This window comes from Nerophis ophidion, linkage group LG29, assembly GCF_033978795.1.
Source record: "Nerophis ophidion isolate RoL-2023_Sa linkage group LG29, RoL_Noph_v1.0, whole genome shotgun sequence".
In the NCBI taxonomy this organism is placed as follows: domain Eukaryota; kingdom Metazoa; phylum Chordata; class Actinopteri; order Syngnathiformes; family Syngnathidae; genus Nerophis; species Nerophis ophidion.
In genome coordinates this window covers 2588576-2660664 of record NC_084639.1, presented here as the reverse complement: position 1 = coordinate 2660664, position 72089 = coordinate 2588576, and the positions used below count along the sequence as shown (strand labels likewise).

General features: G+C 40.8%; 2 protein-coding genes across 5 annotated transcripts in view; both read right to left on the bottom strand.

The window, feature by feature from the left end:
- Positions 1 to 25261, bottom strand: part of LOC133546161 (lysosome-associated membrane glycoprotein 2-like) — a 45650-nt gene extending 20389 nt beyond the window's left edge. Inside the window, exons 1-8 of one of the 4 annotated variants that reach the window (XM_061892011.1) lie at positions 25057 to 25261; positions 18682 to 18797; positions 14478 to 14688; positions 11292 to 11453; positions 7850 to 8076; positions 7654 to 7773; positions 6154 to 6208; positions 5897 to 6067 (exon numbers count right to left, since the gene is read on the bottom strand). In XM_061892011.1, coding sequence (XP_061747995.1) covers positions 5897 to 6067; positions 6154 to 6208; positions 7654 to 7773; positions 7850 to 8076; positions 11292 to 11453; positions 14478 to 14688; positions 18682 to 18797; positions 25057 to 25096 — 1102 coding nt within the window. In that variant the 5' untranslated portion in view covers positions 25097 to 25261. The remainder of the gene's footprint in view (positions 1 to 5896; positions 6068 to 6153; positions 6209 to 7653; positions 7774 to 7849; positions 8077 to 11291; positions 11454 to 14477; positions 14689 to 18681; positions 18798 to 25056) is intronic. The other 3 variants (XM_061892012.1, XM_061892015.1, XM_061892013.1) reach the window with 3 other exon arrangements.
- Positions 25262 to 30885: 5624 nt separating this feature from the next.
- Positions 30886 to 70888, bottom strand: cul4b (cullin 4B). Its single transcript, XM_061892128.1, has 20 exons — positions 70034 to 70888; positions 58864 to 58979; positions 58676 to 58779; positions 58531 to 58600; positions 56252 to 56325; positions 56011 to 56173; positions 55763 to 55852; positions 50505 to 50587; positions 50365 to 50432; positions 50158 to 50276; positions 45820 to 46012; positions 45627 to 45731; positions 45435 to 45545; positions 45269 to 45354; positions 39975 to 40082; positions 39757 to 39870; positions 39574 to 39679; positions 37093 to 37265; positions 36862 to 37014; positions 30886 to 31864 (listed from the first exon to the last, which is right to left on the bottom strand). Exons 1-20 carry the CDS (start codon positions 70473 to 70475, stop codon positions 31769 to 31771), a joined length of 2574 nt encoding a protein of 857 aa, XP_061748112.1. The 5' UTR covers positions 70476 to 70888; the 3' UTR covers positions 30886 to 31768.
- Between the last annotated feature and the right edge of the window lie 1201 nt (positions 70889 to 72089).

Sequence of the window (72089 nt, the reverse complement as noted above, 5' to 3'; positions counted from 1 at the left end):
TCATCTGGCTCCTCTCGATGTGGAGGAGCAGCGGCTTTACTTTGAGTTCCTCCCGGATGACAGAGCTTCTCACCCTATCTCTAAGGGAGAGCCCCGCCACACGGCGGAGGAAACTCATTTGGGCCGCTTGTACCCGTGATCTTATCCTTTCGGTCATGACCCAAAGCTCATGACCATAGGTGAGGATGGGAACGTAGATCGACCGGTAAATTGAGAGCTTTGCCTTCCGGCTCAGCTCCTTCTTTGCCACCCGAACGCCTCCCTAGGGAGGTGTTTAGGGCACGTCCAACCGGTAGGAGGCCACGGGGAAGACCCAGGACACGTTGGGAAGCCTATGTCTCCCGGCTGGCCTGGGAACGCCTCGGGATCCCCCGGGAAGAGCTGGACGAAGTGGCTGGGGAGAGGGAAGTCTGGGTTTCCCTGCTTAGGCTGTTGCCCCCGCGACCCGACCTCGGATTAGCGGAAGATGATGGATGGATGGATGGATGGATGTTCTATATGTTAAAGTTTGAATGACTCTTACCATAATATGTTACGTTAACATACCAGGCACCTTCTCAGTTGATTATTTATGCGTCATATAACGTAAACTTATTCAGTCTGTTGTTCACTATTATTTATTTATTTTAAATTGCCTTTCAAATGTCTATTCTTGGTGTTGGGTTTCATCAAATAAATTTCCCCCCAAAAATGCAACTTATACATGTTTTTTCCTTCTTATGCATTTTCGGCAGGTGCGACTTATACTCCGGAGCGACCTATACTCCGAAAAATACGGTACTGTACTAACCAAATACACCGCATAAGAAGGGATTCATGAATAACAGACTAAAATAAGTTTACATACAATAATGTTGCGCTAAAATAAACAAAATTAATAATGAATATGTTTCTTAACTAAACTGTAAATCAAAATAAAGTGCAAATAAACATACAGCTTCACCACTTTATAATTTTTGCGCTTAAGATAGTTCTATGACTTTAGCACCAGACTTATTTTGCTTGCTTGAGGCAGAGTCGTGTAAAAAGACATTTTGGCCAACTAAAAAACTGCTACCAAGGATGCATGCAATTGCTGTCGTTTTGACGTTAGTTTTTCTGAGTAAATAAACCTAAGTGATGTTTATATATTGTTCTAAACATACTCCAGCTCATAAATATACAATAAAACATGCTTTTATTTTGTGAAAATAGAATTTTGGCACTCTTTTGCTACATTCCTGCAGTGTTTTGTGAGCAGCAGACACTAACGGGCACCCGAAGGCGCAGTACGTGAAAAAAAAGAATACACAAAACGACGAAAAAAATAACTTATTACCTCAATTTTGCCAAAATCTTCAATAGCTTTTGACCAACAATCACAGAGAAATTGTGACTTTTGAGTGAAGCATATCTCTTGTGGTGTATTTGTAATTACTGTATGTATCAATTATTAAAGAATTATTCTAACTGATCTTTTTTGTCTCATGCTCAGTGAATAAGCGTACTTTAGAATTTATTTCCCTATATTTTTGCACAATAACTCAGATATGGTCACACTCGCGAGCAGTAGAGAATATGGAGTGACTATTGGTCCAGAATCTATTTTGCTTAAATTTTTATTCACATGCTGTACGTTTTAAATATGACATTTCCAGTTCATTTTATCATTTATTATTAAGCCCATAATTAGGTTTGTTTTACTATTACTATTTGTAATTGTGATTGCCTTGCTCTTCAATGGTCCCTACCGTATTTTTCGGAGTATAAGTCGCTCCGGAGTATAAATCGCACCGGCCGAAAATGCATAATAAAGAAGGGAAAAAACATATATATGTCGCACTGGAGTATAAGTCCCATTTTGGGGGGAAATTCATTTGATAAAACCCAACACCAAGAATAGACATTTGAAAGGCAATTTAAAATAAATAAAGAATAGTGAACAACAGGCTGAATAAGTGTAGGTTATATGACGCTTAAATAACCAACTGAGAAGGTGCCTGGTATGTTAAAGTGACATATGGTAAGAGTCATTCAAACAACTATAAGATATAGAACATTCTATACGTTTACCAAACAATCTGTCACTCCTAATCGATAAATGCGATGAAATCTTCTTCCTCGAGGTTGCTTCTAAACAACTCTGCCAACTCCAAAGGTATGCGCCGCTTCCTCTTGTAGTTTTCTGCTGCATATTTCACTACGTCCAGCTTGTAATATGCAGTACATGATTTCCTTTTCGGTGCCATTTTTGTTCAGCCCTTCTCAGTTTTTATAAGTTACCGTCAACAATGAAATGATCCATTTTAATAGCTACAGCAGTAGCATATAGCAGTTAGCATTCCATGACCCACAATGCACTTCTGCCATGATCCTCCCCCGCCAATTTCCTATTGGTTGACGTGTGTGTGACGATTGCTGACACTTTCTTCATCTCTTCGGCGAATGAGATAAATATTATTATTTGATATTTTACGGTAATGTGTTAATAATTTTACACATAAGTCGCTCCGGAGTATATGTCGCACCCCCGACCAAACTATGAAAAAAATTGCGACTTATAGTCCGAAAAATACAGTAAATTTCATTAATTTAGTTTTAATAAGATTTAAAGATTATCTGTTTCCGGCAAACCATCTCTTAAATGTATTAAATGCATTCTTCTTCTATTATTATTTGTATTAGCTTCTGTGTGTTCTCTCCTGAACACAACGCAGACGTTGTGTCGTGTGTTTACCTGGCACAAGATGCTGTAATCGGTGGCTCTCTAATGTTTTTACATGAACCATCTCTTCCCATATTTGGTTTCTTTCCGGGTTAAAGGTAAAGCGATGTAAAAGCTTCTCACACTTTCTGCAGTTATAACAGCCCCCTACTGCACAACAAGGCAATTTTACACATTTAAAAACTAAAGAGTAAATGCCGCAAACACATAGCATCAGCTCATAGTTAGTAGCAGTTATGGCGCCCTGCTTTTGTGACCAATCATTGAGGTTATTTAGCAGATCGCCGGAGACCGAGTGGGCCCCCCTCTCTTTAGACACCACTCTGATTGGAGATGGTCATTACTGCCACAAGTGGCGGAATAGTGTATTACAACTAAGTACCGCTTTGACCACAGCTGAGAATCAGATACTTATGGCGGTCCTCTGGTAGGCGCTATGGTTAAAAAAACACTCATATTATGCAATCTAAAATGTAATTGCGGTCATCTAAGAACAGATTTTTTGATGCTATGGTTATTATTGTGGTTATAGTTAGTGGTGGTTGTATTTAGGGTATGTCTAGGGCTGTCAAATGATCAGATTAATCACATTTTGGAATCCGGATTAATCCTGATGATCACTTGCTTGCTTAGTTAAAGGAGAACTGCACTTGTTTGGGGGAATTTTGCCTATCACTCACATTCCTTATGTAAGACAATAACACATATGTTTTTCTTTTTTTATGCATTCCAATAAGTAAATAAATGTGATCCAAACCCATCTAAGAATGGAGCTTATTCTGCCTATAAAGCCCTCAAACTAATGAGTAAAATGGTTGTGATTTTTGTTATTGATGTCTTTTTGTTATTTTTGTTCGTGATGCGTAATGTCTATTGTTCAAATGTACGGCATTCCAATAAGTAAATAAATGTGATCCAAACTCATCTAAGAATGGAGCCTATTCTGCCTATAAAGCACTCAAACTAATGAGTAAAATAGTTGTGATTTTTGTTATTGTTGTCTTTTTGATATTTTTGTTCGTGATGCGTAATGTCTATTGTTCAAATGTACGGCAGTGAAAATAAATTTCCCCAACGGGGACCAATAAATCTAAATCTAATCAAAAAAAAAAAAAAACATACGTACATGTAGGGGTGTAACAGTACACAAATATTTCGGTTCGGTACATACCTCGGTGTAGAGGTCACGGTTTGGTTCATTTTCAGTACAGTAAGAAAACAACAAAATATAAATTTTTGGGATATTTATTTACCAAATTTGCAAAATCTTCCACCAAAAATATTTTCCTTAGTGGAATATTTGACGTGAAGTAATGGGAACCTTGGATAGGTCAATAATTCATAATAACATTGATTTTGATTCAAAAGTATGTTTTGAGCAATGACAGTTTGAAAAAAAAAAAACACCTTTGTTTTAACTTTTAAACTTTTTTTATTTCACTTTTGTTACATTTTTGTTTTTTTTAATAGTATTTTTAGAATGAGCCGTGGGCCTTTAAAACATTAGCTGTGGGCCACAAATGGCCTCCGGGGTACACTTTTGACACCCCTGCTATAGATAATAAAAAATGAAATCTGATAAATCTATGGGTAAAAAGTAAAACCTGGCTACGCATGCGCGTTTATCAGAACTCTCTCGCTCTCTCTCTGTCTGCCCCTCCCTCATGAATGTTGCTTCGTGCACAATTTTTTTCTGTTTTGAACCCTTTCTTAACCCTGAACGTACATTGAAAATACACGCAACCCTAACTTAAAATGCTGGACATTTGAGACATTTAAGAAACTCCACCCGGACAGCCCCGCCAAAGAGGACATATCCAGTGAAAAGAGGAGGTATGGTCAGTCTATCGTAGCCTTGTCGCTGCTAGCATGCCTTGTGTTGTGCCTTGGTGTGCATTGTTTACACAACGTGGGGTACGCTACTTAATATGTCTGTGTGGAAACTCGTTCGGTGCACCTCCGAACCGAACGTACCGTTACACCCCTATGTACATGTGATATTTACATTTTTTGCTCACAGCACATTTACTTTAAAAAACACGTGTTTTGTTTTTTTTCTTTAACAATATCACTGATTATTACTCACTGCAGACTTCAAAAGAGGAAACAAACATAACAAAACATCACTTACTGTACAATGTCTGATCCCACTGGGATGCCGACTGATAAGATGTTGTTCTCATAGTCCTATTTAGATGAAGGATGACTCATAATGCTAGCGAGGAAAAGGCGGTTAGAACCAAGCCTCTTTTCGTGTCTTTCGCGCCATTTCCCTTTGTAAATTGACTGTCAAAGTGTACCGACTTGTCGGATTATGTCCTCATCCTTCTATTATCAAGGTGAGAGGCATAATTTATGATCTATAATGAACTTCCACCAGCACCGAGGGAAGGACGCAGCTAATTAGCCAATGATGTTAACATAGCCACGAAATCTAGTGGATATGGCGCTGATACAAATAGTTTGTCTGTGTTAGCGCTTATAATAACAATATCACTAATACTTGGTTAATATTCAAGTTGCGAAATTTAAATGGGAGTATTGTTGGCGCTTTGTGGATGGCTATTTATTGGGATTTATGGGCGGAATAGAGGAATAGAGGACTTCTATTTACGAGTTGGAATGCATTAAAAAAAAAAAAAGACATTCATCGTCATATCTTTCCTAATAATTGTGAATGATGGACAAAATTCCAAAAAAGAGCAGTCCCCCTTTAAAAAAAAATTCAAAAAAAAAAAACCCCAATAATTGAACAGATCACTTGAATGCATGTCATTTATTTGCACAAAACGTGGAAAGAATTTTATCTAAAGTTCTTTCAGACTTTATTTTGAGGTGAAATTTGCCAGTGAGCTCTCTTCACTCATTTTCGTACGGACGTATGCATTGATCTGATCACTGACAGAATAGCGGTTAAGAGCAAAATAAATTGCCTGATTATTCCAAATGTGTACATAATTAATGCGATAAGTATTTGTGATTGATCACATGAGTTAACTTGTTAATTTTTACAGCCCTAGGTATGTCAATAAAAATCAAGCATTAATATTGTAAGCACAGCTGTGGTGCTGAATATGTCAGCAACTTTGCATTGTATACTACTTGCACTATGTTGTATTTTTTACTAGAAAGGGGTGTCTTTGAAGTTAAGCAAAAATCCTCAAATGCGGTAAAACGACAGAAGAAAAGTACCTGTACTGAAAACGTCCTTCTTCACTCCAAAGGGCTGCACTTGGAGGTCGAATGTGAAGGCGCTGAGCTGGCGGGTGATGGTGTAGTTTTGCTCCTTGTTGCACATGTACGAGCTGCCCACGGACGCCTCCCACAGGCTCAGGCTGACGTTCCCGTCAGAGAAGACTTCGCCTTGACAAAAAATGCATACCACGCATTATTGCCCTTTCTTCTCCTCCTCATTTTTGAGGAAATGTGGTACAAATAATTTGAATTACCAGAACTCAGTTTTGCGGTGACATTCATTGCCTGGAGGCGGAATTTTTTGGTATCCTGCAAGACATAACAAACCACACATGTCAGGACAATGAATCCTAACTTTGACAGTGGAACCTGCTTTAGTCGGTCCCGCCTCTGTCAACCAACTCATTCTTACAAAACCCAAAACCAGTGCAGTTGGCACGTTGTGTAAACTGGAAATAAAAACAGAATACAATGATTTCCAATCCTTTTCAACTCATATGCAATGGAATAGACTGCAAAGACAAGATATTTAGTGTTCGAACTGAGAAAAAAAAAAATTTCTGTGCAAATAATCAATAAATTAGAATTTAATGGCAGCAACACTTTGCAAAAAAGTTGGTACAGGCGCATTTTTACCAATGTGTTGTATGGCCTTTCCTTTTAACAATGCTCGGTAAGCATTTGGGAACTGAGGAGACCAATTTTGAAGCTTTTCAGATGGAATTATTTCCTCTTCTTGTTGGATGTACAGCTTAACTTGTTCCAACAGTCCGGGGTCTCCGTTGTGGTATTTAACGCTTCAGAAAGTGCCACACATTTTCACTGGGAGACAGGTCTGTACTACAGGCAGGCCAGTCCAGTACCCGCACTCTTTTACTATGAAGCCACGCTGTAGTAACAAGGGGGGGGTTTATAGTTACGGTAGCCCAATTAGCCCCTAATAGGTTGACATCACGACTACAGTGTCACACGTCCAATTCGCCCAGCGACTCCGTCGGAGTATCACCGCTGCGGTCCAGTGCATCACAGTTTTGTATTGTCACTCGGTCCTTTAGCGGAGTGCTTCAGAAGCTACCGAGCCGCTTGTCTCCCTGGCCCAGACTTTTTACAGCGGCACCGGGGGAGGGAGCGAGAGAGAGACTAATAACATCTGAATCGCTCCCACTGCCCTGTCTTTTATCCATTTATTTTTTTTGTAGTCCTTCACTCTCACTTTCCTCATCCACAAATCTTTCATCCTTGCTCAAATTAATGGGGAAATCGTCGCTTTCTCGGTCCGAATCGCTCTCGCTGCTGGTGGCCATGATTGTAAACAATGTGAAGATGTGAGGAGCTCCATAACCCGTGACGTCACGCGCACATCGTCTGCTACTTCCGGTATTAGCGACCAAAAGTTGCGAACTTTATCGTCGATGTTCTCTACTAAATCCTTTCAGCAAAAATATGGCAATATCGCAAAATGATCAAGTATGACACATAGAAAATGGACCTGCTATCCCCGTTTAAATAAGAAAATCTCATTTGAGTAGGCCTTTAAGTCAGGTGGCGACATGAAAAAGGTTCTGCCTTACAACAGTCCACCCAGAGGGCTGCCTAATTCAAATTAAAACATTCAACAGAAACTCCATGAGGTAAACATGAATTATCCAACAAGATTCAAACTATAGCACCATTTCCATTATTGGCCAACTCGTTTTGTTTTGTTAAGTAGCAAATTCATAAAAAAACCCATTGTTGAGTTGTTGAGTACTCACATTGGCAAACACAAATGTCACGGTCATTGTGTTGGACACTAACACCAGCTCGCTGCTGTTGGCGCCACACGATCCAGACACCGTAGTCACATTCGGGTCCAGGTTGATCTCCTCATACTTCTAAAAGCGGAAAGAAACATATTTAATCATAAAAATGTTCAAATCCCAAAAGTGTTGCTAGGAGGATCACACAAACCTCTCCTTGCTTGATGCCGACTCGCAGGCCAAAGTTTGCCAACAAGCAGGCTGTGCTGTTCGCGTCCGGTTTTAAGGTGTACTTCCCGGTGGCGGGTGTGGGGAGTGTCGGGGTGGGTGTGGTTGGAGGAAGTGGGGCTGGGGTGGTGGAGTTTGTGACCGGAGCCTCTGTGGTGGTGTTGGGGGCCGTGGGAGCAGGGGTGGGCAGATCGGCAGCACAGGTGGTCACTGCGAGGCAGTAAAGAAAAAGATGGAGGTGAATGTTTTTAACAGGAAGGAATATTTATATTTATGTGTTAATACAATTTACCTCAATATGTGGACTATTTTCACCTTTATTTGGAGTCATCGTTGACTATGTTGTACAAAGTTGCTGCCTGGGTTTGTGTTGTGTCGGTTTAGAATGAAATAATTTGGTCACATTCTTTTTATTGTATGACCCTGCTAGGCTCCACGTGTGCATGGAATTGTGCCTGACCCTAGACCAAAAAAGGGCCATGCTGCCGCCAGGGGTCAAGAGACCCATTTGGCCACCATTTACAAAAAAGAAACTCAGTCTCCAGCCATAGAACAAAACACAGCTTAAAAACTTTTAAGAAGTCTTAATCTTTTCTTAGTTTATTACAGAATTTAATTATTTCCTTGTGAGATTCATGATTAGCACAAGCTCAAGAAGATGACATGAAGCCTGGCTCCCTGTCCTTATTCTTTACCTTTCTCGTGCTAATCTAATCCCCGATCAGGAAACATTCCCAGTCTGACAGTTGCAAACTACAGAACTTTTTTCACAAAGGTGGATTTCCCCTACTCCAGTGTAACCAAAAATATCCTCTATATGCGTTAGAATAATTATATATAAGTTATCACACAACTCTTATACTTAAAGGCCGTTGCTCTAGTTATTAATCTAAATGTGCTCAAGCTGCACTTTTTCTATTCGTGCAAAGGCATGTAACTTGTTATCTTCCACTGCAAGTTAGGAGTTTCCTCGCCGCAGCAGTTTCCGTTTTTCAGCACGCTAACAGCCAAGGACGGACCTCAAGTACCTCAACGAAGATAAGGCAACACCGGGCAGACAAAGCAGAGACAGGGCGAAATCACAAGGCTCAGCACATTTCCATTCTGAATAATTGTGTATTGTGTCTACTGAGCTGCTTGCATATTATGTAAACCCCTCCCTTTAGAAGCAGCCTCAGCGATGTAACTAGGGAACTCCTGAATAAAATGGGGGGCGCGTGGGCTGTTCCTTCGAGCGTGGGGCGAGACTGTAACTGAGTGTGCAGCTCCATGCGTTCTCCTCATGGGCAAAATTGATATCTGTCCCTGCCTGATTCCTTGCTTCTTGTTCTGTTTAATAGATAGTTTGGCGCTTAAACCTGACAATAGAGAGCAGGGGTAGCTGCTGGTATTTTAAGTAAGCTTATTTTCAGCTAATTTCTCAACACGACTACAGGGTCCAATAACCGTTAGAAGATACAAAGATGCTAGATTTAACAAAGAAAATATCACTTAAAGGTGCTGTTTGCAACTTCCTCAGTTACATTTTTCAAAGCTAAAAATACAACTACTCCACCAACAAGCTTATATAGCCATTAATAGCCATTTAACTGAACACATTTGTCTGACAATAGTCTGTATTTTTTCACATTTAGAAAAAGTTTACGTAATAACAGTTTTACTGGCTCGAATAAAATGATTGGTGTCTACGACGGTCACTCACCCGGCCTCGTCAACACACATACGCAGGCAGTGCATGTACACATGAAAGCAGTCCTGTTGTTATTGTAGAACAGGGATGCCCATTACGTCGATCGCGAGCTACCGGTCGATCGTGGAGGGTGTGTCAGTCGATCGCAAACCAATCATTAAAAAAAGAAACCTAAAAATTTGTGATCATTAATCTTTACCACGAAATCACTTTCGTCACTTGATTGACATTCACAGCACAGCTTCTGAGATGACGCTGGCTGCTGCCAGATCATTATTAAGAAAACATGACCGAGAGAAGGACGAGAAACACTTTTTATTTCAACACTCACGCGCCGTTCCTGCTGTCAAAACCCTAAAGACAGACTGCACAGTTGCTGTTTTCACAATAAAAGCCCTGCTTCATCCTTCCTGCGCTAACAAAATAAGAGTCTCAGAAAGCTAGTGTGCACAAGTTAGCAAGCTACTCAGTTGGCCCGCAATGTATTTCTTGCAAAATGTATGAAAACGAGTATGGCAGCTGGACAAATAAAAAGCCAAAAACTAACCACTTTCATGTGGTATTGGCCAGAGAGGAAGACTTTTTTTCTCCTCCATTCGAAAATGTGGACGTTATCAGCACTACTGTCTAATTCCAAACAATGCAAGTCATCAGAATCAGGTAATACACCAACTTATATTCTTGTCTTCATGAAACAAAATAAATCTATATGTGTTAAACATGCTTGTGTTATCATTAAACACCTTTAATGTGTTAACAAAAAACATCTCTTTCATAAATAATTAGATATAAATTATATATATGAATGAGGTGGATTCCTTCGACTCGGTCAATTGAAAAGTAGCTCGCCTGCAAAAAAAGTGTGGGCACGCCTGTTGTAAAATATACATTAAATGACAGCTAACATTAACTATCCACATTGCTATTATTACAAACACCTTAAGTTAATGTGAGTGCATGTATAACATATGCACGTAATTACGTATGAGAAGCTGTCCAAGGGCGGGATATAGTGTGTAAAATATATTGGATAGTTGGCATCCTTGAGGCATCTGTGTAAATGTTGTAAAGATCCCCTTTAAACGATTGTAAAATTATCCATATAAACACAAAACAACGAAATGAAATTTGAAAAATGCTCTGGCAGTGGTTTGTTTACATATCAAGATGACTGATTTTTTCATTTTCCTATCAATCAACAAAGGATTAAGCCTCAGACAGATCATGTAATCATCATGCAGAAGCCCGGCATTCAGGCCAGCCAAGCCCACTTTTTATTCACTTCCAGAGACGCTCGGCGTCCGATGGGCGCAACAAAGCCGAGCATATATCCAATGGCTGTCTAGATTGGCCACAGTGGAAGAACCCACTCAATGGCAGCTCAGCTTCAACGCTGTAAACTCACTGTGACGCCTCTACAATAAATGAGCTGTCGCAAAAGTAGCTGATTCTGATTCGAAAAATTAAATGCATTCTAGCGCATTTTTAGTCAATGAAATGTAAGCACAAAAGTAAATCTTTGACCACTTATTTTTGTTTTACATTTCAGGGGAGCAATTGGACAGGTAGGGAGTCACAACAGGGAGGCTAAAGAACCGTATGTGGTTCCGAAGCAAACGGTTCCTAACCCCTGTGCTGGTCAATTGTTCCATGCTTTAGGTGTGAAGTCGGTTGAAAAAAATCAAAAACGATTGAGTACGCCTTAAGACCAAGTGATGCAAAGTCATTCTCTTACTGTTCTCGCTCTGTGTGCCGTTGCTGACGAAAGCCTGGATGAGAACGTTCCACAGGGTCTGATTGACCGACTCGTCCTCAATGGTCTCTTTGCTATTGCATGAGTAGCAGGTGTCCATGCTGACGTCGGTGATGTGAGGCCTCACGGTCACAGAAACAGTTTCTGAATGAAAAAAAATGGTTATGGGTTAACAAAGTCTTCGAAATGTGGAGCAAAAGTGAAACGACAGGAAAGCAACTTGGTTCATGTTATTTGTTTCATTTTCACATGGCTAGTTGGTTGAAAGAGGAGCTGCAGGAGCTCATTCTGGTCCATTTCCGCTCTGATGGGACCTCAGCCAACCCGGTAGAAGGGCGGCATCATAAATCAATCAAACAGAACACAACAAAGGCGAACTGAGAGCACCTCTGGATCGTTGGTCTATTTCAGAGGGGTTGGAAAATCTGTGGAGTGACCTGAAAGGGTCTGACATGTTACCAGTCTTTTGTAAGGGACAGTGAGTGGAAAAATACTGCCAGGCAAAATGCGTCTAGAAGTGACTAATAGAAGAAAATATATTTTGTATTTTAGATATTTCCATTATTTTATCGAAAACCTATACCGACCCTTGAAAATGTCACTGGTTCAAGTGTGTTGTAGCTTTTCAATTTGACTTGCCAAAGAGCTTCTTAATTTCTTTAAAAGCCAACAAGCAGTCCTAAACTGAGCATGGCATGTTGCTAATGAGCGGAATATGTATGAATACTTTGGGTCTTAAAACTTCATCTGAAAATAACTATATACATTTTTAACAGGCTCACATTAAAAAGTTCCTTTGTACTCTCCAATCCCATAGGTGGCACTACAAAGTAATGAACAACTGTTAAATAACTGAAGAAAAATGAACTTTTCTTCGGTCTGGGGTCCTAAATTGGATTGCTTTTAGCCCCTCGGTCTGGATACTTAGGCTATGTGAGGAAGACAGTTTTGGTCAAGAAGATTTCAATGCTTGAAACATACTAACTAGTCGGAAAAAATGCCAGCAAAATCAACCATCTAATACTAAATACTGCTCTTTATAGGATAAGGGTATCTCTTTCTAAATGTTGTGAACCCTTGTTTCACTACCAGTGTTGTATTGTTTAGAACAGTGGTACCCCCCTTTTTTTTTTTTTTTTTTTAATTAAGTACCACCTCAGAAAGAACTTGGCTCTTCAAGTACCACCACAATGGCCAACATTTAAAATACAATAGTGTTGTTATAGTTTCTTTCTCTTTCCATCCCCTCCTGCTGCGCCAAACATTAACGTAAATATGATTTGTGTAAGTGCCTGGACAGGTAAAAATAAAATAAAATACAGTAGTGTTGTAGGCCTAAATCAGGGGTGTCCAAAGTGCGGCCCGGGGGGCCATTTGCGGCCCACAGGTCATTTTTTAACGGCCACACGGCACATTTTAAAAATACTATGGAAAAAAATAAATAATAAAAAGTGGTATAAAAGAGCAAATAGGTGAAATGTAACAAGAATATGTTGCAATGTTTACTCTAATAACACAAAGCTGCCATGCAGGCTGTTCCTTTCTTTAAAAAAAAAAAAAACTGATTCAAGATCATTTATGAATTATTGACTAATTCAAGGCTCCAATTACGTCACATCAAATATTCCATTTTGAGATATTTTTGGGGCAAATGTTGGATATTTTGTGTTTGCCGTATAAAAAACTGAGCTGTTTTTTTTTTTTTTTTAAAGAATGGCCTAAAACGAACAAACAAAAAACATAAACAAAAAAAAAAAACTTTTAATTGACAGATAGATCTGAAGTTGATCTCTAGACCATTGTGTTAAAAGTAAACGGTAAAAAAAATTATAAATTTATTTTTTAACACTTTAATGAGAAGGACCCTTTTGGATCAGTGTTTTCTGCTTTTAAGTGTCACAGCACAAAAAATAATAGTGAATTAGAATCAATGGTGTTATGAGTTGTTGACCTTATTCCGGCTCCAATTATTATATAATCTCAAACATTCTACTTAAACATTTTACTTGGTGAAAACATTGCATATTTTGTGTTTTTTTCAATAAAAAAACTTGGTTTTCTTTGACAAAAAGAGCATACCACTTAAACCTTTAAAAACGTCATATTGACAGATAGACCTAATGTTGATCTAGAGATTTAAAACTTGAATAATAATAAAAATAATAATACTGAATAGTGACACATTTTTAACATTTTATTTTAACCAAAACCCTTTGGGGTCCCCGGGATCAAGCCTGAGTGGAGGCCATCCATCCATCCATTTTCTACCGCTTATTCCCTTTCGGGGGCGCTGGCGCCTATCTCAGCTACAATCGGGCGGAAGGCGGGGTACACCCTGGACAAGTCGCCACCTCATCGCAGGGCCAACACAGATAGACAGACAACATTCACACTCACATACACACACTAGGGCCAATTTAGTGTTGCCAATCAACTTATCCCCAGGTGCATGTCTTTGGAGGTGGGAGGAAGCCGGAGTACCCGGAGGGAACCCACGCATTCATGGGGAGAACATGCAAACTCCACACAGAAAGATCCCGAGCCTGGATTTGAACCCAGGACTGCAGGACCTTCGTATTGTGAGGCAGACGCACTAACCCCTCTGCCACCGTGAAGCCTGAGTGGAGGCATAAATATATATTTCTTATACATATATTGTATTGGTTTTTAAAATAAATGGCCCCCGCTTGCTTTGATTATTCGGTGTGCGGCCATCAGTGGAAAAAGTCTGGACACCCCTGGCCTAAATAGACATTAAAAACAAAGCAGAGTTTTTTTTTTTCCAGTATATTCATTATTTTGGCCACAGTGACATTACACTCAGTTTGAAGAGTAACACTGTGTTTGAATATAGGAAAATACAACACTGTACTTTATTCAAGTGATTATTTAGCGTAACACAGAGCACAGTTTGAGAGTTACTGGTTTAGTACAATGCAGCTTCTGCAGCTGATGTTATTCAGACTAAGTTGAGACTAAAATCAACAGTGCCTTTGCTGGTTAGAACCAAGTAGCGCACACTATTTTGCTTCAATGAATGAACAAGCTAATCAATTAATACGAAAATCCCTAATGCTATGCCTGGCTGAAGGCATAACGTCATGCTTAATGCTTTGCACTTAGCAGCAAACGTCTACATTCATTGCAAAGTGAGACTGCTGGCAGTACCGTTTGATGCCGACATAGGGAAGACGGTGGAGTCGTTGAGGTTGTAGGAGAACGTGATGGAGTCCGCCTGGTACATATTCCCTTTGACGGTGAAGTTCATACTCCAGGAGTGCCCCGCTCCAAAGTTCAGCTTCAGCGTGGAGCTGTTGGCCTCGCACTTACTGCCGTCTAACGTGACATTAGTTGGGAGCTCAAATTGGACTGAATTGCTCTGAAAAAAGAATAATCAAAGTATTATAAATAAATAATATAAGTAATAGCTCAGTGACCTTAAGTGGGTCTCGCCTAAGTCAAAAACCCATCTACAGTCGTGCTCAAAAAGTTTACATACCCTGGGAGAATTTATGATTTCTTGCCCATTCTTCAGAGAATATGAATGATAAGGCAAAAAACTTTCTTCCACTCATGTTTAATGGTTGTGTAAAGCTTTGTATTGGCAAACAACTGTGTTTACTCTTTTTAAATCCAAATGACAAAAGAAAGTACTTCAACGACCCTGATCAAAAGTTTACATACCCCAGTGACTTTGATCTGATAACATGTACAAAAGTTGACACAAACAGGTTTGAACGGCTAATCATGGTTCCAAACCTGCTTGTTTGTAATTAATGTGTGTGTAAAAGGTCAGTGAGTTTCTGGGCTTCTGACAGACCATTGCATCTTTCATCCAGTGCTGCTCAGATGTTTCTGGATTCTGAGTCATGGGGAAAGCAAATCAATTGTCAAAGGATCTGCGAGAAAAGGTAATTGAACGGCATAAAATAGGAAAGGGGTATTAAAAGATATCCAAGGAATTGAGAATGCCAATCAGCAGTGTTCAAACGCTGATTAAGAAGTGGAAAATGAGGCAAAGATTTCAGCCACAACTGCTACAAAAATTGTTCGAGATGCAAAGAAAAATCCACAAATAACTTCAGCTGAAATACAGGACTCTCTAAAAATTGTGGTGTGGCTGTTTCACGATGCACGATAAGGAGGCACTTGAAGAAAAATGGACTGCATGGTCGAGTCACCAGAAGAAAGCCATTACTCCAAATTACTTTGTTCCAGAAGTTTTGAGGCTTGTCTGTGTGCTGTTTGGCATAATGTAAGTGGGATACTTTGTGACATCTGCGCAGAAATGGCTTTGTAGGGTATGTAAACTTATGAACACGACTGTATGTTGACCTATTCATCATGTCCTGCTCTATTATTTCTATTATGGCAACATCCTTAAAAAGGGGTAGAAAAGCGCTATACAAGTACCAGTACAACAACAACGTTGACGTACATGGTCGAGCCCTTTTGACAAAAATTTTAGACCTAAAGTGATCAATTTTATAAAAACATAGACCTTTTAATGTCAAAGCGTATTGTCAACTTCCTCATTATTGCTAAGCAGCTTAAAATGACAAAAAAGAGAACTATTGTACTATTGTATAGTCTCACAGCATTAAAATCTGAACACAGTGGTTTCCTGTTCAATGCAAAGTACACTTCAAAATAAAAGCATGGTTTCTGGCACTGTAACAAACAAAATTAACTAGTGCTGGTACTAACAATTATTTTGATAGCCGTTTTATCTGTCGATTACTTTTTCGTTAATTGGACACTAAAAAAAATTTAATAAATATTTAATATACACACTTAAATATTTACAAAGAAATAAGCCCATGTGCTGTGAATTGCAGGCCGTTATGTTAAATATTATAAGCTAATTAATTGTATTAAAATAACTAAAATGCACCATTTTTGGTCTTAGTTTGGTAAAGGGGAACGGCACATTTTTTGGAATTCTTCCAATCATTCACAATTCCTATTTAAGTCAAGAACATATGTGCTCTTTTTTATGCATTTTAATTCGTAACATACGGCAAATACGAGGTGGCTAGCAATGCAGCTAAATGTAATCTACTGCGCCCGTAAAGCCCTCTAAAAACACATCCAAAAACCGCCAACAAAACTATATTTACATCATGTGACCTGATTATTAACCAAGTATTAGCAATATTGTTATTATAAGATCTAATGCTGAGAACTACATTTAGCGGCACTGTAATTTCAGAGGTGACTAGCTTATACAGCTATGACATACTGAGCCAGTGAGCAGCTACATCGCCTCAGAGTTGATAAAAGTTAATTTCAGATGTCTCTCTATATAGTAGGAATTAGTGGCCATAAAATGAGAAGTTGGTCAACTTTGACATTCAAGTTAGACCCAGAGTAATGTGAAAAACACAAAAAAACCGCCTGTTTCATTTTTTTACATGCATGACAATAATGATTAATTCTTCATCCAAACAGGAAGATATAAACGTCCCATCAGTCGATATCCCAGTGAGAGCAGACATTGTACAGCAAGATATTTTTAAATTGTTTTCATAGTTTGTATTTCTTGTTTTGCACTTAGCAATAGTGATACTTGCTGAATCTGCTTATCACTCAGCTTTTAAAACTTGAAGCTCATATTCCGTACATTCAGGCTCAAAAATATAATTTTCTCAGATTATTTTTTGTCCCAGAGTAGTCGACCTTGTCTCTAATTAAGTCTGCCATGATTAGTAGTGTTGTTGTTGGAGGAAATAGCGAACATTGTGATGCGTCTGTGATATTAATGCGCTGCCATACGCTTAAAATTACTAAAATAGGTAATTTTTACATTTTATGAATGTGCCTGTTACTAAAATATATATATATATATATATATATATGTATATATGTACATACACACACACACACACACACACACACACACACACACACACACACACACACACACACACACACACACACACACACACACACACACACACACACACACACACACACACACACACACACACACACACACACACACACACACACACACACACACACACACACACACACACACACACACACACACACACACTTAAATGGTGTTGTTTGTCATATGGCCCCATCTTTTGGTCGCCTTTCGGTCAGTGCAGGTGCCGCATTACCTTTCTGTTTACAGCTTTCAACCGGAAGTATCAGTGAACTTCTGTCTTCTCGTCAGCCATAGCTTTTCTACTTGTATGGATTCTTCTTTCATCGCTCAAAGAAACGATTGTAAGTTTTACAATATAACTAATACAATTCATAATTACTAAACTGTCCCCCGCGACCCCGAAAGGGAATAAGCGGTAGAAATGGATGGATGGATGGATAAACTGTCCAATATGTGATATCTATAAGAGTGTTTTCATGCAAATTTGTACATGCTGTCGTAATATAATCAAACTAGCGTTGTTAATACTAGTTAATATGCTCAAACGTTTACGGGTGTGTGTGTTAGTATGACTAACTTACAAAGGCATTCTTTTTTAATTGTTTCAGTTTCACGAATTTCTCAGTAGATTCACAAAAACGTCAACGTGGAGTAATTGAGTGTTTTGCTGATAGGAGAGCTAGCTTACGCAGCTAAGATAACTTCTGTTGTGCTTGATCAGCTGTTTAACTGCCGTGTTACAGACACCGCTTGGTAACAATTAGGGTAAGTAAATAAACATTTACACATTTTTTGTGTGTAAATAACTAATTTCGCAACGTATATATCTGCCACTTACAGTCAGGTGCGGCTAAAATATGGAAAAGGATTTTTTTCTTTCTAAAACTAGTGGGTGCGGCTTTTTACAACGGTGCCCTCTATAACCCGTAAAATACGGTATGCAACACGGAGGTTTTATACAGCGCTTTATGGCCGCAATGACTCCCATTACCTCCATTGTTTGCTTACCTTTGCTAGCATTTATTGACGATACAGAATGTATAAAAAAATTGAAAACTTGTTCTTTTCTCACATAAGGACTGTGACGTCTTTGAAGTTGTATAAAGGCATGAAATATCATATGAATATAAACACCAAAGAATACAATTATTCAACAAACTACTTTATGTTAAAAAATCCTTGATCAGTCATTCTTAGAATGTGCAAGAAATAGCTTGTTTCAATTTCGATTATAGTTATGACGATATCAGTCAAGTCATTTTCGAGCAGTGTCAACTTTACAGAGTCCATTAAAGACTTCTACTTTCAGTCCAATTGTTAACAGACAGGACATAAGCACACTGACAGGATATCCACTAGGAAAGCTCAACAAGCTAAAATGCTGAGTTTACAAAAACCTTGTCAGAAACTTGCTTCATCACTTTTAGGAGTCGTGTACGTACTCGGCTGTGCTATCTGATGAGCGTCAACACCCACCTTGTTGTCAGCCGCTTCATACGAGACGGAGAAGTTGACCATGAGTTTGGCGTACAGACACAACTTGTCATCTTCGCCTTTCACCATCACTTCTGTGCCGTGAGACGGATGGATTACTAAGAAGACAGACCGAGGAACAAAAAACTGATTAGTGGCGAAGTATAAAAACATACATTTTAGTTGAACATCAACAACTGACACCAATGTTTTATTACTTACAAGTTAAGGTTGAGCTGATCATATCCATATGGCTATAACTTATATCATTCAAGTTAACCGGAGTCAACATTTGTTATTCAAGCGCTTCCAATGTCTCGGAAACATTTCTTCCACAAGTTTGTTCATTTGTCAGATGTGGACTTACTTATCACTGTAAAATGGCCACAAGCCAACGTTATTTTGCGGCAATGTCTTTTGCATTATGGGGATATTGAATTTTAAGTGTTTCAGTGATAAAGTAGCGACGTTCCGATCAGAAACTTTATTCTGCCGATTCCAATCATCCATGAGTGGAATCAGCCAATACTGATACCGCTTACGTGTATTAATAGGGCTGCAGCTAACGATTATTTTGATAGTCGATTAGTCAACAATTATCTTAAAGGCCTACTGAAAGCCACTACTAGCGACCACGCAGTCTGATAGTTTATATAGCAATGATGAAATATTAACATTGCAACACATGCCAATACGGCCGCTTTAGTTTACTAAATTGCAATTTTAAATTTCCCGCGGAGTTTCCTGTTGAAAACGTTGCGAAATGATGACGCGTGTTTGTGACGTTATTGTTTGGAGGGGACACATTAGCACAGCACCACTTACGGCTAAAAGTCGTCTGTTTTCATCGCGCAATTACACAGTATTCTGGACATCTGTGTTGCTGAATCTTTTGCAATTTGTTCAATTAATAATGGAGAAGTCAAAGTAGAAAGATGGAGTTGGGGAGCTTTTAGCCTTTAGCCACACAAACACACGGTGTTTCCTTGTTTAAAATTCCCGGAGGTGAAGCTTTACTATGAATCAGAGCGGTCAAGCAAACATGGATCCCGACCAAATGTCAAACAGCAGTTTTCGGTGACAAAATTGTGGTAAAAAGTCGCCTCTTACCGGAAATCAGCTGAGCTTGCGCCGTCCATACGGCTGCCGACTTCCCTCAGACACTGGCGTCAAGACACCCGTGGACACACTAATCTGACTATCAGGTACTATTAAACTCACTAAAACACTAACACAATAGAAAGATAAGGGATTTTCCAGAATTACCCTAGTAAAAGTATCTAAAAACATCTGAATCCGTCCCAATGCAACCGCGTTTTTTTTTAAACTTGATATATTTTTTCTTTCTTTTTTTTTTACTTGATTTTTACTGCAGCTGTCAAAAAGGCAGATGTGATCTTGGCTCCTCCATTGGCTTCTCTCAGAGACAGTGGCGGTCCCCGTAGCCCTCCGACTTTCAGGTATGACTTTATAATCTCACTAAAACACTAGCAACACAATAAGCAGATAAGGGATTTTCCAGAATTATCCTAGTAAATGTGTCTAATAACATCTGAATTGCTCCCACTGCCATCACCTGGAGCCATCGCCTGTTTTTTTGTGCTTCGCTCTAACTTTTGTCATCCACAAATCTTTCATCCTTGCTCAAATTAATGGGGAAATTCTCCGTCTGAATCACTCTAGCTGCTGGTGGCCATGATTGTAAACAATGTGAGGAGCTCCACAACCCGTGTCGTCACGCGCACATCGTCTGCTACTTCATGTAAAGGCAAAGCTTTTTTATTAGCGACCAAAAGTTGCTAACTTTATCGTCGATGTTCTCTACTAAATCCTTTCAGCAAAAATATGGCAATGTCCCGAAATGATCAAGTATGACACATAGAATGGACCTGCTATCCCCGTTTAACCTACTCAGTGGCCTAGTGGTTAGAGTGTCCGCCCTGAGATCGATAGGTCATGAGTTCACTTTTTTTAACTTTAAACAGGGCGATAGGTCGTGAGTTCACTTTTTTTTAAACTTTAAATAAGAAAATATCATTTCAGTAGGCCTTTAAGTCTTATCTTAAAACTCATCTGTATACTATAGTCTTTAAATAGACCCCCATTTTAGGGCAGTTGATCTGCCGTTTATATATATTTATATAGCACTTTACTCTAGTGACTCAAAGCGCCTTACATAGTATAACCCAATATCTAATTTCTACATTAAGCCAGTGTGGGTGGCACTGGGAGCAGGTGGGTAAAGTGTTTTGCCCAAGGACACAAAAGTAGTGACTAGGACGGCAGAAGCGGGGATCGAACCTGGAACCCTCAGTTGCTCTACTAACCAAGCTATAACGTCCCTCTGTAAACAACAGAGGTGTGGACTCGAGTCACATGACTTGGACTCGAGTCAGACTCGAGTCATGAATTTGATGACTTTAGACTCGACTTGACAAAATGTAAAAAGACTTGCGACTCGACTTTGACTTTAACATCAATGATTTGTGACTTGACTTGGACTTGAGCCTTTTGACTTGACATGACTTGCTACTTTCCCCAAAACCCAACGATTAAAAAGTTATTCAGGAGCGCTCCGTGTCTGTCAGCGTGTGTGCGATGACAGTGTGTGCGCTACCTGTCAGTACAACAGCCAATCTAATTACAACCACGTTATTTTCGTCACACAGCATTCAGCCAATCAAATTGCAGGAAAACCAACGAAAAAGCCCTCAAACAACACGCCAGTGAGGAAAAGCTATGCCAAAAATTGTTTTGTTCGGGTATAAAAACAATGACTTGGTCAACAAAAAACGAATTGCCGTATGCAAAGCCTGCGGTTCGTTTGAAGATTCCAGAGACGCAACAACTTCCAACTTCGTTCGACATTTGAAGTTGCACAAAGAAGGGTAAGTTTTGAATGTAAGCTAACGTTTATTGGCCGAGTAACGTAACTTTTATTTGCTGTGTAGTTAAATCAGTGAGGCTGTAAACTCACTGCTAACATTATAACCATAGACATCTTATAAGTAGACGCAGCATTGAGCGCTACTGCCTATTGCCGCTGACATGACGCGGGGCCGCCATCTTGGAGTGGTGATCAACTCCACTCAGGGCAATTCATTTGGCAGGAGCAGTGAACTGTCAGCACATTTAATTAATTTGACCTCAATGAATACCACTGATATTCACACGCTTTTTTGTCTTACGTGTAACTATGATAAAGGACACATTTTTTGGCGTGTTCATAGTTTGCTTAAAAATAATAAAATATTCTTATATGCTATAAATAACCAGATGTCCAAGATCAAAACTGGGAATAATAATCCCAGAGAAGGGGAAAAAACGGTCAGCTATTTCTAAGTTGAAGAAACAATATGATTAGGTTATATGTACACGCATATATCCTACATAAACAATGTATGAATACATTAGATATCTATATAGCTTTTAGACTGTATTTCTGTTGCTGCAACAGCAGAGAGTTTATTCTGTCTTGACACTTTGTATTAATATTTTCTATTACATTCTTCCCTTAAATGATCATGTTTACAGTGATTGTTTTAAATGTATTTTTCATGTATGTTGCTTTGGATAAAAGTGTCTGCCAACTTAAACATAAACGTATATAAAACCACCAATCTGTTTCACTGGATTCAGAATAACAGCAAATTCTGTCTTACCCAACAAAGTTAGTATTTGAATATTGTTACTAGAAGACTTATTCCTGATTACAGTTATACTGTTAAGAAAGTATTGTCTTATACTTTGCCTGAAATGAGAATGCATCATAATCAGTGGCGGCTGGTTAATTTTCCATAGGGCCGTGAATTCTAAAAAGTACAACTCTGTTCCTTGTTATTTTCATGTATTTGTTATGTTTTCCATGTGTACACACACATAAACACATACAGTATGAGATGAGATCAATGAGATAAGGTAAGAACAGGATAGAAACTGCTGTGGAACTAGTTCCAATGCTATATTCCATGGAAATACAATGTTAACACCTTTGTGCAAATAATTGTACTAAAACGGCCTTCTTTCATCTCCGTAATATCGCTAAAATTCGCTCCATTCTGTCCACTAAAGACGCTGAGATCCTTATACATGCGTTTGTTACGTCTCGCCTCGACTACTGTAACGTATTATTTTCGGGTCTCCCCATGTCTAGCATTAAAAGATTACAGTTGGTACAAAATGCGGCTGCTAGACTTTTGACAAGAACAAGAAAGTTTGATCACATTACGCCTGTACTGTATATACCTTTATATACATATATACATACATATATACCTGTACTGTATATACCTTTATATACATATATACATACATATATACCTATACTGGCTCACCTGCACTGGCTTCCTGTGCACTTAAGATGTGACTTTAAGGTTTTACTACTTACGTACAAAATACTACACGGTCTAGCTCCATCCTATCTTGCCGATTGTATTGTACCATATGTCCCGGCAAGAAATCTGCGTTCAAAGGACTCCGGCTTGTTAGTGATTCCCAAACCCCAAAAAAAGTCTGCGGGCTATAGAGCGTTTTCCGTTCGGGCTCCAGTACTCTGGAATGCCCTCCCGGTAACAGTTCGAGATGCCACCTCAGTAGAAGCATTTAAGTCTCACCTTAAAACTCATTTGTATACTCTAGCCTTTAAATAGACTCCCTTTTTAGACCAGTTGATCTGCTGTTTCTTTTCTTTTTCTTCTATGTCCCACTCTCCCCTGTGGAGGGGGTCCGGTCCGATCCGGTGGCCATGTACTGCTTGCCTGTGTATCGGCTGGGGACATCTCTGCGCTGCTGATCCGCCTCCGCTTGGGATGGTTTCCTGCTGGCTCCGCTGTTTCTTTTCTTTTTCTTCTATGTCCCACTCTCCGCTGTGGAGGGGGTCCGGTCCGATCCGGTGGCCATGTACTGCTTGCCTGTGTATCGGCTGGGGACATCTCTGCGCTGCTGATCCGCCTCCGCTTGGGTTGGTTTCCTGCTGGCTCCGCTGTGAACGGGACTCTCGCTGCTGTGTTGGATCCGCTTTGGACTGGACTCTCGCGACTGTGTTGGATCCATTGTGGATTGAACTTTCACAGTATCATGTTAGACCCGCTCGACATCCATTGCTTTCCTCCTCTCTAAGGTTCTCATAGTCATCATTGTCACCGACGTCCCACTGGGTCATCATTGTCACCGACGTCCCACTGGGTGTGAGTTTTCCTTGCCCTTATGTGGGCCTACCGAGGATGTCGTGGTGGTTTGTGCAGCCCTTTGAGACACTAGTGATTTAGGGCTATATAAGTAAACATTGATTGATTGATTGAAATGTGTTCATTCTGTAAAGGAATGAGTTAAATGTTTAAAATAACTGGTTAATAGTACTATTATGAAGTGCAATGTCAGCACAATTTTTTTATTATACTGTAAATACATACAGCGTTTTAAAAGCATACACAATCTGTGTAAATGTATTAGTCTGTGGTTAAAAGGACTTGAAATGACTCGAAACTCAAAATGCAGGACTTGAGACTTGCCTCTCTTGACTTGGGACTTGACTCGGGACTTGCCTGTCTTGACTTGGGACTTGACTCGGGACTTGCCTGTCTTGACTTGGGACTTGACTCGGGACTTGCCTGTCTTGACTTGGGACTTGACTTGAGACTTGCCTGTCTTGACTTGGGACTTGACTCGGGACTTGCCTGTCTTGACTTGGGACTTGACTCGGGACTTGCCTGTCTTGACTTGGGACTTGACTCGGGACTTGAGGGCAAAGACTTGAGACTTACTTGTGACTTGCAAAACAATGACTTTGTCCCACCTCTGGACAAGCAGACAAAGCTAACTGCTAACCTAGCGCGACGATGACACCTTTAAATCACCCTTTTTTTTTAAATTATGAATGTAACTAAGATTTGACACACATCCCTTAAACGAGCTTTAAACATTAATTTAAAAACTTTAGCTTTCCGAAACTAGCGTTAGCCAGGCTAGGCTAACGTGACGTCGTAAAAGCGCTAACAACAACGCCGCTTTTCACTATATAACATGATACAATTCGTCTTTAAAACCTGTTATGATGAAAACTAACGACGTACACCGAAGCGTAAATTAAACATTGTTTTAATTCTTAAGTTGCGATGTTGTTGACGTCGACGGTAAATAGCATCCAAGCTAACCCCTTTAGCAAAACGCCGATGAGCTGCCGTGATGGCGTCGTTATGTTTTAGAAAGATAAGCCAATCTTTTAAAAATGTTATTTAGAACATGTCATATTGTTTTAGTGCGTCAAAGCACGCCGGAGCACCGGGCCGACGTGTGTGTCCCAGTTACCTCGAAATGACATGTTTGTTTTTTCCCCCCACTGCAGTTTCATTATTATTCGAATCAAAAACAAGTACTTACCAGATCCGACTGCAAGAAGTAAAACAAAGTATCGCAACATGATGGTCCTGAGGATAAGAGGGAAAGCGTTAAAGTCGTGATCTTAGCGGACGAGGCTGGCTGGCTGACGAGATGCAGCGTATGAGGAAATGCAAGTCACATAAAAAGTCATATGACCAGGGGCCAATGTGTCACGGCGTGGGCTCAAATAACCCACTTTACTACTGCACTAAAAGGCACTTGCAAAGTTCACTGGCAGCAAAATGTATTCCAAAAACAGAAATAAAAGTGATTGAAAGTTATTTTCACTGTTATTTTCTATACCAGGTAGCCCGTAAGGACCAGATGAGTCGCCCGCTGGCCTGTTCTAAAAATAGCTCAAATAGCAGCACTTACCAGTGAGCTGCCTCTATTTTTTTAAATTGTATTTATTTACTAGCAAGCTGGTCTCGCTTTGCTCGACATTTTTAATTCATATAGAGACAAAACTCAAATAGAATTTGAAAATCCAAGAAAATATTTTAAAGACTTGGTCTTCACTTGTTTAAATAAATTCATTTTTTTTTTTTTTTTACTTTGCTTCTTATAACTTTCAGAAAGACAATTTAAGAAAAAAAATACAACCGTAAAAAGGATTTTAGGAATTTTAAACACATATACCTTTTAAATTCCTTCCTCTTCTTTCCTGACAATTTAAATCAATGTTCAAGTATTTTCTTTATTTTTTATTGTATAGAATAATAAATACATTTTAATTTATTTCTTCATTTTAGCTTCTGTTTTTTCGACGAAGAATATTTGTGAAATATTTCTTCAAACTTATGATTAAAATAAAAAAAAAAGATTCTGGCAAATCTAGAAAATCTGTAGAGTCAAATTTAAATCTTATTTCAAAGTCTTTTGAATTTCTTTTAAAATTTTTGGTCTGGAAAATATAGAAGAAATAATGATTTGTCTTTGTTAGAAATATAGCTTGGTCCAATTTGTTATATATTCAAACAAAGTGCAGATTGGATTTTAAGCTATTTAAAACATGTCATCAAAATTCTAAAATTAATCTTAATCAGGAAAAATGACTAATGATGTTCCATAAATTTTTTTAATTTTTTCAAAAAAGATTCGAGGTAGCTAGTTTTTCTCTTCATATTTTTCGTTTGAATTTTAAAGAGTCGAAATTGATTAACGTGGACCCCGACTTAAACAAGTTGAAAAACTTATTGGGGTGTTACCATTTAGTGGTCAATTGTACAGAATATGTACTGTACTGTGCAATCTACTAATACAAGTATCAATCAATAAACTATGTTTCAAAATTAAATTTTAATTTTTTTTGTGTTTTCTCCTCTTTTAAACCCTTCAATTAAGTGTTTTATTCGTCATTTATTCTCTACAAAAAACCTTCCGTAAAAGGAAAAAAAATGTACGACGGAATAACAGACAGAAATACCCATTTTATATATATACATATGTATATACATATATATGTATATATATATATATATATATATATATATATATATATATATATATATATTAAAGGTAAATTGAGCAAATTGGCTATTTCTGGCAATTTATTTAAGTAGTAGCCCTGGTAGCCCTTCGCATTAATCAGTACCCAAGAAGTAGCTCTTGGTTTCAAAAAGGTTGCTGACCCCTGCTCTATAATTTTTAACTATTTACACCACTAACGACACTGAGATCATTATCCATGCGTCTGTTACGTCTCCTCTCAATTACTGTAACCTATTATTTTCGGGTCTCCCCATGTCTAGCATTAAACTATGGGTGTGAAACGTACGGCCCGCGGGCCAAATAAGGCCCCCGAACAGGTTTTATTCGGCCCGCCGAATGAGTTTGCAAAGTATAAAAATGAGCCAGAATTTTTAAATGAAATAAACAGTTCTAAATGTGTTCACTACATCAGTGGTCCCCAACCACCGGGCCGCAGAAGAATTTTTAATATCCATCCATCCATCATCTTCCGCTTATCCGAGGTCGGGTCGCGGGGGCAACAGCCTAAGCAGGGAAGCCCAGACTTCCCTCTCCCCAGCCACTTCGTCTAGCTCTTCCCGGGGGATCCCGAGGCGTTCCCAGGCCAGCCGGGAGACATAGTCTTCCCAACGTGTCCTGGGTCTTCCCCGTGGCCTCCTACCGGTCGGACGTGCCCTAAACACATCCCTAGGGAGGCGTTCGGGTGGCATCCTGACCAGATGCCCGAACCACCTCATCTGGCTCCTCTCCATGTGGAGGAGCAGCGGCTTTACTTTGAGTTCCTCCTGGATGGCAGAGCTTCTCACCCTATCTCTAAGGGAGAGCCCCGCCACACGGCGGAGGAAACTCATTTCGACCGCTTTTACCCGTGATCTTATCCTTTCGGTCATGACCCAAAGCTCATGACCATAGGTGAGGATGGGAATGTAGATCGACCGGTAAATTGAGAGCTTTGCCTTCCGGCTCAGCTATTTTTAATAATTTTTATTAAATCAACATAAAAAAAACACAAGCTACACTCACAATTAGAACACCAATCCAAAAACCCTCCCTTTTCATGACAAAAAAGAAACAAACAAAAAAACTAATAATTTGACCGCGGGTCAAATTATCAAGCATTGACCGGTCCACAGCTACAAAAAGGTTGGGGACCACAGCACTAGATGTCAGAAAAGCAATTATTTGTATCCTTGTAGATTATGCTACAAAATAAACCACAATATGTTAGTGCACCAGTCGAGGAAAATGAGCAAAGTACATAAATAACATCCTGTAATTTGATTTTGATAGTATTTTTATATCTTGATGGATTGAAAATTAACACCAATGAGTTGACTGACAAATAAAGACAGAATACTATTAACTGCAACAGGGACGGCGTGGCGCAGTGGAAGAGTGGCCGTGCGCAACCCGAGGGTCCCTGGTTCAATCCCCACCTAGTACCAACCTCGTCACGTCCGTTGTGTCCTGAGCAAGACACTTCACCCTTGCTCCTGATGGGTGCTGGTTGGCGCCTTGCATGGCAGCTCCCTCCATCAGTGTGTGAATGTGTGTGTGAATGGGTAAATGTGGAAGTAGTGTCAAAGCGCTTTGAGTACCTTGAAGGTAGAAAAGCGCTATACAAGTACAACCCATCCATCCATCCATCCATCATCTTCCGCTTATCCGAGGTCGGGTCGCGGGGGCAGCAGCCTAAGCAGGGAAGCCCAGACTTCCCTATCTCCAGCCACTTCGTCTAGCTCTTCCCGGGGGATCCCGAGGCGTTCCCAGGCCAGCCGGGAGACATAGTCTTCCCAACGTGTCCTGGGTCTTCCCCGTGGCCTCCTACCAGCTGGACGTGCCCTAAACACATCCCTAGGGAGGCGTTCGGGTGGCAAGTGGGGGAAGAGTGGATCGTGAGATCGACAGGCGGATCGGTGCGGCATCTTCAGTAATGCGGACGTTGTATCGATCCGTTGTGGTGAAGAAGGAGCTGAGCCGGAAGGCAAAGCTCTCAATTTACCGGTCGATCTACGTTCCCATCCTCACCTATGGTCATGAGCTTTGGGTCATGACCGAAAGGATAAGATCACGGGTACAAGCGGCCCAAATGAGTTTCCAGGTCTCTCCCTTAGAGATAGGGTGAGAAGCTCTGCCATCCGGGAGGAACTCAAAGTAAAGCCGCTGCTCCTCCACATGGAGAGGAGCCAGATGAGGTGGTTCGGGCATCTGGTCAGGATGCCACAAGTACAACCCATTTATCATTTTATGTACGTGTAAAAAAACATAATTTGTACATTTTCCGAATGTGCTTGTTCTATTTTTAACAAAGAAAATAATCTGTAGTCATCTTTATTTTTAGGTTATCGTGCCGTGATTTTACCTCTCCGGCCCACTTACAAGTATATTTTTCTCCATGTGGCCCCCGATCTAAAATGAGTTTGACACCCCTGCAATAAAAGATTACAGTTGGTACAAAATGCGGCTGCTAAACTTTTGACAAGAACAAGAAAGTTTGATCATATTACGCCTGTACTGTATATACCTTTATATACATATATACATACATATATACTGTATATACCTTTATATACATATATACATACATATATACTGTATATACCTTTATATACATATATACATACATATATACTGTATATACCTTTATATACATATATACATACATATATACCTATACTGTATATACCTTTATATACATATATACATACATATATACTGTATATACCTTTATATACATACATATATACCTATACTGGCTCACCTGCACTGGCTTCCTGTGCACTTAAGATGTGACTTTAAGGTTTTACTACTTACGTATAAAATACTACACGGTCTAGCTCCATCCTATCTTGCCGATTGTATTGTACCATATGTCCCGGCAAGAAATCTGCGTTCAAAGGACTCCGGCTTATTAGTGATTCCCAGAGCCCAAAAAAAGTCTGCGGGCTATAGAGCGTTTTCTGTTCGGGCTCCAGTACTCTGGAATGCCCTCCCGGTAACAGTTCGAGATGCTACCTCAGTAGAAGCATTTAAAACTCACCTTCAAACTCATTTGTATACTCAAGCCTTTAAATAGACTCAATTTTTAGACCAGTTGATCTGCCGTTTCTTTTCTGTTTCTCCTCTGTCCCCCCCTCCCTTGTGGAGGGGGTCTGGTCCGGTGGCCAAGGATGAAGTACTGGCTGTCCAGAGTTGGGACCCAGGATGGACCGCTCGCCTGTGTACTCTCGCTACTATATTGGATCCACTTTGGATTGGTCTCTCACGGTTATGTTAGATCAGGGGTCGGGAACCTTTTTGGCTGAGAGAGCCAAGAAGCCAAATATTTTAAAATGTATTTCCCTGAGAGCCATATAATATTTTTTTTAACACTGAACACAACTAAACGTGTGCATTTTTAAGTACGACCAACATTTCCAGAGTATAATAGGTCTCTTATTCTTTGTAATAACATTGTTATTCTGAAGCTAACTGTGGAGGGGGCGTGGCCTGCGGGCCTGCAGCAACGCAGGATGTTGCCAGGACCGGCCTCGAAATCAGCGACAGGTACGTAGATGGCCCACCTGGGCCTTGTTATCTAATCACCTGTCGCTCTGTTATAAGCAGCAGCCAGGAGAAGAGACAGGGTTGGGGCTGGAGCCAGAGCGCGAGTGAGGATGAAAGAGAAAAAGACAATTGCTGGAAAGCAACTGAGAGAAAAATAAAATAAAACAATATTGTAACCCTAAAACAGGCTCTTGGTGGTCTCAAGAACCCCCAGGAGGGCAAGCCCCACACTAACCAATAATAAATAAATTACTTCTTACCATTAATGCAACTTCTTGAACATAAAAAAGCATGAGAATGTTTTATATTTCGAACGCTATTTTTAACACTGTGATTACAAGTGGAATTATTCATTATTTATCGTGTTAAGCAATGTCAGCTCAGATTTATCCGAGAGCCAGATGCAGTCATCAAAAGAGCCACATCTGGCTCCAGAGCCATAGGTTCCCTACCCCTGCCTTAGAGCGTATGGTGAGACTGTGACTCAGTGTGCAGCTCCATGCCTTCTCCTCATGAGCAAAATAGAGCCATAGGTTCCCTACCCCTGTGTTAGATCCACCATGGATTAGACTTTCATAGTATCATGTTAGACCCGCTCGACATACATTGTTTTCAGTCCCCTAGAGGAGGAGGGGGGTTACTCACATACGCGGTCCTCTCCAAGGTTTCTCATAGTCATCATTCTCACTGTCACCGACGTCCCACTGGGGTGAGTTTTTCCTTGCCCTTATGTGGGCTCTACCGAGGATGTTGATGTGGTTTGTGCAGCCCTTTGAGACACTTGTGATTTAGGGCTATATAAATAAACATTGATTGATTGATTGATTATTTTAATCTTAAGCAATAACCCTAACATGTTTTTTTTACAAACAAAATGTGTGTTTATTCAATGTTTTACCCTCGGCTCACTTCCTGCAAACTCCAAAGAACTCTTTAGTGTGTCAGATGAAACAAATAAAAAAGGGAAGATGGTGATGAAATGGTGACGTTGTGCTTTTGGCATCTAAAGGGGTGAACGGAAACAAAGAATATTGTAAGCAGGTTAAAATGTCACATCGGTTAGGTAGGAATTGTACAAAAAACAAAAATACTGAAGATTGATGGTGTAGCAGCTTGGATACCAAAAGAAGTGCTCCTTTTTTCTTTTTTTTTTGGTGCGGTTATCTGCTTTTGTGTTTCAGCGTTTCCAAAACCACACACACACACCAGCCATGCAGTCCAATAGTCTTCTTGTTTGAGGGTGGATGAGCACATTTGTGTTCCAACTTGTGGACGTGTGCCAGCGTTTTTAGGGTTGCCAGGGAAAAGAAAAGGTGACTCGGTAACAAAGAGCGTATTGTTTCAAACTGTGGACAAAAGTAATGTTTGAAAATAAATATTTTCCCCACCTTTTTATAAAACAAAAAAAAAAAAACAGAACAATATATGTGTTGTGTGTCTTTTGTCCAGCGGCACCCAATGTACTCAGAGGCACTGGGGAATATGGACATATGCTGTCGAAGGACGCACAGTCCACAGAATCTTAAGACCGACCCCCTGACCAACAACTTCCTGTGGAGCGGCATCCATTCAGCTTGTCGTGGCCGGGTTGAAGATGACAATGTTAACATCCACTGGGGCGAAAAAAAGGTTTCTCGGCCTGCCGTGACCATCTGCATCTCTCACTCTCTTGTCACTTGTTTTTTTTTTTGTTCTTTTAAGCCACATAATTATACTGGTTGGGGTTCTCCTTGTCACGCTCCATATAGTCCCTGTCAATGAGAGACTCTATCCTCTTCTTCAGGTCAGCAGGCTGGACGGGGGAGAAGGGAGGAGAGAGAGAGACCAGTGTCAATGGTTTGCACACACAAATGATACGTCAAAGATGCTGGATCTTGCAATGGTAGGGGTGTAACGGTACGTGTATTGTGACCGGGCTAGGACAACATGCAAAAGCCCGAGCTGGAAAACCCTCCTGCCTCGTTAACATCTCCCGTTTGGGAACACTTTGGCTGCGCGGTGCGATACAACTATGAAGGACGGAGGTTTGCCGACATTGTTGAGCAGCAATAGGGTACGCTTCTGCCAACACGTTAATCATGCTAACTCCTTTGAATCGTCACCACCGCATTCAAGCAACCTCTCCTCGGCGAGTCAGGCAGGGCTGAAGCAATAACAAAGGATTTTATAGCAGCAGATTTAAGACCATTCATCCATCCATTTCCTACCGCTTGTCCTGTTCGGGGTCGCAGGGGGTTGCTGTATTGCATTAAAAACTAGATTTTGACCCACTTTTATGGTGGAAAAACAATAAGCCCATGTATACTCTTACTGTTAAGTTAGCCAGGCTTAATGGCGGGGTGGTGGTGGGGGGGTGGGGCGTTGATGAACGTGGACCCCGACTTAAACAAGTTGAAAAACTTATTGGGGTGTATGCATTCAGTGGTCAATTGTACGAATGACCATAGCAACTAAGTAGAAGACCATAGTAACTGGTATATCATCCATTTGCGCAGATTCCAACCATTGAAATACTTTGTACAGTTCAAGACTTACGGTCATTAGAAAACTTCACTGCACATCATAATGGCAGCTACACTTTCCATCTTAAACATCTAAAAACATTTTTGGGGTATGTCCGGGGGGCCAGATTGAAAAACTCAACGGGCCGCATGTGGCCCCCGGGCCTTAATTTGCCCAGGTCTGGTTTAGAATAATGGTTGTTAGCCTTGATGCAGTTTGGGTTGGTGGTCACATGTATATACTGTATTTATATCATACTCATATCTGTTCAGGTTCCATGCTTTTTTGTTGTTAGGATGCAAATTCAGTACACAGTGTGACAACCCGACGAAAACTCTGCTGCATATGCACCTTTTATCCTTTCCTTCCTGCTGGAGGTTGCCACACAGGTGCTCAAACTGTGTTCAGGTGGCCACTGCATCACCTGCAGCTTACCTCAGCAAGACACGCCTTCATCCTAAAAGGTGTGTTTGGGCTCCTTATGTCCTTGTCATCAAGGGAGTCGCAGTGCATGCTTGAATTCACGTGTTCCTCCTAATGAACCGTGGCTCCCCAGTGCCGGCAGCACTCGTGCAGCCCCACACCGTGACACTACCGCCACCACGCTGTGTGTAGGCAAGACACCATTATTGTGCTACTCGCTTATACAGCCAGCTATTTAGACAATATTGTGTGACGTCGGATTTAGTGGATAGTAAATCTATACTGCTATACAAGCTGTACACCAGGGGTGGCCAAACTTGTTCCACCCAGGGCTGCACATGAAAAATCAAAACATGCGAGGGCAATTTTGATCTTATTCATTTTCAAAACCAATGCAATATGTAGATTTTATTTTTAAACTTTAGGTCCCTCCTGAAGTTTATTCCTGGGGACTAAAAATGTTAAATATGAGTAATTAAAAAATATATAAACAAAACCCCAAACCAGTGAAGTTGGCACGTTGTGTAAATTGTAAATAAAAACAGAATACAATGATTTGCAAATCCTTTTCAAGCCATATTCAATTGAATGGACTGCAAAGACAAGATACTAACGTTGAAACTGAGAAACTTATGTTATTTTTTTGCAAATGTTAGCTCATTTGGAATTTGATGCCAGCAACATGTTTCAAAAAAGCTGGAATGAGTGGCAAAAAGACAGTTGAGGAATGCTCATCAAACACTTATTTGGAACATCCGATAGGTCAGTGTTTTTCAACCACTGTGCCGCGGCAAACTAGTGTGCCTTGAGATACAGTCTGCTGTGCCGTGGGAGATTATGTATTTTCACCTATTTGGGTTAAAAATAATTTTTTGCCAACCAGTTATTGTAGTCTGCAAATGATGTGAAGTGAAGTGAATTATATTTATATAGCGCTTTTCTCAAGTGACTCAAAGCGCTTTACATAGTGACACCCAATATCTAAGTTACATTTAAACCAGTGTGGGTGGCACTGGGAGCAGGTGGGTAAAGTGTCTTGCCCAAGGACACAACGGCAGTAACTAGGATGGCACAAGCGGGAATCGAACCTGCAACCCTCAAGTTGCTGGCACGGCCACTCTACCAACCGAGCTATGCCGCCCCATGATGTGTTGTTGTTGTTGAGTGTCGGTGTTGTTTATATCTCTTTTAATACTCTTCCATATTAGTAGGTGGCAGCCGGTAGCTAACTGCCTTGTAGATGTTGGAAACAGCGGGAGGCAGTGTGCAGGTAGAAAAGGTGTCTAGTGCTTAAACCAATAATAAACAAAAGGTGAGTGCCGGGTGAAAAGGCATTGAAGCTTAGGGATGGCTATGGAAAACTAAAGTAAAACTGAAGTGGGTGCAAAGTAAAGAAAAACAGAATGCTGGACAACAGCAAAGACTTACTTTGGAGCAAAACAGCAAAAACAAAAAAGTCAGGGTGTGATGTGACAGTTGGTGACAGTACACCTACTTTGAGACAAGAGCTATAGTGATGCATGCTTGGTTATGCTATAAAGTTATAGCCAACAATTGCGACAACGACTTGTTACTGTCAACTGAGTTTAATTTTTTAATGATTTCTGCTGGTGGTGTGCCTCCAGATTTTATCAACACAAAAAAATGTGCCTTGGCTCAAAAAAGGTTGAAAAACACTGCCATAGGTGAACAGACTAATTGGCTGATACTTTGCATGCAGCCAGCTTTTTTATTTCTATTTTTTTTAGCCCAATGCGTGCCACGGCAGTCAAAAAGTTTAGACACCCCTGCTCTTGATCAACTTCAGGTCTATGTCAATACAATGTTGTCATTATTTTATGTTTTGTGCGCTTTTTTTCCCCAAAACCCTGTCGTTATGGCAAAAACACAAAATATGGAATATTCTCCCCAAAAAGATTTTCAAAGTAGAATATTTGATGTGAAGTAATTGGAACCTTCAATAGGTCAATAATCCATAAATACATTGATTTCAATTCATTATTTGTTTTGCCCAATGAGTTTAAAAAAAAAAAAAAGGTCAACAATTCAAATGTACCCCACTCACAAAAGTCTTTAAAATAAGCCATACATTTTTTTTTTTCTTGAAACACTTAAGTCTCTAGATCAGTACTTTTCAATTATTTTTTGTTACGCCCCCCCAGGAAGAAGAAAATATATCACACCCACCCCATTCTTCACCGTAACTATAAATAGTATAATTTGTCTGTAATATTCTTATTACTATACGTCTGCATAAAATTGTAGTTAAAGCTGGGGGAAATAATAGATTTTTACCGGCATTGCAATTCAGACATGGACAATTATAGAATCGATAAAATCAAATAAGTAAAGTAATACAGACAGTTCTAAATGTTGGCCGCTGACTGCAGCGAGAGTTACAACCAGCTCCTTTATTGTCATTAATTTAAAAAATGTGGGAATGAATTTAACTGTTAGTATTCCAAATGAATTGTTTTTTTTAAGTTGCAAGTGATTAATGCTTATTTAGTGAAACAAAAAAATATAAAACTGCATTAATATAAATACATTAAAGATGCACCAATAATCGATTTTTAATCAAATCGTAGCTCCTGAATCATAATCGTATTCGAATTGTGAGTTGCCCCAAATTCCCACCTCTAATTGTAAGCTTAAAAACATGAAAGAAAACCACACACTGGTCTTTCCTCTTTTCCCACAGTGGTTCCAGTGAAGCTAAGTGATTCATACGCTTAATCATATTCTGGTAGGGCAAAAAAAAAAAATAATGATCCCCGAGGTCACGCATAATCTAGATAAAATTAAGATCCAGCCAACAGTTATAGATTTTATGGTTTGTTCTACGCCCTTTTTGTCAAAGAAAAGTTGTTTTGTTATATGGAAAACACACAAAATATGCAATATTTTTGCTCAAAAATATTTAAACGTGGAAGTTTTGATTTGTTAAAAATTCACAACAACATTGATTTTTAGAGATGTCCGATAATATCGGACTGCCGATAAATCCTTTAAAATGTAATATCGGAAATGATCGGTATCGGTTTCAAAAAGTAAAATTCATGGCTTTTTAAAACGCCGCTGTACGGAGTGGTGCACGGACACAGGGAGAAGTACAGAGCGGCAATAAACCTTAAAAACACTGCCTTTGCGTGCCGGCCTAATCACATAATATCAAGTGAATGCATGCATACTTGGTCAAAAGGTCACACTGAGAGTGGCCATACAAACAACTTTAACACTCTTACAAATATGCACCACACTGTGAACCCACACCAAACAAGAACGACAAACACATTTAGGGAGAACATCCGCACCGTAACACAACATAAACATAACAGAACAAATACCCAGCACTAACTCTTCCGGGACACTACAATATAATCCCTGGTTTAATGCATCCAGCGGGGCATCACAACAAAATTAGGCATAATAATGTGTTCATTCCACCACTGTATATACTGGTATCGGTTTAATAGGATTCGATAATTAAGAGTTGGACAATATCGGATATCGGCAAAAAAGCCATTATCGGACATCTCTATTGATTTTAATTCCTTATTATTTTTTGAGCAACGACTGCTTTAGAGGAAAAAAAAAACAGCCTGCATGGCAGCTCTGTGTTATTAGAGTCAACACTGCAACTTTTTATCGTTACATTTCACCTGTTTGCTATTTTTCTAAAAACAAATTTGTAGAATGAAACATTCGTTGCGTGAGGCGAATGGCCTCCACGCTACACTATGGACACCCCTGCTGTACACTGACTATTCTAAAATATATCCACATGGACAGAGTTGTCCCCTGAGAAGCTACACTTGATAAAATGTGAGGATACTGTATCTAAAAAGGCATGTGGCCAATCACCTTGACGGGGAACTTGAGCTGGTTGTACACCTCAGACATCAGAAGGTTATGGCTCAGAGTTTTTCTCATCTTCATGATCCTCACGATGGCGGCGTCGATCTGATACTGTCGATCCTGGAAGACCCTCTCAGTGGTGCTGGCCTGCTCCTCCACCTGCGGGGAGGACAACCACCTCAAGGTTATTGTCCACCGCCACGACACCACGGCGGGTAAGACGGAGCGAAGCTGTACCGTTTCTTTCATCTGGATCTGGTTTATTTTGATGCGGAAAAGCCTGTGTTTGAATTCGTCGTTGCACGAGAACTTGTCACCGTCTTCCACGTCTTTGCTTTTGGGGATTTTGGTGAGGACGCGCGCTTTGCCGCATGCCAGCGACTGCAGAGTGCGACGCAGTTCGCTGTCCTCTGTAGAGAAATAAATAGATCAGTTGTTTTTTCTTTTACAAACCCTGTTTCCAAATGAGTTGGGAAATTGTGTTAGATGTAAATATAAACGGAATACAATGATTTGCAAATCCTTTTCAACCCATATTCAGTTGAATGCACTACAAGGACAACATATTTGATGTTGAAACTCATAAACTTAATTTATTTTTGCAAATACTAACTAACTTAGAATTTCATGGCTGCAACACGTGCCAAAGTAGTTGGGAAAGGGCATGTTCACCACTGTGTTACATCACCTTTTCTTTTAACAACACTCAATCGTTTGGGAACTGAGGAAACTAATTGTTGAAGCTTTGAAAGTGGAATTTTTTCCCATTCTTGTTTTATGTAGAGCTTCAGTCCTTCAACAGTCCGGGGTCTCCGCTGTCGTGTTTTACGCTTCATAATGCGCCACACATTTTCCATGGGAGACAGGTCTGGACTGCAGGTAGGCCAGGAAAGTACCGCACTCTTTTTTTATGAAGCCACGCTGTTGTAACACTTGTCTTGCTGAAATAAGCAGGGGCGTCCATGATAACGCTGCTTGGATGACAACATATGTTGCTCCAAAACCTGTATGGACCTTTCAGCATTAATGGTGCCTTCACAGATGTGTAAGTTACCCATGCCTTGGGCACTAATGCACCCCCATACCATCACAGATGCTGGCTTTTGAACTTTGCGCCTATAACAATCCGAACGGTTATTTTCCTCTTTGTTCTGGAGGACACCACGTCCTCTGTTTCCAAATATAATTTGAAATGTGGACTCATCAGACCACAGAACACTTTTACACTTTGCATCAGATGATCTCGGGCCCAGCCAAGCCGGCGGCGTTTCAGGATATAGTTGATAAATGGGTTTGGCTTTGCATAGTAGAGTTTTAACATACACTTACAGATGTAGCGACCAACTATAGTTACTGACAGTGGTTTTATGAAGTGTTCCTGAGCCCATGTGGTGATATCCTTTACAGACTGATGTCGGTTTTTGACACAGTACCGCCTGAGGGATCAAAAGTCCGTAATATCATCGCTTACGTGCAGTGATTTATCCAGATTCTCTAACCTTTTTGATGATTTTACGGACCGTAGTTGGTAAAATCCCTACATTCCTTGCAATAGCTCATTGAGAAATGTTGTTCTAAAACCGTTCGACAATTTGCTTACAAATTGGTGACCCTCGCACCATCCTTGTTTGTGAATTACTTGGCATTTCATGGAAGCTGCTTTTATACCCAATCATGGCACCCAACTGTTCCCAATTAGCCTGCACACCTGTGGGATGTTCCATATAAGTGTTTGATGAGCATTCCCCAACTTATCAGTATTTATTGCCACCTTTCCTTACTTCTTTGTCACTTGTTGCTGGCATCAGATTATAAAGTTAATGATTATTTGCAAAAATTTTTTTTTATAAGTTTGAATTCGCCCGGAAAAGGGTGGAGTGCCATCTCCGGGTTGGAGAGGAGACCCTGCCCCAAGTGGAGGAGTTCAAGTACCTAGGAGTCTTGTTCACGAGTGAGGGAAGAGTGGATCGTGAGATCGACAGGCGGATCGGTGCGGCGTCTTCAGTAATGCGGACGTTGTATCGATCCGTTGTGGTGAAGAAGGAGCTGAGCCGGAAGGCAAAGCTCTCAATTTACCGGTCGATCTACGTTCCCATCCTCACCTATGGTCATGAGCTTTGGGTCATGACCGAAAGGATAAGATCACGGGTACAAGCGGCCGAAATGAGTTTCCTCCGCCGTGTGGCGGGGCTCTCCCTTAGAGATAGGGTGAGAAGCTCTGCCATCCAGGAGGAACTCAAAGTAAAGCCGCTGCTCCTCCACATCGAGAGGAGCCAGATGAGGTGGTTCGGGCATCTGGTCAGGATGCCACCCGAACGCCTCCCTAGGGAGGTGTTTAGGGCACGTCCAGCTGGTAGGAGGCCACGGGGAAGACCCAGGACACGTTGGAAAGACTATGTCTCCCGGCTGGCCTGGGAACGCCTCGGGATCCCCCGGGAAGAGCTAGACGAAGTGGCTGGAGATAGGGAAGTCTGGGCTTCCCTGCTTAGGCTGCTGCCCCCGCGACCCGACCTCGGATAAGCGGAAGATGATGGATGGATGGATGGATGGATGGAAGTTTGAACATTAAATATGTTGTCTTTGTAGCATATTCAACTGAATATGGGTTGAAAATGATTTTCAAATCATTGTATTCCGTTTATATTTACATCTAACACTATTTCTCAACTCATATGGACACAGGGTTTGTACATGAGACCTTGGTACGACCAGGTGTACCTATTCCTGTGGCCAGTTTTATCTCCTCCAGGGTGAACTCCTCCCCTTCGTTGAACATCAGCAGCACAAGTGTTTGGAAAAGGGACACCTGCAGCTCCTTCTTGCCCTGGTGTGATAAAGAAGACATTGTTGAGATATCACAAGAGGCAGTGCGTCACAGTAACCCAGAAATAAACCACCCGCCTCTTTAAATTCCGCTTTTAGGACACAATGGCCGAGGGTGGACTGCCACTGCAGCTTCCTGCCACTGTGTTTGCCCAGGTAGAAGGTCTTGAAGATCTCCTGCAGCCGCACCATCTGGACGTAGATAACGACGGCGTTTCAGAGCAACACGTGGGACATTTAACGACACGTTGGGTCATAAAGGAAAAAATGGCGTCTGTTAAAATATTAGCTCTCACCTCGGCAGGCAGGTGTACTTCCATGGGGATGTAGGTGGGCCAGTAGCCCATAGTGAGGATGTTCACCGTCAGCTCAATGTTACCGGGAATGTTTTGGCACTGCATATGCTGAAAGGAAGGAGACATGGCCACATCAAAAGACATTGGTGTAGAAATATTCTTTCTTCTGGTTTAGTTGGAACCCTGGCAGTACGGTAATTCTTAATCGGCATTCAATTTTGGATCCAGGTCCTTTTAATGAGCACATGCTTGACTTTCCAATGATGGGTCTGCCTTATGGCACAGGGCAAATGATTCTAACTGTATGTTCATTGAAAATAATTGTAAACATGCCTTTCTAGATCACAGATGCGCCTCAATAAATTTGAATATGGTGCAAAAGTTATTCCGAGGGGTCATATTATGATTTTTTTCCCCGCATTTAAAAACCCCGTTTTATATGAACGTGGAAATTGTGTTAGATGTAAATATAAACGGAATACAATGATTTGCAAATCCTTTTCAACCCATATTCAGTTGAATATGCTACAAAGACAAGATATTTGATGTTCAAACTCAAACTGTATTTTTTTTTTGCAAATAATAATTAACTAAAAATTTCATGGCTGCACACGTGCCAAAGTAGTTGGGAAAGGGCATGTTCACCACTGTGTTTCATCACCTTTTCTTTTAACAACACTCAATAAATGTTTGGGAACTGAGGAAACTAATTGTTGAAGCTTTGAAAGTGGAATTCTTTCCCATTCTTGCTTTATGTAGAGCTTCAGTCGTTCAACAGTCCGGGGTCTCCGCTGTCGTATTTTACGCTTCATAATGCGCCACACTTTTTTGATGGGAGACAGGTCTGGACAACAGGCGGGCCAGGAAAGTACCCGCACTCTTTTTTATGAAGCCACGCTGTTGTAACACGTGCTGAATGTGGCTTGGCATTGTCTTGCTGAAATAAGCAGGGGCGTCCATGAAAAAGACGGCGCTTAGATGGGAGCATATGTTGTTCCAAAACCTGTATGTACCTTTCAGCATTAATGGTGCCTTCACAGATGTGTAAGTTACCCATGCCTTGGGTACTAATGCACCCCCATACCATCACAGATGCTGGCTTTTGAACTGGATGGTTCGCTTCCCCTTTGGTCCGGATGACACCATGTCGATTATTTCCAAAAACAATTTGAAATGTGGACTCGTCAGACCACAGAACACTTTTCCACTTTGCATCAGTCCATCTTAGATGATCTCGGGCCCAGAAATGCTGGTGGCGTTTCTGGATGTTGTTGATAAATGGCTTTCGCTTTGCATAGTAGAGCTTTAACTTACACTTACAGATGTAGCGACCAACTGTATTTAGTGACAGTGGTTTTCTGAAGTGTTCCTGAGCCCATGTGGTGATATCCTTTAGAGATTGATGTCGGTTTTTGATACAGTGCCATAGGTCACGGTGATTCAATGTTGGTTTCCGGCCATGTCGCTTACGTGGAGTGATTTCTCCAGATTCTCTGAACCTTTTGATGACAATCCCTACATTTCTTGCAATTGCACTTTGAGAAACGTTGTTCTTAAACTGTTTGACTATTTGCTCACGCAGTTGTGGACAAAGGGGTGTACCTTGCCCCATCCTTTCTAGTGAAAGACTGAGCATTTTGTGGGCAGCTGTTTTTATACGCAATCATGGCACCCACCTGTTCCCAATTAGCCTGCACACCTGTGGGATTTTCCAAATAAGTGTTTGATGAGCATTCCTCAACTTTATCAGTATTTATTGCCACCTTTCCCAACTTCTTTGTCACGTGTTGCTGGCATCCAATTCTAAAGTTAATGATTATTTGCAAAAAAAAAAAACTATCAGTTTGAACATCAAATATGTTGTCTTTGTAGCATATTCAACTGAATATGGGCTGAAAATGATTTGCAAATCATTGTATTCCGTTTATATTTACATCTAACACAATTTCCCAACTCATGTGGAAGTGGCGTTTGTAAAACACCCCTAGTGGTATACATCAGTGGTCCCCAACCACCGTTCCGGGGACCGACACCGGTCCATGACGCATCTGCTACCGGGCCGCAGAGAGACATGAAATAATTTATAACCGACCGCATTTTGTCCTACTAAACCATCACCAGTCCCACCAGACACACCAATAAGCTTGATCATAGACGTTATACAACTTGTAATAGGAAGTCGCCATTTGCTATATTTGTTACATCTTTGTTACATGGGACGATGCACATTAATAAACATATCTAATGTAAGATCAGGGTGGAACAGGAACAAAGTGCCCATAGAAGTGCTAAATTGTTGCATAGAATAATTGTACTGAAGGCAGAAAATACAGATCTCCTTTGGCCTGGTAAGTTAAAAGTGCTGGTATTGTTGCACATATAGATAGATAGTACTTTATTGATTCATTCAAGAAAAGGTAAATAGTCCTATTACTCAAGTAGTTGGCAATAACCGATACATTTACGCATAGAAAATTGGACCAATAAAAAAGCAAACAGTGTATCTACGTATGAAATATTGCACAAAATATGTATACATCACTTTTAGAATGGAAATAGAAATCCACATAAATCTATTGGAATAATTTCTAGCTTTATTATCCATCCATCCATTTCTACCACTTATTCCCTTTGGGGTCGTGAGTGTGTGAATGTGAGTATGAATGTTGTCTATCTGTGTTGGCCCTGCGATGAGGTGGTGACTTGTCCAGGTGTACCCTGCCTTCCGCCCAAATGTAGCTGAGATAGGCACCAGCGCCCCCAAAAAGGGAATAAGTGGTAGAAAAATGGATGGATGTAACCCACAATTCCAACCCTTGATGCTGAGTGCCAAGCAGGAAGGTAACGGGTCCAATTTTTATAGTCTTTGGTAGGACTCGGCCAGGGTTTGAACTCACAACCTACCGATCTCAGGGCAGACACTCTAACCACTCGGCCACTGAGTAGGTTGCACATCCATGTTCTTGTTCTTGAATGTGATGTACCACCTATATCCCGTCAGATACTCAAGCCAAAAAAAGCCCACTACTGGCAAAAATGAGTAAAAAAACCAACAAAAGTCTAAGGAGGGCTTTTTTGCAAAGGGAAAAGTCCAGGGGCTCCCACTAATTCAACGTTATGGTGAGTTTTTTAATGTATTCATTTTTTATGCACTTATTTGCTATATCTATCCGCCACACGTGGAAAGCTGGTCCGTGAAAATAAAGCCTAAGTTAAACCGATCCCTGGTGCAAAAAAGGTTGGAGACCCTTAGCCTACATAACATGTAATGGTAGTTCTTTGGTCAAATTGTGTGTACATTTTTCTTCCACAGACCCCCTTCAAGCGGCTTTATGGCTGGCTCTTCAATAAGCTCCCGTTTTGTGGGAGGTTTTATTTATGTTCCAAAGTCCTCTAGACCAGTGGTTCTCAACCTTTTTTCAGTGATGTACCCCCTGTGAACATTTTTTTAATTCAAGTACCCCCTAATCAGAGCAAAGCATTTTTGGTTGAAAAAAAGAGATAAAGAAGTAAAATACAGCACTATGTCATCAGTTTCTGATTCATTAAATTGTATAACAGTGCAAATATTGCTCGTTTGTAGTGGTCTTTCTTGAACTATTTGGAAGAAAATATATAAAAATAAATAAATACTTGTTGAAAAATAAACAAGTGATTCAATTATAAATAAATATTTCTACACATAGAAGTAATTATCAACTTAAAGTGCCCTCTTTGGGGATTGTAATAGAGATCCATCTGGATTCATCAACTTCATTCTAAACATTTCTTCACAAAAAAATAAATCTTTAACATCAATATTTATGAAAAATCTAGCTGTCAACACTGAATATTGCATTGTTGTATTTCTTTTCACAGTTTATGAACTTACATTCATATTGTGTTGAAGTATTATTACATAAATATATCTACAAAGGATTTTTGAATTGTTGCTATTTTTAAAATATTTTTTAAGAATCTCACGTACCCCTTGGCATACCTTCAAGTACCCCCAGGGGTACGCGTACCCCCATTTGAGAACCACTGCTCTACACCAAGCCCCTTCGACTGCGTCTCCACCCCGTCAGTCATGTTGCAGTTTTTAGCGCTTTGGATTATTTTGGTACTTAACACATGTAACAGTTAGCATTTTAGCATATATATATATATACATATATACCTGTACTGGCTCACCTGCACTGGCTTCCTGTGCACTTAAGATGTGACTTTAAGGTTTTACTACTTACGTACAAAATACTACACGGTCTAGCTCCATCCTATCTTGCCGATTGTATTGTACCATATGTCCCGGCAAGAAATCCGCATTCAAAGAACTCCGGCTTGTTAGTGATTCCCAAAGCCCAAAAAAAGTCTGCGGGCTAAAGCGCGTTTTCTATTAGAGCTCCAGTACTCTGGAATGCCCTCCCGGTAACAGTTCGAGATGCCACCTCAGTAGAAGCATTTAAGTCCCATCTTAAAACTAATTTGTGTACTCTAACCTTTATATAGACCCCTTTTAGACCAGTTGATCTGCCGTTTCTTTTCTTTTCTCCTCTGCCCCCCTCTCTCTTGTGGAGGGGATGGGGCTGGGGGGGCACAGGTCCGGTGGCCATGGATGAAGTGCTGGCTGTCCAGAGTCGGGACCCAGGGGTGGACCGCTCGCCTGTGCATCGGTTGGGGACATCTCTGCGCTGCTGACCTGTCTCCGCTCAGGACGGTCTCCTACTGGCCCCACCATGGACTGGACTCCCACTATTATGTTAGATCCACTACGGACTGGACTTTCACAATATTATGTTAGACCCACTCAACGTCCATTGCATCCGGTCTCCCCTGGGGGGTCCTCTCCAAGGTTTCTCATAGTCATTCACATTGACGTCCCACTGGGTTGTGAGTTTTTCCTTGCCCTTATGAGGGCTCTGAACTGAGGATGTTGTTGTGGCTTGTGCAGCCCTTTGAGACACTTGTAATTTAGGGCTATACGAATAAACATTGATTGATTGATTTTTTTTTAACTATTTAGCAGGAATACACCCCCATGTCATATATATTTGTTTTTTTCACTAATGCTAACTGTAAGCATGCTACTGTTAGCATAGTACTGTTCCCATGCCAGCTTTTTAGCGTATATTTTTTTGCTCCTTGACGCTTTTTGGCCAGCGATCAGCATTCACACAAAATTTCTACTTAAATTGCATTTTTAGTTTTTTGAAAAAAAAACGATACATATTGTACTGGTTTGGAAGGCGAAAACTACCAAAATGGCCTCTGCATCCACATCTTCACAGCACAATGACCTCGTTGCACATTCTTACCTGTTTGAACTGCACCATGATGTCTTTCGAAAGCTCCATATCTTTGAACATGCCCTCCAGTTTGCTGGTGAAAGCTGCTCCACATTCTGCAGAGGAGGGGTCAGGGAAAGAGAAAGTGAAAGTCCACACTCTCTGTGTTATTCTGAGCAACGTCAGAATGCTTTACCATGTTTTAGTTTTGACAACATTGACTTCTCAGCATCCACCGAAGCACTTTTCCCCACCAGTAGCCGCTTGGCCAGATCCTTCTTGTAAAAGGCCTCAAAAACATCTTTGCCTAAAAGACCACAATTATGTTATTAATATTCCCAGACAGGAAAGCACCTTCATTGTTAAAACTCTGTTTGTTCAGTGTTACCGTAGATAAATCTAAAAATAATCATAATCTTGTCCAGCATCTTTTCCAATTCCTCATCGGTCGCCTCCTTGTTTCCAGCTCGCAGTTTAGAATCAACATGTTTGGCTGGAAAGGAAGCAACATTTAGAGTGGATATTCATTTTGAATTCAACAGACTAATATAAAAACAAATTGGGAAGGAAAAAAAATCCACCTATGAGCTCGGCGGGCTTATTTGGCCGCTTGTTGATGAAGGTTTCAAACGCCTCCTTCATGGCGTTCACAAACTTCTCGTTCTTCATGAAGCACACGTCGATGATGTGGTCCACCTTGTCTTTGAAGTCCAGCAACTCTTGCACCATGGTTTTGTCCTTTTCAGGATTGATCACAATTGTGCTTCCGAAAGCCTGACGGAATGAGTTCACGCACGCAGTGAGAATCAAACGCACGTGCATTTAACAATAAATAATTCAGCTCAACAGCAAAAGCGTGTATGACACAGGTGTCAAACTCAATACCCGGGGGGCCGGATTGGGCCCGCTGAACCATTTAATAGTGGCCCCCCACGTCATATTTATCTACATATTTTAACAAGGTGTGTGTGGCCCGCAAATAATTTCTAATTTGGTCTGCCTAGTCCTTTTTAACATAGCCCGCCACGTCATTGTTAACATAGCCCGCCTTCTCATTTTTAACGTAACCCGCCACATCATTTTTAACTTGGCCCGCTACGTCATTTTTTTAACATAGCCCGCCACATCATTTTTAATTTGGCCCGCTACGACAATTTTTAACGTAACCCGCCACGTTATTTTTAATGAGGTCTGCCTTGTCATTTTTAACATAGCCCGCCACATAATTTTTACTGTGGCCCGCCACGTCATATTTATCAACATATTTTAACAAGGCGTGTGTGGCCCGCCACATTATTTTTAACTTGGCCCGCTACGTCATTTTTCCACATAGCCCGCCACATCATTTTAAACTTGGCTCGCTACGTCATTTTTTAAGGTAGCCCGCCACATCATTGTTAACGTGGCCCGCCTTGTCATTTTTTAAGGTAGCCCGCCACATCATTGATAACGTGGCCCGCCTTGTCATTTTTAAGGTAGCCCGCCACATCATTGTTAACGTGGCTCGCTACGTCATTTTTTAAGGTAGCCCGCCACATCATTGATAACGTGGCCCGCCTTGTCATTTTTAAGGTAGCCCGCCACATCATTTTTAAAGTGACCCGCCACGTCATATTTATCAACATATTTTAACAAGGGGCGTGTGGACAGCCACATAATTTGTAATGTGGCCCGCCACATCATTTTTAATTTGGCCCGCTACGACAATTTTTAACGTAACCCGCCACGTTATTTTTAATGAGGTCTGCCTTGTCATTTTTAACATAGCCCGCCACATCATTTTTACTGTGGCCCGCCACGTCATATTTATCAACATATTTTAACAAGGCGTGTGTGGCCCGCCACATTATTTTTAACTTGGCCCGCTACGTCATTTTTCCACATAGCCCGCCACATCATTTTAAACTTGGCTCGCTACGTCATTTTTTAAGGTAGCCCGCCACATCATTGTTAACGTGGCCCGCCTTGTCATTTTTAAGGTAGCCCGCCACATCATTTTTAAAGTGACCCGCCACGTCATATTTATCAACATATTTTAACAAGGGGCGTGTGGCCAGCCACATAATTTGTAATGTGGCCCGCCATATCATTTTTAATGTGGCCCGCTACATAATTTTTAATGAGCTCTGCCTTGTCATTTTTAACATAGCCCGCCACATAATTTTTACCTTGGCCTGCCACGTCATATTTATTAACATATTTTAACAAGGCGTGCGTGGCCCGCACATCATTTCTAATGTGGTCTGCCATTGTCTTTTTTAACGTAGCCTGCCACCTCATATTTAACATGGTCTGCCTTGTCTTTTTTAACATAGCCCGCCACATCATATTCATCAAAAATATTGTGACAAGGCGTGTGGCCCGCACATCATTTCTAATGTGGTCTGCCTTGTCATTTTTAACGTAGCTCGCCACTTAATTTTTACTGTGGCCCGCCACATCATATTTATTGACATATTTTAACAAGGCATTTATGGTCCACCACATCATTTCTAATGTGGTCTTCCTTGCCATTTTTAAAGTGGCCCACCACATCATATTTATCAACATATTTTGACAAGTCGTGTGTGGCCCGCACATCATTTCTAATGTGGTCTGCCATTTCATTTTTAACGTAGCCCGCCACATCATATTTAACGTGGTCTGCCATGTCATTTTAACGTAGCCCGCTAAGTCATATTTATCAACATATTTTGACAAGGAGTGTGTGGCCCGCACATCATTTGTAATGTGGTCTGCCTTGTTATTTTTAAAGTGGCCTGCACGTCATATTTATCAACATATTTTGTCAAGGCCTGTATGGCCTGCACATCATTTAGAATAGAACAGAATAGAAAGTACTTTTTTGATCCCTGGGGGGAATTCAGCACCACAGTTCGCTCACAATAGACAATAAACACTTATTTCTATTGTGGTCAGACATGTACTTTTTGATGTGGCCCGCCACATCATTTTTAATGTGGCCCGTCACGTCATATTTACCAACATAATTTAACAAGGCGTGTGTGTATTACTTTTTCGCATACTCCTAGCATTCTCTCCATGAGCTTCAAGAGGTAGTCACCTGAAATGGTTTTCACGTCACAGGTGTGCTTGAAACTCATCGAGAGAATGCCAAGAGTGTGCAAAACAGTAATCAGAGAAAAGGGTGGCTATTTTGAAGAATCTAGAATTCAAAACATGTTTTTAGTTATTTCACCTTTTTTTTGTTAAGTACATAACTCCACGTGTTCATTCATAGTGTTGATGCCTTAAGTGACAATCTCCAATAATAGTTATGAAAAAATGAATGAGGAGATGGTGTGTCCAAACTTTTGACCTGCACTGTATATATTCACTTTTTACAGGCAGCCCTCTAAGGGCAGCCATATTTGCACTTTGGCCCCTTAATAAAAACAAGATTGACACCCCTGATGTAAGGTAAGTATAACAATATACTTCATGATTGATCAACATTCATAGCTTAAAACTTAAGTTGAATTCAGCATTTATTTCTAAATATTTGTCGGATTTGTTTTTTTATACATCAATCTCTAATCTGTCTACATATTTTAATTTATTTAATTTCCTGTTACAGGTGGAGCTGGACAAAGTGGCTGGGGCGAGGGAAATATGGGCTTCTCTGCTTAGGCTGCTGCCCCCGCGACCTGACCTCGGATAATGGATGGATGGAATTTTCTATTATTTATCAATTTAGATTTTTCTTATTTTATTTACACTAATTACTTACGTTATCTTTTTTATTGTGTTTTTCTACGTTATCATTTTTATTGTGTTTTTCTAACACCATTTGTTTTTTCTTTACTCTGTACTTGATCCCCCCACAAAATACATTTTCTAAAAACTAAATATAAATCAATGAATTAATGAGTATCATTCTGGTGAATGAATCAGGGTAGGATTAAATATTTTGTCCTTTTCAGACATGTTGAAATTAAAAAGTCATGTTTTCTTCCTTTCTTCTTTCTTAGTTTATTTCGAACATGAACATACTTACAACATAATACATCACACAATTTCATAGCATTTCACATTACATCATGTCCGAAAAGGAGTAGGAAGAAGCAAAGCTTATTTAATCCTACCCCTTTCCCACGTCAGAGCATATACAAATATATACATTCATTTACTGACCTTTTTAATAGTAAAATAGTAAAATGACATCCGTGAATGAGTAATACAACAGTTTTGTAATATGTAATTAATTAATTCAGTCATTATTAACATACTGAGATGAAGAATATCTTATTTTCAATAAGGTTGAAAGTGTTTCTCCTAATAGTGCTTACTTTGTAAGCACTATTAATTTGAACATCCTCTTAAAGTGGATCATATCAGTACAATGTTTAACTTCTTTACTTAATCCATTCCATGATTTAATTCCACATACTGATATGCTAAAGGTTTTACGTGTATACAAATGTTTTACATTAGATTTTCCTCTAAGGTTATATTTCTCCTCTTTAGTTGAGAAGAATTGTTGTACATTCTTTTGTAGTTGGTTATAATTTGCTTTGTACATCATTTTAGCTGTTTGCAATTTTACCAAATCACCGAGCTTTAATATTTTTGACTCAATAAATAAAGGGTTTGTATGTTCTCTATATCCAACATTATGTATTATTCTAATTGATCTTTTTTGTAACACAGTGAACGAATGTAGCGCACATTTGTAGTTGTTTCCCCATATTTCTGCACAATAACTCAGATATGGTAACACTAGCGACCAGTAGAGAATATAAAGTGATTTTTGGCCCAGGGCGTATTTTGCTTTATTCATTTTTGAAATGTTTTTTTGCCACCTTATGTTGTATGTTTTGTATATGAGATGTCCAGTCCAACAGTACAACAGTTTTCTTCACTGTTTAGAAACAAATAATATATTATATTCAGCAGTTAGAAAACACAGAGTTGGTTACCTTTATGTACTCTATCCAGTGCTGCAGGAGCACCTGAACCCCACCTCGCACTCGACTGAAGAGCTGATATAGAAGGGAAAGATCTTCAATCCTGTTTTCATCCAACAGGTGCGTCAGTCCTGGAACAACAAAAGTCACAATCAATAATAATTATACAAATAAAAAAAAGTCTCCAACTTGTGTTCATTTCACTCTAATGCTGTTTACCTTTTTGTAGAGTTGCTGTGAGATGTTCTCCGAGCAGCTGCTTCTCTACTGTGGCAATAAGCGGCTTTCTGAAAGGCAAAGCAACAATTTCCCAGTATTTTATTTCTGTTTCAATTATAAACAAACGAGCCAATGCTTACTGTGTGCTCTGGTCTAAATATGTGATGACTCTGTCCGCCTCTTCCTCCAAGCGTTTGTTGACATGATGCAGATACTCGGGTACCTGCAATCACAATAAAAACTTAGTCGAACGCAATCACCTTGCCGGATTCTGCACGATCTCGGGATTCATTCACCTTATGAGACTATTTATTCCCACAGGAATATAAGAACTAAAATGAATTTGTCCCAGGGTTAAATAAATGATCAACAACATAAAACCTTTATTACCAGCGTAGGCTATTTTAAAGCAATATTTTGACATTATTAAGGGCCATGCTACGGTAAAAATAGGCTAATTGGACAAACAGTCTTGACTTAAATAACGGCAAAAGGCCCGGAGTAACACTTTTTTTTCCCAACCCTATCATTGGTCATACAAGTGTAAAAATATGTTTTTCCTGAGATGGAGCAACCGAAATTTGCTGACTAGTAGGGGTGTGGGAAAAAATCGATTCGAATACGTTGTGCGATTCAGAATCGATTGTCATTTTTTTTTAAATCGATTTTTTAAATTTTTTTTTTATCAATCCAACAAACCACTACACAGCAATACCATAACAATGCAATCCAATTCCAAAACCAGACCTGACCCAGCAACACTCAGAACTGCAATAAACAGAGCAATTGAGAGGAGACACAAACACCACACAGAACAAACCAAAAGTAGTGAAACAAAATTGAATATTATTAACAACAGTATCAATATTAGTTATAATTTCAGCATAGCAGTGATTAAAAATCCCTCATTGACATTATCATTAGATATTTATAAAAATAAAATAAAAGAACAGTAGTGTCACAGTGGCTTACACTTGCATGGCATCTCATAAGCTGGACAACACACTGTGTCCAATGTTTTCACAAAGATAAAATAAGTCATATTTTTGGTTATTTTATTAGTTAAAACAAATTTACATTATTGCAATCACTTGTTAAAACATTGTCCTTTACAATTATAAAAGCTTTTTTTTTATATTTACTACTCTGCTAGCATTTCAGCAGACTGGGGTAGATCCTGCTGAAATACTATGTATCGAATGAATACAGAATCGTTTGAATCGGAAAAATATCGTTTTTGAATCAAGAATCGAATCGAAAAAAATCGATATATTATCGAATTGTGACCCCAAGAATCGATATTGAATCGAATCGTGGGACACCCAAAGATTCGCAGCACTACTGACTAGCTATTTAGCTTCCTGTGTAATAATACAGAACAATGGCGAGTCAGAAGTGACATCCAGATTGCGTTGGAAGATTTAAACAGGTCTCTTTTACACGGGTGGAAAATTAGAAAGGCTACAAAGGATTTTCAAGCACTCTTCATTCTCTAGCGGGTGACTTTTGAAATGATGCTACATTAGAAGTGCGGCTACTTGCCATTGTAGTCAATACGTTCCTTTTTTTCCCTCTATCGTCTTGTTGTGGGGCAGACTGGCTCGTACAGGCACATGCATACTCCGCTGTTGCCATTTCTAATACAAAGTAGCGTAAAGTTTGAACACATTTCTGTCAGTAGACTCCATAGGGAAGCTCTAAAAAATACAACATGGCTGATGGGGAGAAGAAACAGTCAAAGCGGAGGCATGTAAATTAGACGGCCCTCAACTCGTGCGATCGTGAAGTGACGGTCAGAAAGCGATTCGAAGAGTGTGCGCTAAATTTGACCAAAGAACCACATCTACGTGTTATTTAGAACCCAAGGAAGTGTTTTCAATAATGAAAAAAATTATCATAATATGACCCCTTTTAAGCATATAAAATTTGCCAAATTGGTTAAATGCTTTAGCATGCTAATGTTAACATGTAATTAGGGCTGGGCAATATATCGATATACCCGATATATCGCGGGTTTGTCTCTTTGCGATATAGAAAATTACTATATCGTGATATTCGAGTATACGTTCTCACGCAGTTGCTTTTAGCTGCGGACATTACACTACAGGCGTTTCCCACTCTTTCTTTTCTCTCGTTCTCCCGGAGACGTAAACCAAGCGCACCTTCTTACATTTGTCACGTGTCCAACGTCACACGCTCCCGCAGAACAGAGAGGTAGCGAAATTATAACATTAGCTGTTATGCTAACGGTGAGATGCGGGTGGTAATACGAGAGAGAAAAGGTGAAAATCTGGTAACAAATGGAGGAAGAATTAATTCCCAAGAAAAACCGCACAAGATCCATCGTCCGGCGGTGGTTTGGCTTCAAGCGGGAATATGTTCAACATTTATGTGGCAAAAGCGTTGCTACAAAAAGTAGCAGCACTGCTAATGTAGCATCATTTGAAAAGTCACTCGCTCAAGAATGAAGAGTGCTTGAAACTCCGCATGTCAACATCTCAGTCCGGTGCCACACCAACAAAATGCCCAAGCAACTATTTCCAGATCAACACCGCATGAAAAAAAAAAAGTAAACAACAGAAGGAGATTACGTCCGCAGGAACCTACCACATAGCGAAGGACATACACTATTTGATTTCCTATTTTGCAGCTCATTTTTATTTGACAGTTATTGAAATATCTTGTGTGACATCATGCACAAAAGTGCAATTTTTTTTTTAACTATTGTATTGGCGTTCTGTACAAAAAGTGCAATTTAATTTAGTGTTGTTTTGATATGTCATCTTAGTGACATCATGCACAAAAGTGCACTCATAGCTTGTTTTAAAATGTCTCTGACAATCTTGCACTTTCTGTTTTGAAATAACATGAATGTTTGTGCCACTGCTTAATAAATGTTTAATAAATACACTTTTGGTCAATTGCATATGTTATGCAGTATGAAGAAGAATGTTTTAATGTAAACACATAGAATCATCATACTGCTGTGATTATATGCATCAAGTGTTTATTCAAGGCTAAGGCAAAATACCAAGATATATATTGTGTATCGTGGCATGGCCTAAAAATATAAAAATATTAATAAAAGGCCATATCGCCCAGTTGTATACAAAAGCCTAAAAAATTACCCAGGTACCAATAGGTAAGAAATGTTGGTTTTGCATAATAGGTCTCCTTTTAACCCAAAATCATGGATTTTGGTACTTGGTACTTTTTTTTCTTATGATAGCATGCTAAAGTTTCAGGCTAAAACTTTCGCCAATTTATGTTTAAACCCAAAAATCTTGGATTTCGTTACTTTGAGACATCATGTAAGTACCGCATTTTTCGGATTATTAGTCGCAGTTTTTTTTCATAGTTTGGCCGGGGGTGCGACTTATACTCTGGAGCGATTTATGTGTGAAATTATTAACACAATACCGTAAAATATACAGGAATATTATTTAGAAGCGACACAGAAGAAGAAGATTTAATCGGATTTAGCGATATAGCATGTTTTATATGTTATAGTTATTTGAATGACTCTTACCATAATATGTTACGTTAACACCTTCTCAGTTGGTTATTTATGCGTCATATAACGTACACTTATTCAGCCTGTTGTTCACTATTCTTTCTTTATTTTAAATTGCCTTTCAAATGTTTATTCTTGGTGTTGGGTTTTATCAAATAGATTTCTCCCAATGCGACTTATACTCTAGTGGGGGGGTCAGCAACCCGCGGCTCTGGAGCCGCATGTGGCTCTTTAGCGCCGCCCTAGTGGCTCTCTGGAGCTTTTTCAAAAATATATGAAAAAGGGAAAAAGATGAGGGGAAAAAAAACCATATTTTTTGTTTCAATATGGTTTCTGTAGGAGGACAAACATGACCCAAAACTCCCTAATTGTTATATCAATCAATCAATGTTTATTTATATAGCCCTAAATCACAAATGTCTCAAAGGACTGTACAAACCATTACGACTAAGACATCCTCAGAAGAACGAATAAAGCACACTGTTTATATTAGACATGCTTCACTGATTCGAGTATTTGGTGAGCGCCGTTTTGTCCTACTAATTTTGGCGGTCCTTGAACTCACTGTCGTTTGTTTACATGTATAACTTTCTCAGACTTTCTAGGACGTGTTTTATGCCACTTCTTTTTCCGTCTCATTTTGTCCACCAAACTTTTAACCTTGTGCATGAATGCACAAAGGTGAGTTTTGTTGATGTTATTGACTTATGTGGAGTGCTTATCAGACATATTTGGTCACTGCATGACTGCAAGCTAATCGATGCTAACATGCTATTTAGGCTAGCGGTATGTACATATTGCATCATTATGTCTCATTTGTAGCTATATTGGAGCTCATTTAGTTTCCTTTAAGTCCTCATAATGTAATTTATATCTCATGACACACTATCTGTATGTAATAAGGCTTTTAATTTTTTGCGGCTCCAAACAGATTTATTTTTGTATTTATGGTCCAATATGGCTCTTAGAACATTTTGGGTTGCCAACCCCTGCTCTAGTGCGACTTATATATGTTTTTTCCCTTCTTCATTATGCATTTTCGGCCGGTGCGACTTATACTACTTATTTCTTAGCAAGGCAACATTAGAATATTTCTATGCTAACTTTAGAATGCTAACTTTTTTCTTTTTTTTTGTTGTTGCAAATTTTGATTTGTCTTTAAACCGACTTTTTTTGATGGGGGGTCCATCAAAAGTTCAGCGGGAATTTACTATCTTAAATTAAGCATGCAAGTAATTTACTGTGATTAATCAAAATGCATTGCCTCCTCACCCCCCACAACCCCAAAAGGGACAAGCGGTAGAAAATGGATGGTTGGATAATCAAAATGCAAAAGTGTGATTAATCTGATTAAAAAAAATAATCTTTTGACAGCACTACTTGACTTCTGAGGCTCCACTGATTATTTAAATAACATCAGTGAACAGGAAAATGGGGCAATACTATGTTAAAAGCCTTTGTTCATCAAAATAGAACATAGCTAAACCCCCAACACCTCTTTTGGTCTCTCGTAACTTCCTTGTGTAGAGCGAGGATTATTTGCCACATAAAATATGCAGTCATCTTACGTCCTGCTTTATTGAACACGAGAAAGTGCAAACTTTGTAAATTGCATTTTCAATTTCAGGCTAAATGAATCCCATGCAAATGACTTCGCATGACTAAACGCTTGCTGTGTGGGATGTTAATGACACGCATACTTCTTATCATTTATTTGCGGATTAGCTACTGAACCTCGACTGACTTCTGACTCACTTCCAGGATTTACATTCCGGACATTTCTTTGTTTCTACTTTGTGTATGTGCGTCTATTTTTAAAGGGGACTACCGCAGGGTTTTAAAGGTACTCTTAATAACTGGAAGCGTACAGCAAATAAGACTTACCTCTCGCTCCTGCATCAGCCTCTGTCCTTCCGCAGCGTACAGTCGGTTAGTCTCCTCCAAAAACCGCTGCTCGAAGGAGTCTTGGTAAATCTGTCCGAGGTCAGAGCGTTTTCATTAAAGTGGTTTATCAACAGGAAGATCCCAAAGCTGCACCCTTCATCACACGAGGGATTAAAATAGCTCATATTAAGCAGTTCTTAAAAGTCCATCAGGGAAGCCATATTGAGTCCTGAGTGAAGCGGAGATACCTGCAGGTCAGAGAGCATGCTCAGCAGGCTCCTCAGCAGACTGCGGTCTATTGCCTCGCCGTTTCGCTCCCGCTCGATGAGCAACAGGATGCCGTCGATGGTCTTGCTCTGCACCTTAAGGTTGCTGATGATGTAGAACCTGAAGAGCTCCAGACCCATGTCCCTGCGAGAAAGGCGGGACAACTTTAGCGGAACGCCTCAATTTGTGTGCAGAAAAAAAGGAAGGTGGCCGATCACTCACCAGATGGATGGCAGCATTGAGTTTTGTAAAACGTAGGTGCGGTCCAAAAATAAAAATATACCCCTAATCATGATCTGTGGGAGTAGAAAACATGGTGACAGTTTTTTAAGTATAATGACCAAATATGTCCGATAATGGCTTTTTTGCCGATCTCCGATATTGTGTAACTCTTAAATACAGATACCGATATGAACCAATACTGACATACACAGTCGTGGAATGAACACATTATTATGCCTAATTTTGTTGTGATGCCCCGCTGGACACATTAAACAATGTAACAAGGTTTTACAAAATAAATCAATTCAAGGTATGGAATAAAGTTCCAACATGGCACTGCCATATTTGTTATTGAAGTCACAAAGTGTATTTTCTTTTTTAATATGCCTAAATACAGCAGCTTGGAATTTTGGGACATGCTCTCCCCTGAGAGAGCATGAGGAGGTTGAGGTGAGTGGGGGGATTGTATATTGTAGCGTCCTGGAAGAGTTAGTGCTGCAAGGGGTTCTGGGTATTTGTCCTGTTGTGTATATGTCGTGTTACAGTGCGGATGTTCTCCCGAAATGCGTTTGTCATTCTTGTTTGGTGTGGGTTTTACAGTGTGGCGCATATTTGTAACAGTGTTAAAGTTGTTTATATGGCCACCCTCAGTGTGACCTGTATGGCTGTTGACCAAGTATACCTTGCATTCACACGTGTGTGAAAAGCCGTAGAAATTAAGTGCTTGGGCCGGCACGCAAAGGCAGTGCCTTTAAAGTTTATTGGCGCTCATTACTACTCCCCGTGTCCATGTACCACTCCGTACAGCGGCGTTTTAAAAAGTCATAATTTTTACTTTTTGAAACCGATACCGGTTATTTCTGATATCACATTTTAAAGCATTTATCTGCGGATAATATCGTCAGTCCGATATTATCGGACATCTCTACTTTAAACCCTTCTGACCTTTCAACCACACACACTGCTCTTCCGGTATATCAAACCCAAAAACAAGTTTTCCCTCTTACAAAATTCCCTGTTTTCCAGGCTTTTTTGGGTAATTTTATCCCCATTGAAAGTGAATGGGCATAATACAAACCTCTCCTTATCCCACACTTTGCATCCGATTCGAACCGTTCCAACAGCCTCATAATACGCTCAACTTAGACTTTCAAATATTTCAGTTCCACTCAGTCTCCTTGTTAATATCTGCTTACTTTTTGCTGCAACATGGTTCCATTTACACTTCTTAAAATTTACTAAGCTACTATTTATTGATGTTGTTTAAAGCCTAGTTAGATTGGCAATTAGCAGGCCTGCCCCTGGCTTTCTCTCTGTGTGTCAGATGCTTAGCCTCGTCCTCCAGCGATAATAGTACATGATAATGATACCGAAGAGACTAGTGAATGCAGTGTTTGCTGTGATGTAGGTGATTATTATTGATTTAGTAGAGTGGCTCCAAATTGTGTATGGAGAAACAATTAGATGCTGGCAGCTTGTCAGCAGGTCACCAAAAATAAATCGGCAGGAATATGCAATGGCTGATCACCATACTTGCCAACCCTCCCAATTTTCTCGGGGGACTCCCGAATTTCAGTGCCCCTCCCGAAAATTTCCCGGGGCAACTATTCTCCCGAATTTCTCCTGATTTCTACCAGGACAACAATATTGGGGGCATGCCTTAAAGGCACTGCCTTTTGCGCCGTCTACAACCTGTCGTCACCTCCGCTTTTCCTCCATACTAACAGCGTGCCGGAACCAATTACATAATATATTCAGTTTTCACACACACACAAGTGAACGCAAGGCATACTTGGTCAACTGCCATACAGGTCACACTGAGGATGGCCGTATAAACAACTTTAACACTTACAAATATGCGCCACACTGTGAACCCACACCAAACAACAATGACAAACATTTCGGGAGAACATCCGCACCGTAACACAACATAAAGACAACAGAACAAATACCCGGAACCCCTTGCAGCACTAACTATTCCGGGACGCTACAATGTACACACCCGCTACCACCAAACCCAGCCCCCTCACCCCCATTTCCGAATTCGGAGGTCTCAAGGTTGGCAATTATGCTGATCACATACTTTTTCACGAAAATCCTCCGCGTAGTGGGAAGCAACGTTACATCTTTGGGATTTATTAAAAACCACAACTTAATTTTTTACATGTGTATGCCAGCTTTAGAGGCAACTAGACATTTTGACGCTTAACTAACCCTGGGTAGGCTCACCTATATAGCGGCATTGTGTTCACAGGTGTATTTCCTTACTTAGGACGTACCATTTGTCTGCAGTGATCCTGCCAGCACTTGTCAATTTTCTTCAGAAAAAGCACACTGTCCAGAGCGCCCGTGAGAACAATATTAAGGCAAACGTCAGGTTAGTGTAATAGTAATAACAGCGGTATAATATCTGAAAAAGGATATTCTCTGAACTGATCGATCTGGGCCTTGATGTGGTCTTCGCACACGGCCCTCAGCTGTTTGTAAAGCTTGGCTGAGATCTTATGGGAGCACAGGTTCTCTACAGCCTGCAGAGGGAACAAGGAACACAAGCTTGAGTGAAAGGCACGAGTTTGGCGGCGGACTGGATTTGGGGAGAGAACGAGCAAGACCTGGTAGAGCTCCTCCAGGTTGTACTTGATGGATGTGCTGTTCTGAATGGCCTCCACCGCCTCCTTCAGCTTCTGCCACGTCTCCTGCGTGTAGTTCTCCGGCAACTTCGGTTTCTCTGTGTGTGGGGGAAAGCAAGGTTATGGCGTATTTCTTGACACATACAGATAGATAAATAAATAAAAGCACACTTCAGGGTGGGCGTGAAAAATGTTTGTCCCCTACAAAAATGGAACTGTGAGCAAGATCCAAACAGACCCATTAAAGGCTTACTGAAATGAGTTTTTCTTATTTAAACGGGGATAGCAGGTCCATTCTATGTGTCATACTTGATCATTTCGCGATATTGCCATATTTTTACTGAAAGGATTTAGTAGAGAACTTCGACGATAAAGTTTGCAACTTTTGGTCGCTAATAAAAAAGCCTTGCCTTTACCGGAAGTAGCAGACAATGTGCACGTGACGTCACGGGTAAGGAAGCTCCTCACATCTGAACATTGTTTACAATCATGGCCACCAGCAGCGAGAGCGATTCGGACCGAAAAAGCGACGATTTCCCCATTAATTTGAGCGAGGATGAAAGATTTGTGGATCAGGATAGTGAGAGTGAAGGAAAAAAGTACTAGAAAAAAAAAAAAAAAAAGACAGGGCCTGGGAGCGATTCAGATGTTAATAGACACATTTACTAGGATAATTCTGGAAAATCCCTCATCTGCCTATTGTGTTACTGGTGTTGTAGTGAGATTATAATGTCGTACCTGAAAGTCGGAGGGGTGTGGCCACGGGTGTGGTGACCGCCAGTGTCTCTGAGGGAAGCCACGCAGCTGCCTCCTTAACAGGTGCACATGGAACGACGCAAGCTCCGCTCATGTCTACGGTAAGAGCCGACTTATTACCACAATTTTCTCACCGAAACCTGCCGTTTGACATGTGGTCGGGAACCATGTTCGCTTGCCCACTCTGTTCCATAGTAAAGCCTCACCTTCAGGAATGTAAACAAGGAAACATCGGCTGTGTTTGTGTTGCTAAAGGCAGCTGCAATACACCGCTTCCCACCTACATCTTTCTTCTTTGACGTCTCCATTATTAATTTAACAAATTGCAAAAGATTCAACAACACAGATGTCCAGAATACTGTGTAAGTATGCGATTATAGCTGGGATCGGGCTGGAAAAAAATGTCCGATACAACCCGAGACGTCACGCGCACGCGTCATCATATTGATGTTTTTTTTCAACAGGATACTTCGCGCGAAATTTTAAATTGCAATTTAGTTAACTAAAAAGGCCGTGATTGGCATGTGTTGCAATGTTAATATTTCATCTTTGATATATAAACTATCAGACTGCATGGTCGCTAGTAGTGGCTTTCAGTAGGCCTTTAATGCATCCATCCATCTATCCATTTTCTACCGCTTGTCCCTATTGGGGTTGCGGCGGGTGCTGGAGCCTATCTCAAATGCATTCGGGCGGAAGGCGGGATACACCCTGGACAAGTCGCCACCTCATCGCAGGGCCAACACAGATAGACAGACAACATTCACACTAACATTCACACACTAGGGCCAATCTAGTCTTACTAATCAACCTATCGCCAGGTGCATGTCTTTGGAGGCGGGAAGAAGCCGGAGTACCCAGAGGGAACCCACGCAGTCACGGGGAGAACATGCAAACTCCACACAGAAAGATCCCGAGCCCGGGATTGAACTCAGGACTACTTGTAAAGCACATGCACTAACCCCTGTGCCCTGCCTCTTAAATAGTGGGGTGGGCCCCCAAGGGGACGTTAGATGTAATAGAGCAGGGGTGCCCAAATGTTTGGCCTACAAGGGCCAAAGTGAAAATGTGCCAGTGATCTGCGGACCAAACAGCAATTTTTACCATACAACACCGGTTCTATGTGTCGACATTAAAAAATTATTCTTCATACTGCATTAATATATGCTCATTTGAAACTTTCACGCAGGGAGGGAAATCACAACTAAGTCAATTGACCAAAAGTGTATTTATTAAACATTTATTAAGCAGTCTGAGACATTTTACAACAAGCTATGAGTGCACTTTTGTGCATGATGTCACTAAGATGACATATTAAAACAACACTAAATTAAAGTGCACTTTTTGTACAGAACGCCACTACAATAGTTTAAAACAAATAAAGTGCACTTTTGTGCATGATGTCACACAAGATATTTCAATAAGTGTCAAATAAAAAATGAGCTGCATAATAGGAAATCAAATAGTGTATGTCCTTCGCTATGTGGTAGGTTCCTGCAAACATTATCTCCTTCTGTTGTGGACTATTTTTTTTATACGGTGTTGATCTGGAAATGTTTGTCTCGGCTTTTTGATGGTGTGGCACCGAATGGAGAGGTTGACATGCGGAGTAAGCACTCTTCATTCTCGAGCAGGTGACTTTTCAAATGATGCTACATATTAGCAGTAATGCTACTTTTTTAGCAACGCTTTTGCCCCACACTTGATAAATCACGGTTGTCTGTTTGACATATTCCCACTTAAAGCCAAATTACCGCCAGACGATGGATCCCCTGCTGTTTTTCTTGGGAATTAATTTTTCCTTCATTTATTACCAGATTCGCACCTTCTTTCTCTCATATTACCACTCGCACGGCTCCGCTAGCATCACAGCTAACGTTACCCATGCTGCTACCTCTCTGCTTTACAAGGGCCTATACGTATGTGACAGTATGTGACAGTATGTAAGAAGGTACGCTTGCTGTCTGTGAGAAGGAGAGACGAGAAAGAGTGGGAAGAGCCTGTAGTGCAGGGGTAGGGAACCTATGGCTCTAGAGCCAGATGTGGCTCTTTTGATGACTGCACCTGGCTCTCAGATAAATCTTAGCTGACATTGCTTAACACGATAAGTAATGAATAATTCCGCTGGTAATTTAATCCATCCATCCGGTTTCAACCGCATCTGTTCAAGAAGTCGCATTAACGGTAAGAATGATTTTATTTATTGTTGGTTAGCTTCAGAATAACAATGTTATTAAAAAGAATAAGAGACTTATTATACTCTAAATGTTGGTCTTACTTAAAAATGCATGCATTTAGTTGTATTCAGTGTTAAAAAAACATTATATGGCTCTAACGGAAATACTTTTTAAAATATTTGGCTTGTATGGCTCTCTCAGCCAAAAAGGTCCCCGACCCCTGCTGTAGTGTAATCCCCGCAGCTAAAAGCAACTGCGTGAGAACTTATACTCGAATATCACCATATAGTCATGTTCTATATCACACAGAAACAAACCGGCGATATATCGAGTATATCGATATATCGCCGGGTGGCGGTTCTCTCCCTTAGAGATAGAGTGAGAAGCTCTGCCATCCGGGAGGAGCTCAAAGTACAGCCGCTGCTCCTCCACATGGAGAGGAGTCATTTGAGGTGGTTCGGGCATCTGGTCAGGATGCCACCCGAACGCCTCCCTAGTGAGGTGTTTAGGGCACGTCCAACCGGCAGGACGCCACGAGGAAGACCCAGAACACGTTGGGAAGACTATGTCTCCCGGCTGGCTTGGGAACGCCTCGGTATCCCCCTGGAAGAGCTGGACGAAGTGGCTGGGGAGAGGGAAGTCTGGGCTTCCCTGCTTAGGCTGCTGCCCCCGCGACCCGACCTCGGATAAGCGGAAGAAGATGGATGGATGGATGGATAATCAATGTTGGGTTCCGACAAAGACTTCACAATTGAATTTTATTAATTTCCCAACCAATATTCAACAACACAAATACAACGTTGAACTAACATGCTTTTTGAAGACGTTTAATCAATGTCAGGTTCCAACATTGATTTGACCACTGAATGTTTGTGATTTCCCAACCAATATTCTACAACAAAGCCAATGTTGAAACAACTCAACTACTATTACCGAAGGAGAAGAGTCTCCTTTGGTAATAGTAGTTTTAAAATTAGTCGGGTGCCGAAGTGGACGAAGTGGCTGGGGAGAGGGAAGTCTGGGCTTCCCTGCTTAGGTTGCTGCCCCCGCGACCCGACCTCGGATAAGCGGAAAAAGATGGATTGATGGATGGTTTCTGAAGTAAATCACGTTTGATGACCAGGATAGCGTCCAAATGGACTGCCTGCTATAAATAATTAACCAAGAACCATTCATCCATCCATCCATTTTTTACTGCTTGTACCTTTCGAACCAAATGAACACAAAACCACAAACACCTTAGATTTGTAAACAGTAGTGATATGTTTGTGGGGGTGGGGGGTGTCTTTAGAGGCCTACTGAAAGCCACTACTAGCGACCACGCAGTCTGATAGTTTATATATCAATGATGAAATATTAACAATGCAACACATGCCAATACTTTTTAGTTTACTAAATTGCAATTTTAAATTTCCCGCCAAGTGTCCTGTTGAAAACGTCGCGGGATGATGACGCTTACATTGACGCGTGCTTGTGACGTTATTGGTTGTAGGGGACATTTCAGCCCAGCACCACTCACGGCTAAAAGTTGTCCGATTTAATCGCATAATTACACAGTGTTCCGGACATCTGTGTTGCTGAATCTTTTGCAATTTGTTCAATTAATAATGGAGACTACAAAGAAGAAAGATGTAGGTGGGAAGCAATGGTATGCAGCTGCCTTTAGCAACACAAACACAGCCGGTGTTTCCTTCTTTACTTACATTCCCGAAGGTGAAGTTTTACTATGGATCAGAGCGGTCAAGTGAACATGGTTCCCGACCACATGTCAACCGGCAGGTTTCGCTGAGAAAATTGTGGTAATAAGTCGGCTCTTACCGTGGATATGAGCGGAGCTTGCGTCGTTCATCGTGCACCTGTCAACGAGGCAGCTGCGGAGCCCCCGAACGTGGAATGCTTCCACCGTGAAGGAGGGGAAAAAAAAGCTCAGCCCTGCCCGATCGGCTGCCTTCGCTTTGCCTCGTCGAGAAACGTGGCTTCCCTCAGAGACACTGGCGGTCACCACACCTGTGATCACACCCCTCCGACTTTCAGGTACGACAGTATAATCTCACTACAACACAAGTAACACAATAAGCAGATAAGGGATTTTCCAGAATTATCCTATTAAATGTGTCTAATAACATCTGAATCTCTCCCACTGCCCTTGTCTTTTTTTTCTTCTTCTAGTCCTTCACTCTCACTATCCTCATCCATGAATCTTTCATCCTCGCTCAAATTAATGGGGGAAATGTTGCTTTCTCCGTCCGAATCGCTCTAGCTACTGGTGGCCATGATTGTAAACAATGTGAAGATCTGAGGAGCTCCACAACCAGTGACGTCATGCGCACATCGTCTGCTACTTCCGGTACAGGCAAGGCTTTATTATTAGCGACCAAAAGTTGCAAACTTTATCATCGATGTTCTCTACTGAATCCTTTCAGCAAAATATGGCAATATCGCGAAATGATCAAGTATGACACATAGAATGGACCTGCTATCCCCGTTTAAATAAGAAAATCTCATTTCAGTAGGCCTACTGAAAGCCACTACTACCGACCACGCAGTCTGATAGTTTATATATCGATGATGAAATAACATTGCAACACATGCCAATACGGCCGGTTTAGTTTACTAAATTACAATTTTAAATTTCCCGCCAAGTGCCCTGTTGAAAACGTCGCGGAATAATGACGCTTATGTTGACACGTGCTTGTGACGTTATTGGTTGGAGAGGACATTTTATCCCAGCACCACTCACGGCTAAAAGTCGTCTGCTTCAATCGCATAATTACACAGTATTTTGGACATCTGTGTTACTGAATCTTTTGCAATTTGTTCAATTAATAATGGAGACTATAAATAAGAATGCTGTTGGTGGAAAGCGATGGATTGCAGCCGTCTGTAGCTACCAAAACACAGCCGGTGTTTCTTTGTTTGTTGTGAAGCTTTAACATGGAGCAGAGCGGTCAAGCGAACATGTTTCTCTACCACATGTCAACCAGCAAGTTTTTGGATGAAGTGAAGTGGATTATATTTATATAGCGCTTTTTCTCTAGTGACTCAAAGCGCTTTACATAGTGAAACCCAATATCTAAGTTACATTTAAACCAGTGTGGGTGGCACTGGGAGCAGGTGGGTAAAGTGTCTTGCCCAAGGACACAACGGCAGTAACCAGGATGGCGGAAGCGGGGATCGAACCTGCAACCCTCAAGTTGCTGGCACGGTCACTCTACCAACCGAGCTAGACCGCCCTATGAGAAAATTGTGATAAGTCGGCACTTACCGGAGACAAGAGCGGAGTTTGCGTCCTCCTGCAGCAGCTGTCAAAAAGGCAGCTGTGACTTTCTTGGCTTCTCCATGGCTTCCCTCAGAGACACTGGCGGTCACCACACCCCTCCGACTTTCAGGTATGACTTTATAATCTCACTAAAACACCAGTAACCCAATAATCAGAATTATCTTAGTAAATGTGTCTAATAACATCTGCATCAATCCTGCCCTCGTCTTTTTTTTCTTCTTCTAGTCCTTCACTCTTACTATCCTCATCCACGAATCTTTCATCCTCGCACAAATAATTGGGGAAATGTTCGCTTTCTCGGCCCGAATCGCTCTTGCTGCTGGTGGCTATGATCGTAAACAATGTGAGGATGTGAGGAGCTCCACAAGCCGTGACGTCACGCGCACATCAGCGGAGCCAGCGTCCTCCTGCAGCCGCGTGACTTCCCTCAGAGACACTCGCGGTCAACACACCGCTCCGACTTTCAGGTACTATTTAATCTCACTAAAACTGCAGCAACACAATAGGCAGATAAGGGATTTTCCAGTAAATGTGTCTAATAACATCTGAATCGCTCCGGTCCTCGTCTTTTTTCTTCTATCCTTCACTCTCACTGTCCTCATCCACGAATCTTTCATCCTCGCTCAAATTAATGGGGAAATCGTCGCTTTCTAAGGTCGGAATCGCTCTCGATGCTGGTGGCTATGATTGTAAACAATGCGAGGAGCTCTACAACCAGTGACGTCACGCGCACATCGTCTGCTACTTCCGGTACAGGCAAGACTTTTTTTTATTGGCGACCAAAAGTTGCGAACTTTATCGTCGATGTTCTCTACTGAATCCTTACAGCAAAAATACGGCAATATCGCGAAATGATCAAGTATGACACATAGAATGGACCTGCTATCCCCGTTTAAATAACAAAAACTCATTTCAGTAGGCCTACTGAAAGCCACTACTACCGACCACGCAGTCTGATAGTTTATATATCGATGATGAAATAACATTGCAACACATGCCAATACGGCCTTTTTAGTTTACTAAATAGCAATTTTAAATTTCCCGCCAAGTGCCCTGTTGAAAACGTCGCGGAATAATGACGCTTATGTTGACACGTGCTTGTGACGTTATTGGTTGGAGAGGACATTTTATCCCAGCACCACTCACGGCTAAAAGTCGTCTGCTTCAATCGCATAATTACACAGTATTTTGGACATCTGTGTTACTGAATCTTTTGCAATTTGTTCAATTAATAATGGAGACTATAAATAAGAATGCTGTTGGTGGAAAGCGATGGATTGCAGCTGCCTTTAGCAACCAAAACACAGCCGGTGTTTCTTTGTTTGCTGTGAAGCTTTAACATGGAGCAGAGCGGTCAAGCGAACATGTTTCTCTACCACATGTCAACCAGCAAGTTTTTGGATGAAGTGAAGTGGATTATATTTATATAGCGCTTTTTCTCTATTGACTCAAAGCGCTTTACATAGTGAAACCCAATATCTAAGTTACATTTAAACCAGTGTGGGTGGCACTGGGAGCAGGTGGGTAAAGTGTCTTGCCCAAGGACACAACGGCAGTAACCAGGATGGCGGAAGCGGGGATCGAACCTGCAACCCTCAAGTTGCTGGCACGGTCACTCTACCAACCGAGCTAGACCGCCCTATGAGAAAATTGTGATAAGTCGGCACTTACCGGAGACAAGGGCGGAGTTTGCGTCCTCCTGCAGCAGCTGTCAAAAAGGCAGCTGTGACTTTCTTGGCTTCTCCATGGCTTCCCTCAGAGACACTGGCGGTCACCACACCCCTCCGACTTTCAGGTATGACTTTATAATCTCACTAAAACACTAGTAACCCAATAATCAGAATTATCTTAGTAAATGTGTCTAATAACATCTGCATCAATCCTGCCCTCGTCTTTTTTTTCTTCTTCTAGTCCTTCACTCTTACTATCCTCATCCACGAATCTTTCCTCCTCGCACAAATTAATGGGGAAATGTTCGCTTTTTCGGGCCGAATCGCTCTTGCTGCTGGTGGCTATGATCGTAAACAATGTGAGGATGTGAGGAGCTCCACAAGCCGTGACGTCACGCGCACATCAGCGGAGCCAGCGTCCTCCTGCAGCCGCGTGACTTCCCTCAGAGACACTCGCGGTCAACACACCGCTCCGACTTTCAGGTACTATTTAATCTCACTAAAACTGCAGCAACACAATAGGCAGATAAGGGATTTTCCAGTAAATGTGTCTAATAACATCTGAATCGCTCCTGTCCTCGTCTTTTTTCTTCTATCCTTCACTCTCACTATCCTCATCCACGAATCTTTCATCCTCGCTCAAATTAATGGGGAAATCGTCGCTTTCTAAGGTCGGAATCGCTCTCGATGCTGGTGGCTATGATTGTAAACAATGCGAGGAGCTCTACAACCCGTGACGTCACGCGCACATCGTCTGCTACTTCCGGTACAGGCAAGGCTTTTTTTTATTGGCGACCAAAAGTTGCGAACTTTATCGTCGATGTTCTCTACTGAATCCTTACAGCAAAAATACGGCAATATCGCGAAATGATCAAGTACGACACTTAGAATGGACCTGCTATCCCCGTTTAAATAACAAAAACTCATTTCAGTAGGCCTACTGAAAGCCACTACTACCGACCACGCAGTCTGATAGTTTATATATCGATGATGAAATAACATTGCAACACATGCCAATACGGCTGGTTTAGTTTACTCGTCTTTTTTCTTCTATCCTTCACTCTCACTATCCTCATCCACGAAACTTTCATCCTCGCTCAAATTAATGGGGAAATCGTCGCTTTCTAAGGTCGGAATCGCTCTCGATGCTGGTGGCTATGATTGTAAACAATGCGAGGAGCCCTACAACCCGTGACGTCACGCGCACATCGTCTGCTACTTCCGGTACAGGCAAGGCTTTTTTTTATTGGCGACCAAAAGTTGCGAACTTTATCGTCGATGTTCTCTACTGAATCCTTACAGCAAAAATACGGCAATATCGCGAAATGATCAAGTATGACACATAGAATGGACCTGCTATCCCCGTTTAAATAACAAAAACTCATTTCAGTAGGCCTACTGAAAGCCACTACTAGCGACCACGCAGTCTGATAGTTTATATATCGATGATGAAATAACATTGCAACAGATGCCAATACGGCCGGTTTAGTTTACTCGTCTTTTTTCTTCTATCCTTCACTCTCACTATCCTCATCCACGAAACTTTCATCCTCGCTCAAATTAATGGGGAAATCGTCGCTTTCTAAGGTCGGAATCGCTCTCGATGCTGGTGGCTATGATTGTAAACAATGTGAGGAGCCCTACAACCAGTGACGTCACGCGCACATCGTCTGCTACTTCCGGTACAGGCAAGGCTTTTTTTTTATTGGCGACCAAAAGTTGCGAACTTTATCGTCGATGTTCTCTACTGAATCCTTACAGCAAAAATACGGCAATATCGCGAAATGATCAAGTATGACACATAGAATGGACCTGCTATCCCCGTTTAAATAACAAAAACTCATTTCAGTAGGCCTACTGAAAGCCACTACTACCGACCACGCAGTCTGATAGTTTATATATCGATGATGAAATAACATTGCAACACATGCCAATACGGCCGGTTTAGTTTACTCGTCTTTTTTCTTCTATCCTTCACTCTCACTATCCTCATCCACGAAACTTTCATCCTCGCTCAAATTAATGGGGAAATAGTCGCTTTCTAAGGTCGGAATCGCTCTCGATGCTGGTGGCTATGATTGTAAGCAATGCGAGGAGCTCTACAACCAGTGACGTCACGCGCACATCGTCTGCTACTTCCGGTACAGGCAAGGCTTTTTTTTTATTGGCGACCAAAAGTTGCGAACTTTATCGTCGATGTTCTCTACTGAATCCTTACAGCAAAAATACGGCAATATCGCGAAATGATCAAGTATGACACATAGAATGGACCTGCTATCCCGTTTAAATAACAAAAACTCATTTCAGTAGGCCTACTGAAAGCCACTACTAGCGACCACGCAGTCTGATAGTTTATATATCGATGATGAAATAACATTGCAACACATGCCAATACGGCCGGTTTAGTTTACTCGTCTTTTTTCTTCTATCCTTCACTCTCACTATCCTCATCCACGAATCTATCATCCTCGCTCAAATTAATGGGGAAATCGTCGCTTTCTAAGGTCGGAATCGCTCTCGATGCTGGTGGCTATGATTGTAAACAATGCGAGGAGCTCTACAACCCGTGACGTCATGCGCACATCGTCTGCTACTTCCGGTACAGGCAAGGCTTTTTTTTTATTGGCGACCAAAAGTTGCGAACTTTATCGTCGATGTTCTCTACTGAATCCTTACAGCAAAAATACGGCAATATCGCGAAATGATCAAGTATGACACATAGAATGGACCTGCTATCCCCGTTTAAATAACAAAAACTCATTTCAGTAGGCCTACTGAAAGCCACTACTACCGACCACGCAGTCTGATAGTTTATATATCGATGATGAAATAACATTGCAACACATGCCAATACGGCTGGTTTAGTTTACTCGTCTTTTTTCTTCTATCCTTCACTCTCACTATCCTCATCCACGAATCTTTCATCCTCGCTCAAATTAATGGGGAAATCGTCGCTTTCTAAGGTCGGAATCGCTCTTGATGCTGGTGGCTATGATTGTAAACAATGCGAGGAGCTCTACAACCCGTGACGTCACGCGCACATCGTCTGCTACTTCCGGTACAGGCAAGGCTTTTTTTTTATTGGCGACCAAAAGTTGCGAACTTTATCGTCGATGTTCTCTACTGAATCCTTACAGCAAAATACGGCAATATCGCGAAATGATCCAAGTACGACACTTAGAATGGACCTGCTATCCCCGTTTAGATAAGAAAATCTCATTTCAGTAGGACTTTAAATGCAAGATACGACATTAGATGTGTTGTGCTACCTTTGAAATTCTTGATGACTAGTTTCTTGGCGGCCCCCGGCTTGCTGTTGGAGAAGGTCCCGGAGCCCGCGGCGCTCTTGCTCAGTCCGTTGGCATGGTGGCCCACGCCGGCGGCCAGCAGCGCCGCTCTGCTTTTGTTGTTGGAGGAGCACGAAGCGGCGGCAGCCTCCTCGGCCATCTTCACATCCAGCCCGATGAAGTCCACGGAGTCCTCGAAGCGCAACTTCTTGTGGATGGGCGAGCAGGCCGAGGACGAGGTGAGGGTCTTGGGGGGCGAGGGGGAAATGGGGCCGCTGCTCTCTTCCCTCTCCGAGCCGTTTATTTTCCTCTTCTTCGAAGATATAATGTTGCCGCTGTCGGTTTTGACATCAGTAGCCGTCGCTCTTGCCTCCTGGGTCGGCGGTGGTGGGGGGTTAGGGGAAGATAGACCTGTTGGAAACATGAAAGAACGGGAATACTAATTCTTAGCAGCCAGTCTTCTTAGTCGCCAACTTCCCAAAGCGGGCTAGCTTCAGCGCGGTGCTTTGTCCTGGAGATCAACGCCGGCTTCTTTCCTTTCTGCTAAGTCCCAATACAGGGGGGGGGATCCTAAATGTGTGGAAAGTAGACTTGAAGCTAGCCTGCTCTCTTGTTATTGCTGCTGGCATCCAGAAAGAAAGATGGACGTCTATTGCTTCCTCTTTTCGCCTCGCTCGTCTTCAGCCGCCTGTGCTGCGAGGAGGGCCGGCGAAGAGTAACTCGATAACAGAAAATAAAATAATAAAGGTGTTTTTTTCATAAATTAATCAAGTACAGGTAGGTTCATGGGTGTGGAAAGCAAGCAGTGATAAGAACGAGTAAAAAAAATGGTTCATAAAAACTACTGGTGACCCCACCGGAAGTACTTTGTACGAAAATACTTTTCGCACCAACGTGTTTTATATTGTTGTGGTGCTTTTTGGCCACAAGATGGCGCCAGACGATATTCACACCAGGGGTCAGCAACCTTTTTGAAAGCAAGAGCTACTTCTTGGTTACTGATTAATGCGGAGGGCCACCAGTTTGATACACACTTAAATAATAAGAACGAGTAAAAAAAATGGTTCATAAAAACTACTGGTGACCCCACCGGAAGTACTTTGTACGAAAATACTTTTCGCACCAACGTGTTTTATATTGTTGTGGTGCTTTTGGCCACAAGATGGCGCCAGACGATATTCACACCAGGGGTCAGCAACCTTTTTGAAAGCAAGAGCTACTTCTTGGGTACTGATTAATGCGGAGGGCCACCAGTTTGATACACACTTAAATAAACTGCCAGAAATAGCCAGTTTGCTCAATTTACCTTTAATCAATCAATGTTCACTTATATAGGCCTAAATCACTAGTGTCTCAAAGGGCTGCACAAACCACTACGACATCCTCGTAGGCCCACATAAGGGCAAGGAAAACTCACACCCAGTGGGACGTCGGTGACAATGATGACTATGAGAACCTTGGAGAGGACCGCATATGTGAGCAACCCCCCCGCCCCCCCAACCTTTTTTTTGTAGTGACGTACCCCCTGTGAACATTTTTTTTTAATTCAAGTACCCCCTAATCAGAGCAAAGCATTTTTGGTTGAAAAAAAGAGATAAAGCAGTAAAATACAGCACTATGTCATCGGTTTCTGATTTATTAAATTGTATAACAGTGCAAAATATTGCTCGTTTGTAGTGGTCTTTCTTGAACGATTTTGAAAAAAAGATATAAAAATAACTAAAAACTTGTTGAAAAATAAACAAGTGATTCAATTATAATTAAAGATTTCTACACATAGAAGTAATCATCAACTTAAAGTACCCTCTTTGGGGATTGTAATAGAGATCCATCTGGATTCATCAACTTCATTCTTAGCATTTCTTTACAAAAAAATAAATCTTTAACATCAATATTTATGAAAAATCTAGCTGTCAACACTGAATATTGCATTGTTGCATTTCTTTTCACAGTTTATGTACTTACATTCATATTTTGTTGAAGTATTATTCAGTACATATATTTATAAATGATTTTACATTGTTGCTATTTTTAGAAT

Coding starts and splice junctions, on each gene's coding strand:
- cul4b (XM_061892128.1), bottom strand. CDS start 70,475: ATGTTTCCAACAGGTCTATCTTCCCCTAACCCCCCACCACCGCCGACC. Junction 58,980..70,033: donor AGTCATCAAGAATTTCAAAG/GTAGCACAACAC, acceptor CCCCACACACAG/AGAAACCGAAGTTGCCGGAG. Junction 50,588..55,762: donor GGCTGATGCAGGAGCGAGAG/GTAAGTCTTATT, acceptor TTGTGATTGCAG/GTACCCGAGTATCTGCATCA.